General features: G+C 48.2%; 4 protein-coding genes and 2 long non-coding RNA genes across 10 annotated transcripts; 2 read left to right on the forward strand and 4 right to left on the reverse strand.

Annotated features, from left to right (window-relative positions):
* Positions 1-867: 867 nt before the first annotated feature.
* LOC120688396 (beta-glucuronosyltransferase GlcAT14A-like) lies at positions 868-3,667 on the reverse strand. Of its 2 annotated transcripts, none has more exons than XM_039970711.1 (4): positions 2,877-3,667; positions 2,713-2,788; positions 2,337-2,464; positions 868-1,541 (listed from the first exon to the last, which is right to left on the reverse strand). In XM_039970711.1, the coding sequence occupies exons 1-4, from the start codon at positions 3,400-3,402 to the stop codon at positions 1,015-1,017; spliced, it is 1,257 nt and encodes a 418-aa protein (XP_039826645.1). In that variant the 5' UTR covers positions 3,403-3,667; the 3' UTR covers positions 868-1,014. The 2 variants fall into 2 exon arrangements, with proteins under 2 accessions (XP_039826645.1, XP_039826644.1); XM_039970710.1 differs by having other exon boundaries at positions 2,713-2,803.
* A 1,683-nt stretch (positions 3,668-5,350) lies between these two features.
* Positions 5,351-6,383, forward strand: LOC120688397. Its single transcript, XR_005681073.1, has 2 exons — positions 5,351-5,642; positions 5,869-6,383. It is a non-coding gene; the product is annotated as an uncharacterized LOC120688397 (long non-coding RNA).
* A 259-nt stretch (positions 6,384-6,642) lies between these two features.
* LOC120688395 (cation/calcium exchanger 1-like) lies at positions 6,643-8,586 on the reverse strand. The gene has a single exon (XM_039970709.1). The coding sequence runs from the start codon at positions 8,332-8,334 to the stop codon at positions 6,670-6,672; it is 1,665 nt and encodes a 554-aa protein (XP_039826643.1). The 5' UTR covers positions 8,335-8,586; the 3' UTR covers positions 6,643-6,669.
* A 17,073-nt stretch (positions 8,587-25,659) lies between these two features.
* LOC120690687 (pentatricopeptide repeat-containing protein At1g10270-like) lies at positions 25,660-31,889 on the reverse strand. Of its 2 annotated transcripts, none has more exons than XM_039973432.1 (2): positions 29,265-31,889; positions 25,660-26,148 (listed from the first exon to the last, which is right to left on the reverse strand). In XM_039973432.1, exon 1 carries the CDS (start codon positions 31,788-31,790, stop codon positions 29,400-29,402), a length of 2,391 nt encoding a protein of 796 aa, XP_039829366.1. In that variant the 5' UTR covers positions 31,791-31,889; the 3' UTR covers positions 25,660-26,148; positions 29,265-29,399. The 2 variants fall into 2 exon arrangements, with proteins under 2 accessions (XP_039829366.1, XP_039829365.1); XM_039973431.1 differs by lacking the exon at positions 25,660-26,148 and adding an exon at positions 27,956-28,370.
* A 1,473-nt stretch (positions 31,890-33,362) lies between these two features.
* LOC120693543 lies at positions 33,363-35,639 on the reverse strand. Its single transcript, XR_005683015.1, has 6 exons — positions 35,444-35,639; positions 35,140-35,344; positions 34,508-34,645; positions 34,147-34,203; positions 33,983-34,041; positions 33,363-33,830 (listed from the first exon to the last, which is right to left on the reverse strand). It is a non-coding gene; the product is annotated as an uncharacterized LOC120693543 (long non-coding RNA).
* Positions 35,640-48,755: 13,116 nt separating this feature from the next.
* LOC120692751 lies at positions 48,756-52,177 on the forward strand. Of its 3 annotated transcripts, none has more exons than XM_039976133.1 (7): positions 48,756-49,062; positions 49,246-49,284; positions 49,399-49,516; positions 50,478-50,537; positions 51,125-51,233; positions 51,340-51,565; positions 51,699-52,177. In XM_039976133.1, exons 1-7 carry the CDS (start codon positions 49,006-49,008, stop codon positions 51,882-51,884), a joined length of 795 nt encoding a protein of 264 aa, XP_039832067.1. In that variant the 5' UTR covers positions 48,756-49,005; the 3' UTR covers positions 51,885-52,177. The 3 variants fall into 3 exon arrangements, with proteins under 3 accessions (XP_039832067.1, XP_039832068.1, XP_039832069.1); XM_039976135.1 differs by having other exon boundaries at positions 48,823-49,022; XM_039976134.1 differs by lacking the exon at positions 50,478-50,537.
* The last annotated feature ends 17,900 nt before the right edge of the window (positions 52,178-70,077 follow it).

Genomic DNA, 70,077 nt, shown 5'->3' on the forward strand with positions numbered 1-70,077 from the left:
TGCCTGTAATTCATGTCATCCCTTTCGCTATACATGTCATGTTTGATCAGAATCAATCTGTAAATAAAAGAAAGAAGTCCATTTTTGACCATCCAACTATTGTCCAAGTTTGATTTTGGCCATCGAATCACCAGAAATGTTTGGCCACTCAACTCTTAAAACCGTTCATTTTTAGTCATCCGGTGGTTTTGCTTATGTGGACGCCACGTGGCAGTGAGACCCACCTGTCAGCCCTTCTCCCTCCTCTCTCTCATCCTTTTCTTCTCTCCTCTCTCTCTTTCTTCTTTATCCTCTCTTCTCTACCGACAGCCGTCGGCCATCCCCGTGATAGCAGCGGCGGCGGCGCTCAATCCAGGCCCAGATTCGGTAGCTAGGTGGCCTCATCTCCCCTTCCCGTGATCGAATCTGCCGGTGGCGGCGGCGCGGCGGATTCCAGGCGATGCGCGAGTGGGCAGCTGAGCGGGCACCGCGGGGCATTGACCGACGGCGCAAGTAGCGGATTTCGGCGGGCGACGCGGCAAAGGAGTGGGCGGAGCTCCTCTTCTCCAGGCGCGGGCGGCCTGGGAGCGCAGGGCGGCGACGCAGGACCCTCAGGACGGCTCCGGCGGCTTCCCAACAGAGCACGGGCGGCTCCCTCACCTTCCCCGACACTCTTCCTCTCCCATGGCGGGCTCCCGACGCGCGCAGAGCTCATAGTGATGCTCTCCTGCTCCTCCGGCATCGGGTCCCGCCGAATCGAGCCGGTCAAATGGCCGTGGAAAGGGGGAGCGGAGTGAAGAAACAGAGAGGAGAGAGAAAATGCGGACGAGTATGTCCCACTACCACGTGGCGTCCACGTCAGCAAAACCACCCACCAAAACCACCGGATGACAAAAAATGAACGGTTTTAAGAGTTGAGTGGCCAAACATTTTTGGTTTTGCGGTTCGATGGTCAAATCTAAACTTGAACAATAGTTAGATGGTTAAAAATCGACTTCTTCCTAAATAAAAAAAGCCCATTCCAAACAGTTTCTTTCACCTACACTGCTTTCTCCGTAGGTTCCCCGGGGCGAGCGCCTTGCCCAGCAGCACCTTGAGCCGGCGCGACCCGGCGCCGGCCCTGACGGCCCCCTTCCTCCCGGGCTCCTGTGGGTTGCCGCACAGCGCCGCGACGGCGTCCCCGTCCCCGGCGCACCACCCGCCGTAGGCGAACTGGGCGGGCCCCCGCCGGCGCAGGATGTCCCGGTCGATCCGGTCCAGCACCGGGTCGCCCTCCCGGAACTTGCGCGCGAAGGGGGCGCCGCTGAGCAGCATCCGGCGGTAGTCCCTGGCGGTGAGGTGCAGCGGGTGCTGCTTGGGCGGGTTGTCCCACCGGATGAAGTGCAGGTCGTGGTTCACGGTGGCGTTGCGGAACCGCCGCGAGTTGCAGGCCACCGTCTGGAAGTAGAACTCCGGCGAGGAGATGATGTTGGCGTGGTAGAGGAGGAGGGTCCGGGGCAGGTTGTCCCACCCCATGGTCACGTACTCCGCGAAGGGACGCGACAGCATCGTCCACGCCGACCCTGCAGAGTGAGTGAGTTGGATCAGGCACCGATTCATCAGCTTTGCAGGCGAGCTCAGAACATGCTCATCTTCTCTGAAACGAGGAATGATACAATTCTGAACTGAACTTCAAGAAACCTATCTTTGCATGATGTACTTCTACAGGGCAAAAAACCCGTATCCAATACTACGATGTTATTGGTTTCTCTGAAATTGGCACCGGAACCGTCTGGTGATTCCGGCAAGATGTCATGCACCATGTCGGCATTCCTGCCGTTTCTTGGAAGCAAGCGCTTGCAAAAGGAAACCAAGATCGAAGCAGCTTTGCTTCGTCGTTGGCACTGCTGGATTTGCGAGCCCCAAGGCATAAACAAACCACGATCGCCGCTGGCTCAGATCTGGCGGAATAATCAACTCCTGGCGGTTAGCTAATAAGCTAAGATCCGTACGCGAACGGCGCCACCTCACCTGCTCCATTGGCATTTGTGCCGGAATTCGTTGGCACGGAGGAGCATCACATGGACGCCCCCTGTGTGTGACTTGAAGGGCAGGTAGAGGCGTAGAGCCTCCGTCCGAGTCCAAGAGCGTCATCCGTGTGACACCAGAGCCCAGGGAAGTCGGCGGAGAGTACGGAGCCGTACCGTCCGATCACCAACCGGCTTGACGAGAGATGCCTGTCCTCTCCTCGATCGGTCGCCAGCACGCCTATACCTGTTGTGTACCGCACGGCAGCTGGAGGCACTAGAAGCTTCCTTCCTAGCGACGACGGTGTGGAGTGGAACAGGAAGATGATGGCAGTGCACGCACGCACGCACCTGTGTAGAGCTTGAAGGCCGTGGGCAACCTCCGGAGGTTGGTGGTGATGTTCACCGGGCGGATGAGCTCCGCCCGCCCGTCCTCGTACAGCGCCGTGTCCAGGATCACCGGCCGCGCCCGCTTCTTTCTGCAGAGCTACCATCAGTTTAAGAGTTTCCCCTGTCAAACGCCTTCAGATTTTTCCCCCCCAGCAGACAAAGAGGTTCTTCCAAAATGTCTCAAAGCAAGCATTCATTGTCGATCATATCGAAAAGTAAGCATGAACAAAGGAGTGACAGATCTTTTCAATTGTTTGGACTTGGGACTAGTGAACTGATGATGATCATTGCATTCCTAATACAACTCAGGACTACTGGATAGCATAAGAGTTCTTACATCTTCCACCCGAGATGGCTGGTGTGCTGGATGAAGTTGAGGTCCCTGGGCAGCCCGGCGAACGCCTCCATCATGTCTGGAAGCAAGCAAGCTTCATCAGCTGATTAGATCAACAGGCTTTTTATTATAGAATCCAATCCAAACAAGCGCACAAACATTATTACCGTCCTGGGTGACGAGCGGGTAGTCGGACGCGCTGAGGTTGACGAACCAGTCCCAGCGGCGGCGCAGGCGGAGCAGCAGCGCGACGGCGTGCAGCGTGGTGGTGAGCATGGTGGGGCCCCGGTAGGTGACGAGGTTGGGGCGGCCGACGACCCACACGTTGCCGGCGCGCGCGTACACGGCCCGCGCGGACACCAGCTCCGCCAGCCGGCGGTGCTCCCCGGCGGGGGCCTCCCGGTCGAGGTGCAGCAGGTAGGTGTTGGCCGGGTGGTAGAGCGCCGCCAGCAGGCGCGCCGCGCGGGCCGCGTCCCCCGAGGACGCCGAGATGAGGTACGCGAACGAGACCGGGTACCGCGGCGGCTGCTCGTCGCCGGCGGCGGGGGACGACGGGAAGAGGCCGGGCCCCGCGCCGCCCGCCCCGAGGAGGAGCGACGGGAGGAGGAGGATGGAGGCGACGAGGAGCGCCGTGAAGGCCGCGGAGAGCAGCAGCAGCTCCCGCGGCCCCATCACCCGCGCCCGCAGCGCCATGCGCGCATCAATCCCGCCGCTCTCGCCGCTTTCCCTCCCCCCACCCACCCACCAACCAACCAACCAATCAGTCTCTTGGCCCTCTCGATCGATCGGCGTTGCTTGCTTGCTTGTAGCGAGTGAGTCGTCAATGGCGAGCCGTACTCGTACTGTGAGGCCGGCCGGATCTATCTACCGCCTGCGAGCAGAGCAGCAGTGGAGGGGACGAGCCGGAGGAGGGAGTGGCGTGGCCGCGTGGGGCGATTGCCTCGACCATTCGGGAGAAGTAAAAGGCAAGGCCGGAGGGGAGGTTGCTGTCGGGAGGAGGACGGCGGGTGGGGCCGAAACGGGGAGGATCGACGGCGGCCGTGGCTGACATGTTGTCCGGACATGTTGTAAAAATTACTCCGGAGTCCGGACATGTTGTAAAAATTACTGTACCACCACCTCTGATTGCTGATTAGCGAGGGATTGGATCTCACGGGTGACGGGCCCGCCACGGATTGAATTTCATTTCACCTCTGCTTTCACATGCTGCCGTCACATGATGATTGCACGGCTGCGGTGCACTGACATTTATTGCTGCTATTCTATTCTGTACTACTCCTACTTCGCGTTTGCCTTTACTTGTGCTTCCGGGCTAAGTTTGCCTTTGATCAATAATTCCCATTCTTGAAAGAAAAAACAGACAAGAGAGAAAGAGAAGGGCCCCTGCAGTCCTGCACCAGCAGCGGGTACACGCATCGCCGTGACATGGACAGCGCACTCGATGGTGGTTCTATTGGAGGTCGCCCGCTCGATCGTGGGCCTGCCCGAGATCCATCCTGTCAGTGCGCAACACCTCGTCTGGCGGGATCTCGTCAACCTGTCTGTCCATAGCATCACCAGTGTCCCTACGACTCTTACCGTGTGTTTGGTTGGGTTGGAGCGAGCTGAGTTGGGTTGGACCCATCCCTACGATTGTTTGGATGCAATTGAGGTGGGTTGGGTTGGCTCCGCGAAGGAATATTCCTCCAATACACGGGTTCAGCCGATTCCTCGAAAAACGACGTGGGTTCAGCCGATTCCTCGAAAAACGACGGACGGAGCGACGAACCCACTTTTCGCGACATCCAATAACGGAGCTGACGGAGACTGCGATGACGGGCGATGGAGGATGCGGGGCAGCGGAGGCCGGGCTCCGGCGCATCGGCGGCGGGCGGTGGAGGCCGGGCTACGGCGCGCCGGCGGCGGGTCGGAGGCTGGGCGGCACCGGATGAGCTCAGTTGCCGATCCAGCGAGGATGAGCGGCAGAGGAGGGCGGGGTCGGCCGCGAGAGGAGAGCAGGGCGGCGGAGGAGGGCGACGCCGGACGAGCTCGGTCGCGCGCAGCTAGGGATGGCAATGGGTACCCAAAACCCGAAACCCGATGGGTTTTTGCTCCATTAGGGTACGGGTTTGGGTCAACTTTTAGACCCGTGGGTTTATTAATGGGCACAAAATCATACCCGTTGGATTTATGGGCATGGGTTTATTCCTATAATACCCGAACCCGTGAACCCATGGGTTTTTTAAACCCGATCTAACATAGAGCAATGTCATTTTATTTTGTGAGTTTATAACAAATTTAACATCCCTTTTCCCTCAATTCATATTTTAGTGAACCCTTAAGTGGTAGTGAACATAGATTTTTTACTCATAATACGCGACAAATGATGTTTAGTTTGTTAGTGAACATAGATTTTTACTCATAATACGCTACAAATGATACTTAATATGTTAAATTTATTGATTATAAAAAAATTTGTATAGTAAAGTGTAGACCCACGGGTAACCCGTGGGTACCCGCTAACCCGATGGGTTTAGATTTTGGCAAAATTCTAAACCCGTCACGGGTATGAGTTTTTTAATAGGTTCAAATATTTTTCATGGATTTGGGTTTGGGATGGCAAAACCCGATGGGTTTAGAACCGTTGCCATCCCTACGCGCAGCTCGTCCCTATCCTCAAGACCTCAACCAAATCCGAATCTGACCACCCGAAGCCACCACTGTCCTCCGCATCGTAACCCCGACCTCCGCCGCGGCCACCGATGTCCACCACATCGCGACCCCCGCCCTCCGCCGTGAACGCCGATGCCCTCCACACGAACCTGCCCGCCCCCTCTCGAGAGATCTGGGGCAGGTGAAGTCTGCATCGGCCCCAACATCCCTCCCGCGTCGGCCGCAAGCAGGATCCGGCGGCAGCGCCCAGTCGCGTCGGCTGCAAGACGCAGAAGCAAAAGGTGTGTCATGCTGCCTCCCTTCTCATGCACAACGAGATTTGTTTCTAGGGACCAGAGTGGATCTAGTATCTCGATCTGAATATTGTCTCTGATCTAGTGCTATCTAGTGTAGTCGAGTGCTAGAACATGATTGGGAGAAGCGAAATAGCATGGATTTTCAGATCCTATTCAATAACCGCATGTATCATCTCCACAAGATAGCTGAAGGGGCTGAGATTATTTTCAGATCCTATTTGAGGAGGGTGGGGCGGCGGAGGAGGGCGGCGCGGCTTTGGTGGTGGATGGAGGAGGAAGATGGACGAAGGAGGAAGAAGGAGCTTCGATGCCACTGATACGTGGGGCCCGCTGGAGCAAGAAGATGGAGAAGCCAACGGCGTGAGCATGGTCCTCCGTCCCTCTTTTCAATCTCTTCAACCAAATAAAGAATTGGGTTTGACCCAATCTTTTGATATTTTTTCATCCAAACAAAAAAGGGGTTGGAGCAATTTCTAAAACAAGGGATGGACCCAACCCATCCCACCGAGTCCTCCAACCAAACACACGGTTAATGGCTTGGTTGATTGAAGGAAAACATGACGCCAGTACGCGAGACACTAGCACAGTTGCCTTGATTGGCATGATTCAAGAACTTGGGTGGCATGTACAAATGTTTAGAGTTTAGACGACAGAGTTTTGCATTGATACATCTGGATTTGCTACAACACCGTGCTTAAAGGAACCTCGAATGAATCTAGAAGGTTGCCTATAATCCTATATAATATGCTGTAGTGCTCTTCGGCCCAACAAAAAAAAGGTTCTTCTTTCAGTTTTTTTTTCATCTAAACGTTGAAACAATATGGCTCTCAGACACCATAGTACCATACTCGTTCAGTTTTAATTTTCCTGTACAAATTACGAATATACGTGATTTTATCTCAAGGATATTGCACAGTTTCATTTTTCGTTCACCTTTGAATGCCAATAGAGGCTCTGAATCCTACTGAACCTAACATAAACACCATTGCAATGAAATAACGAATCCAATACGTTACCCTTCATTCTTGAGCTGTGAGATATTAATACAGACGAAGCAAAAATATATCGCCAGGAGCCCAAAGCCCAGCGTCCTGTCCACCCTCATCCCTCTCCGGGGCAGCATCACCAGGGCCCACGAAAGTCCAGCAACCACAAAGCCCAGCGTCCGGTAGAGCCCAGGCTCCCTCGGAATCTTCATTGGCTGCGGGTACCCGGCCCAGCACGACAGCAGCATGGATAGGCCCAGGCCCATGAGGACGTTGAACACCGGCCCGCCGTAGCAGCCGGACACGGCCACCTGCGCGCCGCCGGGGCCGCCGCGGGAGGCCACCGCCACGTCCGCGATGAGGTCGCCGAGCGAGTTTCCCCAGGCCAGCACGGTCACCCCCAGCATCGCGGCGTCCACGGACAGGACGGTGCCGGCCGAGACCAGCAGGGAGAGGACCTCGTTGGCGATCACGTACGCCCACGCCACGCTCATGGCGAACCCGCCGGCGAACCACGCGGCGAGGAACCGGGATGGCGGGGCGGAGGGGTCCGTGGTGACGAAGGCGAGGAGGCCCAGTGCGATGCCAGCGAGGCCGCCGAGGAGGACAGAAGGGAACGGGTTCCCCCCAGTGGCACGGTGGCTCCAGAGGATGGACAGGAAGATTGGGGCGAGCGTGGCCGCGGTCACCGCGGTCGGCTTGCTCCACCGCTCCTTGCTCGCGTCCGGGATCGTCAGCCGCCGGGGGAGAGAAAGGGGAAGCGCTAGCGCGTTCATGACGGTCCAGAACGCGCTCCTGTTCCCCCCGGCGCGGCCGTCGTTGTCGCCGGTGTAGTACTGGAGGAGAGGCGCGGTGTCAGAGAGGAGCGAGTCTTGTGCCTCGTGGTCGGTGTAGAACTTGGTCTCTGCGACGCTATGGAGCTCCGAGGAGGCGGCGGCGGCGTGGGCGTGGTCCTCCTCTTCATCCTGGCGTCTCGTCCAGCGGTCGGGGGTGAAGGCGACGGCGAGGACGTAGACGAGGTAGAGCGAGGCGAACACCACGGCGCCCCAGATGTTGACCTCGCCCGCGGCGAGGACGACGGCCACGGCGGCGAGGGCCAGGAGGAGGAAGCCCGCGTCCCGGAAGAAGCTGGTGCGGTCGACGGCGACCCCCTGGCCGCCGACGCGGAGGGAGACAGCGCCGAGCACGGCGGCGGACACAAACATCGCGCCGCCGAGCACGCCGCTGAGCCCGACGGCGGCGGCCCCTCCGCCCCCGGCGGCGAAGGACGCGAGCGCGGAGAGCGCGTCGGGCGCGCCGTTCCCGAGCGAGAGCAGCGTGGCCCCGGCGATGGCCGGCGGCAGACCGAGCAGGCGCGCGAGGCCCTCGAGGCTGGAGCAGAAGTAGACCGCCGCCGTGTCGGCGAGAAGGTAGAAGAGCACGGCGAGCCACGCCGCCATCGCGGCGTAGCCCAGCGCGGGGCGGCGGCTGCCGCCGAGGACGCAGTAGAAGATGTCCAGGTAGTCGACGTACCCGCCGCGTGGGTTGCGGCCAGGATCAGCAGCAGACCCGGCCGCGGGGTACCCGTCGCAGCGCGCCTCGTCGGCCAGCGAGGAGGACGAGATGACATCGGCGCCGCGCGAGAGGCCGGAGGTGGCGAGCAGGAGCGCGACGAGGGCGACGCCGCCGCAGACACGCGGAGGTCTCGCCATGCATGGCTCCCGCGCTCGCCCGCCGCGCCGGGGGAGCTTGCCTTGGAGGATTATGCGAGCTCGCCGTGGTCGTGGCGGCGCAAGAACCCGGGAGCGGGCGGCATGGACCGTGAGGACGATCGATGTGGGTGCGATCTGAAATTCTCTACCCGATGCTGGCTGGACTCGTTTAGCGTATGGAGGAATGCGTCTTTCCTTGTGTGAGTCCAGGCAGACGAGACGACGAGACCGTGCGCGGGTCACGTCCGAGAGGAGCTGTCGTGGGGCCAGTGGGTGAGCCGGAGATGATGGCTACCGCCGCCGCCACGGCAGACGGGTCGCGCGGGCAGCCGGGGAGCGTGATTCAGATCAGTGCTCTCAGGAACACGCAGGACGGCCGAGCGTGACATCAACCAACCAACATGAATGACTTTTGGTCCAGGCACAGCCAGGCGGCAAAGCCTCGTTGCCTTGTCACAGATCTACTAGTTCAGTTTCAGCTGAAACCTGAGACTTTGGCAGAGCTCCGGCTTTTCAGAAAATATCCTCGACTCTAGCTCATTCTCCAGCAGAGCATCATTTCTAGCGGAGCTGAGATGTCTGTGCAAAATATTTGGTGACTCGTCTATAATCTTGATCCACGGAGCAAAGCAGCCACAAAACGGAGACGGATGCAGTGAAGTGGGCTGCCGCTGCCCCACCCCCACCATGGCAGCAGTCACCACCAGGGACCAGACACGGCCGCGTGCGGTGACTCGCCAGACGCCAAGGGCAACCGCAACCTTTTCAATGGGGCACAGCGTGGAATCAATGCCTACACAGTGCTTGTCTCGTTTGTTAACACTTGCAGTTGATGTACAATGTGATCACAACTGATCCTGCACCTGTGTAATGCCTTATGCCTGTCATCCTTCAAGCTCCTCCCGCTAACGCCTACTATTTGTTTGTTGCTCACGCAGTTCCTAATCTCCAAGAATTCTTTATATTTTCTTTTTTAAATTTGTTGTTTGCCAACTCTTTAAATAAGTATGGAAAGGAAAAAAATGTGCATCTCCAATAATTCCCTATTTTTCCTTCCAAACAATCAAAAATTATGGACTAGCCCTGCTCCGGCGATCCCTTCCCCGCCGCGCCAAAACATTCTTCTCCTTCGCCTGCCAGGCGCACCTGCCAACTCCAACAGCAGCCGCAGGATGCCCGCCGCCGTCGCCGTCGCCGTCGCTCGCCGAACACGCCGTCTTTCCACTCGCCGCTGCTCCAGAAAGTCACGGTCCTGTTACATTTTGTGGAGTACTTGCTACTCCCGTTCTTCCAAGAAACCAGCGCCTGCACTTCGCTGGTGAGGTGTCATGCCAAAGTGGACTCCAGGGAGCCACGTGTTGTTGGGTTGCTCCGTGCTCTGCCACAGAACCTGATCTCGCGCCGGAGCTCCAGGTTCCCGGTGTCCAAGATGACCGCCACGGCGGCGGCGCCGTCCGAGCCGCGGGAGAAGCTGACGTTCGCGGCACGGGAAGGAGCGATTGGGGGGAGATTGGGAGGAGCGATGACGTGCTCATTTTTAGGCACACGAGAGGGAGATTTACCGATTCTTAAGAGATGGAGAATTAGTATTGAAAATTATTAGAGAAGGTTTTTTTTCTCTTTTTCCAAAAAATAAGAATGGAAAAGTGAGATTAGGAACTCTTGGAGATGACCGGTAGTCTGCTAATGGTTTGGGTTGAAATGAGTTTAATGGATTGGGTTTTGAACTCTTGGAGATGACCGGTAGCCTGCTAATGGTTTGAGTTGAAATGAGTTTAATGGATTGGGTTTTCATATGAATTGTGTTGGGTGGATTCAAATGCGCTGTATTAGCTAATGGGATGGGGTGGGGTGAGTTCTATGTAAATATGGATTGGAGTGGATTGGGGTGGGCTAAAATAGATTCTTTATGCAAAACAGTATGACTATATATAAATGTCGGTTCTGTAAGAGTCAGACCCTAGAAATAAAATATCGCGTTCACATTATAAAATTTTATCAAAATTGACTGCAATTTGTTGTATATGACTCAGTATGACTAGGAGCTACTCTGTGCAAACCAACGTGGCTAGAATTACACGTGGGTCCCACGTCAAGAGCCGGACTCTAGAAATAAAACCCCGTGTTCACACTATAAAATTTTATCGAAATTGACTGAAATTTGTTTTAGATACATCAGTATGACTATGAGCTACTCTGTGCAAAGTATCGTGGCTAAAATCACATGTGGGTCCCACGTCAAGAGCCGGATCCTAGAAATAAAACCCCGCATTCACACTATAAAATTTTATCAAAATTGACTGAAATTTATTATAGATGACTCAGTATGACTAGGAGCTACTCTGTGCAAAGCTGCGTGGCTAGAATTACACATGGGTCCCATGTCAAGAGCCGGACTCTAGAAATAAAATCTCGCGTTCACACTATAAAATTTTATCGAAATTGACTGAAATTTGTTTTAGATGACTCAGTATGACTAAGAGCTACTCTGTGCAAAGCAGCGTGGCTAGAATTACACGTGACTCCCACGTCAAGAGCCGGACCCTAGAAATAAAACTTCGCATTCACAGTATAAAATTTTATCGAAATAAACCACAATTTGTTGGAGATGACTTAGTATAACTAACAGCTATTCTGTGCAAAACGGTGTGGCAAAATCTACACTATAATGTTTTTTCGAGAAACGGGTTCTTATTGGGTTGTAACCATAGTTTGGCTAATAGTTTATTATATCTTAATCTGAAATGTTTGGGTTAGATTGGTTTGTGGTGGTGGTGGTTTGGAGTGGTGTAGATAATATTAATTTCTCTAATGAAAATGAGCTGATGTGAATTTAGTTTGATTTCCAAACCATTTGCAGGTGAGCGGTGTTAGTTTGCTCCCTTTCTCACCCTGTCTCGCGGGGTCGGGTGACGGCGTGAGCTTGACAGCATCCATCTCCTACCACCACATATTTATTCTTAATAATGATGAAGTAGTGGAAGTACTCTCAGTTGACCGAGAAGGCAGCGCGGCAGCTCAGGATCACCTGCCCGCCGGTCATCATGCTGCTCAGCATTGACACCGAGTGGCCCTGCCACAGCGGCGCCGGCGACTACCCCTGCTGGAGCAGAATTTTGCAGGAATTATACCTGCCGGAATTTTGCTCCTCCTCCTCCTCTCTCTCTGTTTCTCCTGTTGAAAATTAAGTTGGTGATCTTCAAGTACTATACTGCCTGAATTTTGCAGGAATCAATTTCACAAGAATGAAACAACTCGATAATCCCCACATGACATGAATCTAAACGAGGCATCAGAGTAATCGATTGGATCAAATGGCTAAATGAGGTCAGTCTCAGTGAAAGTTTCATGGGCACAGTTGTAGCGCATCTAGGCCGATAGATGCTAATGGTAAGTTTCGGTGATTTATGACAACCGTATGTGACTAACGTGTGTTTTAAAGGAAAGCTCATTAACTGGATTAGTCTCATATGAAATATGAAAGGAGACCCCTCATTCGAAACAATCATGCATACCAAGGACTCAATTTCAAAGATAAAGGACCTTTCTAGTCTCAAGTGTCATAAGGAGATGAAGGACATTTGATTTAGTTAGGTTTTATAGTTTCTAGTTCTTGATCGTACTATTAAGAGGGGTTCATGAGTTAGTAGCTTGATCAAACTTGAGTTGGCCTTAGAAATCTTGCACACTCACTCAAAAACAGCAAAAGATGGTCAATAGAAGTCAACACAACTCTTGGAAGAAGCAACAATCAAAGTCACATTCGAATCCAAGTCAAAACAGCTGCAAACAAAGAAAATCAGCAGCACCGGTTGAACCGGTGCCCAAGCATCGGAGCATCCGATGCATGGCGGAAGGACCGATACCCTGTCGGTCTATCTTCTCTGGATGAAGGCAGAAATCAAGTTAAGCACCGGTTGAACCGATGGCTGAAAAGATAAGCACCGGTGCAATGAAAGTCCTTTGTTCCAGAGAGCATGTTTTGATGGATTTCAACCTCTCTTCAGCACCGGTTGAACCGACGCTCCGAAATCAAAGCACCGGTGCAATGAAAGTCGTTTGTTCCAGAGAGCATGTTTGATGGACTCCAACTTCTCTTCAGCACCGGTTGAACCGACGGTTCAGAAACAAAGCACCGGTGCATTGGATGTACTTTGTTCCAGAACGCTTGTTTGAGTTGATCAGCGAACCTCTTCAGCACCGGTTGAACCGATGCCCCTACGGAGCATGCACCGGTGCAATGACGCAAGCGTGGATATTGTGTCAGAACTCCAACGGCTACTTCTTTGACACAGAGAGACCGGTTGAACCGATGCCCATATTTTCTATACCGTCGGTTCTTCCGGTGGTCACGGTTTTTCTGCAGAAAACTTCCAACGGCTATGTGACCTCCTCCACTCTATATAAGGGTACCCCCTGGTTCATTTCAGTTGCCTTTGACACCTTGAAAACCTGAGGCCACCCTTGAGAAGAAGAGATAGAGCTTTGAGCAAAAGAGAGAAGATCTAGTGCTTAGTTTGTGCTTCAACCTTGAAGAACTCATCCATTGCAAGTGTAGCAAGTGTGCTTGAGCTAGGGCCAACTGAGTGTAGGTCAAGTGAAGGCTTAGGAACTTGTTACTCTTGGTGTTTGGCAGCACCTAGACGATCTTGGTGATCGAAGTGTTTCTCGCGGAGCTTGCCAAGGATTGTGGGAGCCCGGAGAAGAAGATTGTACGTGGCTTGAGCTCCACCACGCCGGGATGGTGAACGGAGACTCTTAGTGAGCGCCCAAGTCTCGGTGACATGGGAGGTGACAAGACTCTTAGTGAGTGTCACAACGTGGATTAGGGGTGTGTGCCAACACATCGACACCACGGGAAAAATCCGGTTGTCTCTTGCACTCTCTTTCTTTCAAGCACTTACTTTCATGCATTCTTTCATGTGCTTGACCTTAGAGATCATAGCTTAGCTCTACCTTGCTTAGTTTCATATCTTTGTTAGCTTGTGTAGTTTGCTTTGTTTAGCCGGTTGGTGAATTGAGCCTTACTAGCATTGCATAGGTTAAGTTTGTTTTATCTTTCTTAGAAATTTGAAAAAGGCCCAATTCACCCCCCTCTTGGTCCATCGATCCTTACAATTGGTATCAGAGCCACGTTGCTCATTTGGATCATTAGGCTTCACCGCCTAGAGCTATGGCCAAGATGGGAGGTTCGCCGCCTCACTTCGAGGGCAAGAACTTTGCTTATTGGAAAGTTCGCATGGCCGCATACCTTGATGCGATTGCCCCCGAAGTGTGGTTGGCTACTAAGACCGGATTCACCGGAACTCCCACCACCGAACAATTAAAATGGAATGCCAAGGCTAGAAATGCAATTTTCGAAGCCATTAGTGAGGAAGTCTTTGCTAGAGTTAATGGCATGGACTTAGCAAGTGATATATGGAAAGAGCTAATTGAAATTCATGAAGGCTCCACAAAAGTCCGTGAACAAAAATATCACTTGTTTAGAGCAAAATATGATTCTTTTAAAATGCTTGCTCATGAAAATTGCAATGATATGTATTCCCGCTTGAATGTCATTGTCAAGGACATTAATGCTCTTGAAGTTTCCAAAATTGACAGTGGCTCCATCAACCGCAAGATTCTCATGCTCCTTCCGAAGCCCAAGTACAACATTATCAATGATATGCTTCAAAAGGAGAATCTTGATACAATGGAAGTAGGAGAGCTTGTGGGCGAAATTCGCGCTCATGAAATGAGTATCCTTGGTATGACCGAAGAGCCAACAACAAGCAAATCAATTGCTCTCAAAACCAAGGCCAACAAGCACCGCAAGCTCAAGATGATCAAGCAAGAATCTAGCTCAAGCAATGAAGAAGAAGATCATCATGAAAGCTGATCCGATAATGAAGAAGATGTGGAACTTGCTCTCATGATGAGAAAGTTCACACGCTTGAGCGACAAGATAAAAAAGAAGGGTTACAACTTTGACCCCAAAAGAAGAATGTTCCGGTATAGGGAAGATGTCAAGTACAAAACATGCTACAATTGTGGGGAAAAAGGACACATCTCTCCCGATTGCCCCAAGCCGGACAAGAGAAAGAAGGATAACAAAGGCAAACATCACCATGATTCAAGCGATGATAAAGAAGATGAGAAGAAAAACAAGAACAAGAAGCTTGAGAAGAAGAAGAGCCATGACAAAAAGACCAAGCTCTTCCCAAAGAAAAGGGGCAACACCAAGAGAAGCTTCTTGGTGGAAAAGCAAGAGTGGGTGACCGATGTCTCATCAAGCGAAGAATCAAGTGATGAAAAAGACATAGTCACCATCGCCCTCACAAATGAAGAACCATCACTACCTCCACCTTCAATGTGCCTCATGGCCAAAGGTAACTCTAAGGTATGTGAGAGTGAAAATGATAGTGATGATGAGCTTGACCCTAATGAGTTTGCTAACCTCATTAATGAGTATACATCCGTCATCAAGAGGGAAAAGGGCAAAGTCAAGGTTCTTGAGAGCACTCGTGCCAAGTTAGAGCTTGCCCACTCCGATTTGCTTGGCAAGTACAATGACTTGCTCAAAAAGCACAATGAGTCACTTGTACTTGCTAAGCAAGTTGAAGAGAGCCACAAAAAGCTTAAACAAGAGCATAGGGAGTTGGCTCACAAGTATCAAGAACTTGAATTTGCCTATGAAGCAATTGACCCAAGTCTTGAGAACTTTGCTCATGAAACTATTGAGAAGGTCAATGCTTCTACTTCATGTGATGACCTACTCATTAATGCAAATGCTACTAATGCTTTGCCCGAGCTTGCACCTTCTAGGGAAAAGGAATTGATGGATCAAGTTGCAAGCCTCAAGAGTAGTGTGGAGAAGCTCTCAAGAGGAGAATACATCCACAAGGAGATTCTCTTCAACAATGCCCGTGACTATGGCAAGAGAGGTCTTGGTTCATTTCCGGAGCCAAACATAGCTACTACTCCTTCTCCGGAGATCAAGATTAGCTTCATCAAGGAAGTTGGATCATATTGCCAACATTACCAAGTCACCGGGCACCACACTAGGGAGTGCACTTTACCATCACGTCCTCTTCCAAAATTACACAAGAATTACTCTTCAATGTTTGAAAATAACCATTTTCTCTTGAGTAAAGTGAAGGGCAAGGTGAAGGCCAAATTCATTGGCAAACTCACTAAGGAGTCAAAGAAGAAGCTTCCCAAGCAACTTTGGGTCCCAAAAGCTCTTGTCACACATGTGCAAGGCCCAAAGCTTGTTTGGGTTCCCAAAACTCAAAAGTGAATTCTCATGTGTGTAGGTGAACTACAAAGCCGGTGGAAAACATTGGGTACTTGATAGCGGTTGCTCTCAACACATGACCGGCAATGATAGCATGTTCACCTCTCTTGAAGACCCCGGCGATCATGAACATGTCACCTATGGTGATAACTCAAGGGGGAAAGTCTTAGGTTTGGGTAGAATAGCTATCTCTAAAGATTTATCTATTTCAAATGTTTTGTTTGTAGAAGCACTTAGTTTTAATCTCATTTCTATTGCTCAATTATGTGATCTTGGACTAACGTGTACCTTTGACAAGAATGGTGTTGTAGTAACTCTTGAAGAAAACAAGTCAATGGTATTCATGGGGTTTAGGCTTGGCAACATCTATTTAGTGGACTTCTCTTCAAAGCAAACAAGCACCATGACATGCCTCTTCACCAAGTCTTCTCTTGGGTGGCTTTGGCATAGAAGAATTGCTCATATTGGCATGAGTAACCTCAAGAAAGCCCACAAGAGAGGGATGATCACCGGCTTGAAGGATGTCACGTTTGACAAGAACAAGCTATGTAAAGCATGTCAAGCCGGGAAGCAAGTCGCAACACATCATCCCATCAAGACGATGTTGTCTACCTCCAAGCCGCTCGAGCTACTACACATGGATCTCTTTGGTCCAACTACATACAAGAGTATTGGTGGTAACCTCTATTGCCTAGTAATCGTTGATGATTTTTCACGTTACACTTGGGTTATGTTTCTAGGTGATAAGGGTGAAACTCCGGAACTCTTCAAGACATTTGCAAGAAGAGCTCAAAGGGAGTACAACTCCCCAATTGTGAAGATCCGGAGTGACAACGGCACCGAGTTCAAAAATATGAAGATTGAAGAATGGTGCGATGAAGAGGGCATCAAGCATGAGTTTTCCGCCACCTACACGCCTCAACAAAATGGAGTGGTGGAAAGAAAGAACAAGACACTCATCACCTTAGCAAGAGCAATGTTGGATGCTTATGGCACGTCCGAGAAGTCTTGGGCGGAAGCAATCAACACGGCGTGTCATGCATCCAACCGAGTGTATCCCCACCGACTCCTCAAGAAAACTCCATATGAGCTCATCACCGGGAAGAAACCAAATATATCCTACTTTCGAGTCTTTGGTTGCAAATGCTTCATCTATAAGAAGAAAAGGCTCGGTAAGTTTGAAAGTAGATGTGATGAAGGTTTCTTTCTTGGTTATGCATCAAACTCCAAAGCATATAGAGTATTCAATCAAACCTCCGGGTTAGTTGAAGAAACATGTGATGTGGAGTTTGATGAATCTAATGGCTCCCAAGAGGAGGTTGTTGGCTATGAAAATGTAGGTGATGAAGAGATTGATGAAGCTTTGAAGAATATGTTCATTGGGGATATCAAGCCGGAAGAGCAGCATAAAGGCAATGATCAAGGGGGAGGACCTTCCTCATCTACACCAAGCACCTCCACGGCACCCCAAGTAGATGAAGATCAAGAAAAAGATGATCCACTACCTCAAGAAGATGTACCAACACCAACAACCCAAGTCCAAGAACAAGAAGAGCAAAGTGTTCCACAACAAGCACAAGTCACACAAGATCCACCCCAACAAGCATCCACGCAAATACCGCTAGTGAAGCATGGTCGCATCTCCAAGGATCATCCAATTGGTCAAATCATTGGTAGTCCTTCAAAGGGAGTAAGAACTCGCTCTAAGCATGCTTCATTTTGTGAACATCACTCGTTTGTTTCTTGTATTGAACCCACTAGCATAGAGGAAGCGCTTGAGGACTCGGATTGGGTGATGGCCATGCAAGAAGAATTGAACAACTTCACCCGCAATGAAGTTTGGGTCCTCGAAGCTCCTCCGAAAGACAAGAACATCATCGGCACCAAGTGGGTCTTTCGAAACAAGCAAGATGAACATGGGGTGGTGATACACAACAAAGCAAGACTTGTGGCAAAAGGGTTTTCTCAAGTCGAAGGTTTGGATTTTGGTGAAACCTTTGCTCCGGTCGCAAGACTTGAAGCTATCCGTATCCTTCTTGCTTACTCTTCACATCATAACATTAAGTTGTATCAAATGGATGTGAAAAGTGCATTCTTAAATGGCGTTATTAACGAACTTGTTTATGTTGAGCAACCTCCCGGGTTTGAAGATCCGAGGAATCCTAACCATGTTTATAGGTTGCACAAGGCACTCTATGGGCTCAAACAAGCTCCAAGGGCTTGGTATGAGAGGCTTCGTGACTTCCTAATCATGCAAGGCTTCAAGATCGGGAGAGTGGAAACCACGTTGTTCACAAAAGACGTCAACGGGGATCTTTTCATTTGTCAAATTTATGTTGACGATATTATTTTTGGCTCAACTAATGATTTACTAAGCCATGAGTTTGCTACCATGATGTCTAGGGAATTCGAGATGTCCATGATTGGCGAATTGACCTTCTTCCTTGGTTTTCAAGTCAAACAAATGAAGGAAGGGACATTCATCCATCAAGAAAAGTATACTAAAGATATCTTGAAGAAGTTCAAGATGGATGAGTGCAAGCCAATCAAGACACCCATGGCAACCAATGGGCATCTCGACTTGGATGTGGACGGTAAACCGGTTGATCAATCCCTCTATCGTTCTATGATAGGGTCTTTGCTTTACCTTACCGCATCTAGGCCCGATATAATGTTTAGTGTGTGCTTGTGTGCCCGCTTTCAAGCTAACCCAAAGGAGTCACACCTTTCGGCTGTGAATAGGATCCTTCGGTATCTCAAGCACACCCCTAGCATAGGCTTGTGGTACCCCAAAGGCGCTAGTTTAGATCTCTTGGGATACTCGGATTCGGATTTTGCCGGAAGCCGTGTGGATCGCAAGAGTACCTCCGGGGGTTGCCACTTGCTTGGGCGTTCTCTAGTTTCTTGGTCGAGTAAGAAGCAAAATTCCGTGGCTTTGTCCACCGCGGAAGCGGAATATATAGCGGCCGGTGCATGTTGTGCCCAAATCCTATATATGAAGCAAACCCTTTTGGACTTTGGTGTGAAACTAGATAGGATCCCGCTCCTTTGTGATAATGAAAGTGCCGTAAAAATTGCCAAAAATCCGGTTCAACACTCTCGCACAAAGCACATTGATATTCGCCATCACTTCTTGCGTGATCACGAAGCCAAAGGAGATATATCTCTTCAAGGGGTGAGATCCGAGGAGCAATTGGCGGATATTTTCACAAAACCTTTAGACGAGAGTACTTTTGTTAGGCTAAGGAGTGAGCTTAACGTTCTAGATGCTTCTAACGTCATATAATTGCCTTGTCATATAGATGCATTTCATATGTACATGTGCTAGGGGCTTGTCTAACCTTGTTAAGATAGTGATGAACATGGGTCTTGCATGAGCCGGTGGTCTTGGTTTCGCTCATGGCATGAAGAATGGTTCATCATGAAGAAGCTTAACGAGGGTTCAAACTTGACAAGATAGATTTTTTTTGCAATGCATGTGCTTGTCATATAGAATGCATCCATGTTTAATTTCACGCTTTGCATTGGCATTGCATCACGTTAGTAGCATCACAAGGGAGCAAATCACACTTCGAGAAAGATATTCATGCAAAATATGATATATCATCTCCACAAGAGTGATTAGATCAATGTTGTGCTTTCATGCCTTTTGAGTCACGTCCTATCGAACTTAAAGTTTAAATCTCTAAGTTCATAGGCAAAGTGGCTCATACATTTGGTTTTTGTGTTTAAACCTCGCTTGGATCTTAATTTGCCTAAGTTAATATAAAAGCTTGCGAGCATTTAGTTTGAGTGTTTGAGGGGTGAGGTTGTCTCTCGAAAATGATCCAAAACTGAGTGTTTATGGCTTTGGCTTTGAGTTTTTGGATCAGAAGTAGAGTTTGTAGTTCAGCAGAAAATTTCTTTAACCACCGGTTAAACCGACGCCTTGTTTTTCATCTCATCGGTTCAACCGGTGCTTAAGTCTTCGTGGCACGGTTTCTGCATTGCCTCTGGAACAACCTCCTACCTTTACACCGATGGCCACCGGTGCTTCCGATGTATGGCGGATGAACCGACGCTTCAGCATCGGTTCAACCGGTGTTACTGCGTGGAGTAAATGGCTCTTGCATATCCTCTGGACCTTACTCCTGCAGATACACCGACGCCCGTCGAATGTTCCGGTGCCTCAGTGGCGGATCTTCCGGTGCCCTTCTGACCACGTTTCAATCTCGTTCAGATCTGGTCAAACTTACACCGGTGATTACACCGACGTACTTTTCTCCATACCATCGGACCTTCCGGTGCTTAGGGTTGGCGGGCCCGCCGGTTATGTTTTCACTTAATCCTTCCGCGGGCCCACGCGTCAGTCTCAGTCACTGTTTCTCTTCCTCCTCGCGAAACTGCCGCCTTGCACCCCGCGCCCGTACGCCGCTCCGCCGCCGCCACTCCTGCGCCGCCCCTCTGCTGCCGCACGCGCGCCGCTCCTGCACCGCTTCGCCGCCGCGCCACAAACCTCGCGCCCGTTCACCGCCTCTCGCGCGCGCCCGAGCCACGTTCGCGCCGTCCTGCTCCGCGCCTGCGCCGCCTGTGCGCCGCTGACCACGCGTCGCCGCCATCCAAGTCCAGCGCCGCCGCCTGTAAAGCCAGCACGCCTTCTCCGCGCGCCGTGCATCCTCCTCTGAATCTCCTCACGCGCAGGGAACCGAGCTCCCGTGCCCCTCCCACCTTGTGCTCATCTGCACTCAAGGTGTTCGACAGTTTGTCTCTAAGACAACTTGTGTCGTTTTTGTCGGTTTTTCCTCATTTGATCTATCAGGGTATGATCTTAACCTCCTCGTCATGTGTTGTGTCTCTGTTTCACTTCAGTTACACACATGCTCACATATATTACTTACCTTGCACAAATCACACTCTTGCTCAAACACTTCAAGATCTTTATTAGTGTGTTCTTTCCGAGGATATCCACTAGAATTCTTGTTTTAGGCTCATATCCCATCATACTACTTCTATGACAGATGGCAGGAGACAAGAAAGGCAAGAGCAAGATGGTTGTGCAGAAAAAGAAGAAGCGCACCCGTGAGGACCGCGAGCGAGAGCAGGCCGAGGCAGTGGCAGACGCAGCTGACAGGCAGGGCTCACTCAGGATCAGAGAGCCTCAGGCTCAGGGGGAGCCACAGCAGCAGTTACGTCGCTCAGGACGTACTCAGACAGCTCAGGCCACACCTGAGTCCCGCTCACGTCCACGGACTCGAGGTGGTGGCATTCAGAGGGGAGCAGGCCATGCACAGCAGCAGCAGCACACCGGCAGTGACACTCAGATAGGAGGTCAGGACAGTGGTGAGGAGCTGCCCGAGGTTGAGTTGTTTGATCTCAGGGGCATACCAGGACCTAGGGTCAAGAGATTGCGTTATGTGACCCCAGAGCAGTGGTTTCCCGAGCAGAGGGATGTCGGAGTTGATCGTCGTTTTTACACTCTGCTTCAGGAGTCTTTTTACCACACCTACTGCCAGTTGGACATCAAGATTAGTGAGCACAAGATGCTTCACTGGGTAGCTATGCGTGTAGCAGCAGGTGGGACTCCAGTGCTTCCTCTCTTTGAGAGATATGTTGGATTGCCTGCTCTACTCAGTGAGAGGTCCAAGTACATTCGAGAGTGGGTTCGAGTTTTCCACGCCACTCTGTTTATTGAGGAGGACCGGCAGTTTATAGACTTCATGTTCCAGGAAAGGCACTATCGCTTGACCCGAGCACGACTGGCTACCTATCTTGGAGTTCAGATTGCCGAGGAGCCACACTTCATACACTATCAGGCTTATGGCAGCACGGTACCTCCTCGACGTCCTCACGAGTCTCACGTTCCATCTGATGAGGAGATCAGTGTTCTGTTTCAGCAGCCTTTCCTGCCTGGCACACCGAGGACTCCGGACAGGCTGACTCCCATGGCACACTCTATCCATCTAGCCTTGAGGAAGAGCTTGTTGTTTCGGATTGGATACAATGAGGGGATCACAGCTCTGCAGCAGTGGCTTCTACTTTATATCATGACAGGTCGTGACTTTGACCTAGTCGACTTCTTTATCTGCGAGCTAGAGGATGTGATTCTGGATGGGATGACAGTTCACCGTCGTCATCCGTTTGCTCATTGGATCTGTTGGATTCTGGCTCAGCTAAGTCAGAATGAGCATATGGATGAGCTGGAGCACTCGAGGACACACTTCAGTTTTTACTCACCAGCTACTCCTCGAGACGGTCGTCGTGGCTCGAGAGGCCAGCGCCGAGCACAGCGGGTTCTGGATGAGCGTTTCTTGGCTGAGGGCAGAGTTGCAGATGATCCGACAGCAGCCGAGGACGCTTCACTAGCAGCTGCAGAGGCTCAGCTCCCACACTACCTGATCACTGACTCAGAGGACTCGGAGGATGACGAGGACTTCATTCCCACTGTTACCGTCCCTCGAGGAGCTCATGATGATGAGGCAGGATCTTCTGGTGCAGCACGAGCCCCCGCTCCTTCAGTCTCCACCGCTCAGGTCACTCAGCCCGATGCACTCGCTGCTATTCTTACTCGGCTCTCAGATCAGCAGGACAGATTTGCAGCAGCTCAGCTGAGCATGCAGGCCGAGCAGGCTCGCCAGCAGGAGGCCCAGACTCTAGTGCTTGAGGGGATTCGGCAGCAGCAGGAGGCCATGAGGTTACAGCTTCAGCAGCAGTCCCAGATCCAGCAGCAGATGTTTACCTTCTTCTCGGGATGCTTCGGTCAGCTGTACCGACACACTGGACTGCCTGAGCCTCAGCTCCCTACACCCCAGCAGTTCCAGTTCGACCCCACTGCTCCTCCTCCACCTGCTGGCGGATTCATACAGACACCCTTGTCATCTTTCCCGGTGTCACCACTTCTACCGACCGGGTTGTTTGCCAGTCCTGTTCCTACTGCTGCCCCGGCTCCTGCTCCACAGCCTAGTGTCTGGACAGCCGAGCAGCGTGCAGAGTTTCATAGACAGCAGCAGATCCTACACCAGCTCCAGCACCCCTCGGCTCAGTCACTCATGTTTGATTCTCCTTCTCAGCCTGAGGTGATCCGTCCATCCGTCGTGCGCATCACTCAGCCAGACCTGACTCCCGTCACGTCTGCTCCTCCGACGGACTCCACAATCGTCGCCGCGCCAGCTTCTACCGCTACTCCAGCTACTTTTGCTGCTCCGACGACTCCGGTCGAGCAGAAGTCTTCTTCGGTCGACGACGACTGGACGGACGACGACGCCGACGACTCCGCCGCTCAGTTCTCCACCGGACCCAGCCGGAAGACCCCGCCTTCTCCAGCTCAGGATTAGTTTGCCTTCCTTTTTGGTGTTTTGTTGCCAAAGGGAGAGATAGATAGGGAGAGTAGAGATAGGGGGAGCTTTGGTGGTTTGTGGCGTGATTGGATCTTCATGGTTTTTGTGTATGGACATGTTTTTTGGATATTGTGTTTGCTCTGTGTTGACTTGTCCCTACATGTGCTTTATTTCAAGTAATGCTTGCTTGTTTATCGCTTTCTTTTTCTTATTGTATGTATCTCTACATTGTGTTGTCATCAATCACAAAAAGGGGGAGATTGTAGCGCATCTAGGCCGATAGATGCTAATGGTAAGTTTCGGTGATTTATGACAACCGTATGTGACTAACGTGTGTTTTAAAGGAAAGCTCATTAACTGGATTAGTCTCATATGAAATATGAAAGGAGACCCCTCATTCGAAACAATCATGCATACCAAGGACTCAATTTCAAAGATAAAGGACCTTTCTAGTCTCAAGTGTCATAAGGAGATGAAGGACATTTGATTTAGTTAGGTTTTATAGTTTCTAGTTCTTGATCGTACTATTAAGAGGGGTTCATGAGTTAGTAGCTTGATCAAACTTGAGTTGGCCTTAGAAATCTTGCACACTCACTCAAAAACAGCAAAAGATGGTCAATAGAAGTCAACACAACTCTTGGAAGAAGCAACAATCAAAGTCACATTCGAATCCAAGTCAAAACAGCTGCAAACAAAGAAAATCAGCAGCACCGGTTGAACCGGTGCCCAAGCATCGGAGCATCCGATGCATGGCGGAAGGACCGATACCCTGTCGGTCTATCTTCTCTGGATGAAGGCAGAAATCAAGTTAAGCACCGGTTGAACCGATGGCTGAAAAGATAAGCACCGGTGCAATGAAAGTCCTTTGTTCCAGAGAGCATGTTTTGATGGATTTCAACCTCTCTTCAGCACCGGTTGAACCGACGCTCCGAAATCAAAGCACCGGTGCAATGAAAGTCGTTTGTTCCAGAGAGCATGTTTGATGGACTCCAACTTCTCTTCAGCACCGGTTGAACCGACGGTTTAGAAACAAAGCACCGGTGCATTGGATGTACTTTGTTCCAGAACGCTTGTTTGAGTTGATCAGCGAACCTCTTCAGCACCGGTTGAACCGATGCCCCTACGGAGCATGCACCGGTGCAATGACGCAAGCGTGGATACTGTGTCAGAACTCCAACGGCTACTTCTTTGACACAGAGAGACCGGTTGAACCGATGCCCATATTTTCTATACCGTCGGTTCTTCCGGTGGTCACGGTTTTTCTGCAGAAAACTTCCAACGGCTATGTGACCTCCTCCACTCTATATAAGGGTACCCCCTGGTTCATTTCAGTTGCCTTTGACACCTTGAAAACCTGAGGCCACCCTTGAGAAGAAGAGATAGAGCTTTGAGCAAAAGAGAGAAGATCTAGTGCTTAGTTTGTGCTTCAACCTTGAAGAACTCATCCATTGCAAGTGTAGCAAGTGTGCTTGAGCTAGGGCCAACTGAGTGTAGGTCAAGTGAAGGCTTAGGAACTTGTTACTCTTGGTGTTTGGCAGCACCTAGACGATCTTGGTGATCGAAGTGTTTCTCGCGGAGCTTGCCAAGGATTGTGGGAGCCCGGAGAAGAAGATTGTACGTGGCTTGAGCTCCACCACGCCGGGATGGTGAACGGAGACTCTTAGTGAGCGCCCAAGTCTCGGTGACATGGGAGGTGACAAGACTCTTAGTGAGTGTCACAACGTGGATTATGGGTGTGTGCCAACACATCGACACCACGGGAAAAATCCGGTTGTCTCTTGCACTCTCTTTCTTTCAAGCACTTACTTTCATGCATTCTTTCATGTGCTTGACCTTAGAGATCATAGCTTAGCTCTACCTTGCTTAGTTTCATATCTTTGTTAGCTTGTGTAGTTTGGTTTGTTTAGCCGGTTGGTGAATTGAGCCTTACTAGCATTGCATAGGTTAAGTTTGTTTTATCTTTCTTAGAAATTTGAAAAAGGCCCAATTCACCCCCTCTTGGTCCATCGATCCTTACAACAGTTACCTAGACTGGAAACTAAGTAATTATGTCAAATGAGTTTTATGGTGATAAACTCTCCTCACATCCTATGGAACTCCATCATTCTCTCTCATTGTCATGTCTGAAAAATTGATGATATTTAATATCATAAAACTCTCCATAGAACTCCCATTGAGACTGGCCTCAGAGATTGGTAGGGCCTGACAAGTGACAAGGTCGGGCCTAGGGATGGCAATTTTACTCGCGGGTGCGGGTACCCGCGGATACCCGACTCGACGAGTGATGGTATGGGTATGAACTTTTACCCGCGGGTATCCGACTCGACGAGTGATGGTATGTGTATGAAATTTTACCTGCGGGTATGGGTATGTGTATGAAATTTTACCCGCGGGTATGGGTATAAAATTTTACCCGCGGGTAGAACGCGGGTAAAAAATTTTACCCGCATGTACCCAACGGGTACCCGAAATACAAAAAATAATTTAGTAAACTCATATCATTCACAAATTTATGTCTCATTTTCTTGTGATTGTATGAACTAAAAAGATGGATAGTGAGATTGTGTGAACTAATAGATTGAAAACGACATTTACATTTTGCTTATTATTTGTAGTGAAGAGCATAATCATTGCTACGTTTTTTAGATGAAATACATAACTAGAATTGAACGCATATACTTGCATACAACTACAAAATAGATGTTGAAAATAAGAAAAAAAGTGCAAGATGATCCGTTTAATTCTACTAATGCTTTGCGTTTGTCTATATGGATGATAAATTCAAAATATGCTAGTCAATTCGACCAAATCATAGGTTACTTATGCTATTATTAAAATACCCGATGGGTACCCGAAACCCGACCCGTACCCGGTGGGTATGAGTATGGGTATAAAATTTTACCCGCTAAACTTCGCGGGTATGAGTATTGCCTTCGAGTTTCGAGTATACCCAACCCGTTGCCATCCCTAGTCGGGCCCATGTTGCATGTTCGGGATTGGCCAGCTTGGCAAACCAGCAGGCCATCCGTCTACTTCTCCTCAGCCCAACCCATTCAGTTCCACAGCCCAAGAAAACGAGCCCATTCACCGTCTTTGTCCGTCTCCCACAAAAAGGAAAACCCCACGCCCTGCCGCAAAACCAGCATGAAATGATTTGCTTCTCGCTTCATCAAAAACTTTAAAAATGATTTGCTTCTGTCTGCCTGCCGTCCTCCCTCTCCACCCCTACATCACCAAGAAAATTGCAATTATAAAACACCAAACAATAAGTTTCGCCATTATAGGACACAAAACATCGACTTCACTAAAATGACCTTTGAAACATTAGCACATTGTTATACATGACATTTGATCCTTTTAATCCATTTGTGTGACAACCCACCTTATTATGAGCATAGATTAACTCTAACAAATTAGAGTTAAGAAGAAAAAGTAGGAAGAAAAGTTAAACTGAGTCAAATATTGGTCAAACCTGTAACACCCTGGGTGTTTAATGTTTCATGATGGTTATTAAGTTGTTAAGCAAGGCATTTGGAGATGAATGAGTCATTATGAGCCAAATATTATTTTTGGGGTCAAACTTGACCAAGTCAACATTTTAAGTTCCAAAAGTTGGAAAGTTCAATCAAAATATAGGATGGAGAGTTTGAAATATTTAAAACTTAGTGGAAGCATTATTGGGGCCAAATCCAAGTTGCAAGTGCCTCAAATCAAAAAGCAAAAGGAGAGAAATTAGAGTTTAATGTTTATGATTTGAAAACTGCAAGTCTGAAAACAGCAGCAGTTAGGTGTTTTGAGATTCAATTCTGGGAAAACTTTTCTTAAGCACATGGGTTGTATAGATGCATCATGGGACATTCAAACCTTAGACAACATATAAAGGTGATTTGTGGACAAGGGAAGGAAGGATTGGATGTTTATATCGGAGCTCCAAAGTTGAAACAAATGCTGTCAGTTAGCACCGCTGAACTGAAATCTTTCCCAAGTCTGAAGTCTAAATAACAGTGGAAATAGGCAAATAGCCAACTTTGAGCAAGAATAAAATGATAGTCTGTGTAGAAACTTTTGGTGAAAAGTATCAAAATGGAAACTTGGATGTTTACGCTTTACATATGTGTCATTGGTTCTCATGGAAAATGGTAGCAAGGTGTTCAAATTTAAATTCAAAAATGGGTAATTTGAATTGGAAGTCTGAAATTCTGAATGTAACCTAAACCAGCCATGTTCAGAGCAAATTTAACTGTCTTAGAGGCAGAATTAGAGGAGGTGCCTACAAATAAAAATGTAGCCAATAATCCCAGATACAACTTTTTATTTTGGCCGATTTCAAAGTTTGGTAGCGTAATTTGGAGAAACAGAAGCTTAAACATATGCAGTCAGTTCTGACTTCTACAATGTCTGCTCGAGTCTATCCTCTTCCAGTGCGCCGTGGAGATGAGTTCCCGGGCGAATTCAAAGTGCTCACGCGTCGAGCATGAAGTAGATACACGTCCAAGCAAGCAGGCAGGTGCTGGCAACCAGATCAGGGTGAAATTTTTGAATAAATACTGCGGTCATCGTCATCCTCCCGCCATTCCAATCCCCACGTCGAGCTCCCGTTCAACGTCAAGTTCATCGCCCTCTATTTGATCCAATCAAATTCCTTTGAACCACACCATCACCACCCATCCACGAACCCATCTGAGCAAACCCCAAACCCTGCCGTACCCTTTCGTCGCTGGGCACCGTGTGCTCTGTTTTACGTCCGTCGTTGCACTGAAAGCTTTGGGTCGCCGGTGAGTCCCAGGTTCTGGGTGTTGGGGGTCAAATTATCCTTTGTGAGAATTACACCACGTTTAAGGTACCAAAGAAGTATTTTAATTTTGAGTGGGATTTTCAGCTTCCAAAGACCTTTATTTGCACTTGGAACATTCTGATAGATTAAACCCTGATAATATGATTTCACCGAAAAAACACCCGTCGAGTCTGGTTCCACCAAAATCCATCATCTTCATGAGTAAGGGCAACCGTTGCAAAATGTGAAGCCAAGTTGTTCCACATCACTAACTTGCTGCCTATTACTTTAGAGGAATATGCTTATATACAAAGATAGTTCAACATGCATAGATGATAGATCATTAATGGCATACAAAACCAAGCACTAAAGCTACCAGGTTCAGACGTTCGTGTTTAGCTCGTGATGAGCAAGATCAAACCCGAAGGTAAATGCCTCACTGGTCAATGTCTATACGGCAAAAAATTTAAATGACGAGCTCCAACATGCAGCACTACAAGTTCATTACAAGTTCACAATCAATTAATAAATCAGTCACAACCAAAAGGACAGGCATCAGAATCATTCATCAATTGATCCTTGCAATTGATTTGTTCCAGCAGGTTGCACTTCACCAAAAAAAAAAACAGCTCCTGTGGACTTCTTGAACACATGAATTCTAAATTGCTAGTTCCTACATGAGCACAAACACACATTAGTATATGGAATCAATCATTGAGTAACTCATTTCTATTCAGATGCATTACAACAAGAGCATATTAAACCAGAAACTGGAACAATCATTTTTTTTCAATCTATAAAGGAATATCAGAAGCATTTAAAAGAACCACTAGTCCCTATTCAGATTTCAGAAGCAACTACTTTGACAGCAAGACAGGTTTTACCTACAGCAACTCTAAACATTCATGCATTCCAGCAGTAAGGTGCAAACCAATCATTTATGCATTCTAAAGTATCTCCAAACAGGTATTAAAATCAGAAGTAATCTCTGGTAAGAAATAGTAAAAATCAAGTAATCTCTGGCAAGACAGGTTCTTGGTCGATGCAGCAGCCCCAGGCTTGAGGAGGCGTCGCTTCTTTGCAGTGGCTGGAAGGCTGCGGAGGGGCCGCAGCACTGGCCCGCGGAGGCAGGCAGTGCTAAATTGCATCCATATGCTCTTATTTCAAAACTTTTTTTTGTGTGTTTTGGTGACATTTTGTACTTTTCCTGAATCAGGCCCAAGAAAAGGACCTTTTGGATGCACTTGTTTTCTGAAATATCATATGACGGTAAGTCACTTCGTAGAATCCTTTTAGTTTAAGTTAAATTTGATCTATTTGGCACTTAACGCATGAACTAATACGTTATAATTTTATAAAAATAAACTAGTCCAGATTCCGCAGAAATGGAAGATATAATAATGATATCAGGAGAAATGCAAGGAAAAATGTTGATGGTAATGCCCATCAAAATCCACGAATTCTGAAGATTTCAGCTATCCATTTATTTAAAGAAAGCCAGCATAGTCTACTAATCACGAACTGGAACTGTCCCACGGGATTAGCAAGAAAGGGGAAACAAACTTACAAATATTTAAGGGGTTTGAGCAGGCTGTGAATACTTCAGACTTCAGTGGATTGTGGATATGACAAACTTTGACCCTTTGTCAACTTCAGTGCTCGATCGAAGTACCCTTCCTTGCATAAGGATTTGACGAGGATTTCAAAGGTTGCCATTGCTTTGTTGCCAATATGAACCGCCAAACTTTGATTCACCTTCAGTTGTGCTTACATCAGTCTGCCCATGATGAGCTGCAAAATTTGATTGTTGCTCCGCACGAGGAAACCCATTGTTATTTTGGACCTGTGGCACACCAAAATCTGCCTGGTGTTGTGGCAAATGAGAAGCATGTGGCAGCCCTTGAGGACTGCCATACCCCAGCTGGCCTTGGGGTGATCCATAACTCTGGCTCCAATGTGTACCATGTGAAGGTTGGCTTTGGGAAGCCACATATGCAGGCTGTGCAGGTGGTACTTGATTTCCAAATCCTACTTGTTCTTGGTGAGGCGCAAAGCCATATCCTGACTGAGGCAGCTGGGAACCATACCCCGCTTGTGATTGATGGTTGCTATACCCTGATACACCCTGAGAAGCACCAAACTGTGGCCGTGGTGGCTGAGGGGAAGCAACTGCAAACTGTACATGCTGAGGTGCACCATATCCTGGGTGTGGCGCTTGAGGAGCACCAAAACCTGAATGCCATTGCCGAGATGAGTCAAACTCAAGCTGATGATTTTGAGTGTCTTTAAATGCTGGCCGTTGCTGTTGAGAGTAACCAAATCCAGGCTGCACTGGTGGAGCTGACCTAAAGCCAGGTTCTTTCCCATGAGCAACACCAATTGCATTGCGAGGGCGACTCTCTGTTCTCGGCTGATACTCTGTCCTTGGCTGAGGTATTGACAAAGGCTTTTCTTCAAAAGCTTTCTCAATTTCTTCCTGGCGATGAGACTTCTTGAAAATGTCAACAACAGACTCACGGAACTCCTGAGGAGGCACAACACCACCCCTTGCCATGTCCATCACTAGGTCCCGTGCTCGATCCAAGTCCCCTTCCTTGCATAAGGCTTTGACAAGGATTTCAAAGGTTGCTGTGTTTGGTTTGATCTCCTTGTCAGGCATCCTCCCATACACCTTCAAGGCATCATCAATCCGGCCAGCCTCCGTAAGTCCTTCAAACATACGGTTGAAGAAACCAATATTGAACTTTGGCCCGTGCTCCCTCCCATCTGCCATTTTATAGAAATACTGCATGGTATCTTCCACACGGCCTTCCTTGAAGCACGAGTTGACAAGGTAAGTATAGGTGTACACATCTGGAAGGACCGACTTGGTCTCCATCTCTTCAAAGAGCATCTCTGCCTCAGCAAGCATCCCGTTCTCACAGAGCTTACCAATGATGTTGTTGAAGCAACCAACATCCATCTGGACATTCTTTCTGGGCTGGCGGTGAAATACCTCGATTGCCTGCTGGAACTTGCCCTCCTTAAAGCACTGGTTGACCATGACATTGTAGGATTCGGCGTTGATGCCAATGAAGCTTGGTGGTGTGTGGTTGTCGATCATGGTCTCCCACAGGTCGTTGGCCTCCTTGTCCTTGCCATGCTTGAAGAGTGTCTCGAGCAGGACATTGCAGGTGGCCGGCGTCATCTTGAAGCCCCGTGCGAGCAGGGACTGGAAGTTGTCCATGGCCTCCTTGTCCTTGCCCTGCTTCCAGTAGCCCTCCATGAAGGTGGTGTGGACGACGCCGTCGTAGACGGCGCACTTCTCCGTGAGCTCGTTGAAGAGCTCGAAGGCCCTGCCCCAGTCGTCGAGGTCGATGTAGCCAGCGATGAGGTTGTTGTAGACGAGCGAGTCAGCACCAGCGCGTTCGAGCATCTCACGAAGGAGGTCCCGGGCGTCGCCGATGCGGCCGGCAGCGACGAGGCCCTTGGTGAGGTGGCGGTAGGTGACGGCGGAGGGGGAAAAGGGCGCGGACGCGAGCATGTCGCGGTACACCTGCATCGCGTCGTCCACGCGGGCGGCCTCGACGTGGGCGAGGATGAGGGTGTTGTAGGTGACGATGTTGGGGACGATGTTGGAGCGGCGGAAGAAGAACTCGAAGAGGGCGACGGAGTCGGCGTGGCGCCCGGCGCGGACCATGGCCGCGGCGACGGCGTTGCAGGTGAAGACGGTGGGCCGGACGCGGGAGGAGACGGCGGCGCGGGCGGCGACGGAGGCGCCGTCGAGATCCCCAGAGCGGATGAGGGCCTGGACGCGGTTGTGGAGGCTGAGGCGCGGGCCCACGAGCGCGGAGGTGGTGTCGGGGAGGCGGGGCGCGTTGGGGTCCCGCGGGGGAGGCGGCCCGCGGCGGAGGGCGTTCATCGGCGGCTCGACGCGGAGCCGGCGCTTGCGGCGGCGGCGCTCGGCGGCGGCCTCCTCGGCGGAGGAGAAGGCGAAGTGGCGGCGCCCCATGGGGGTGAGGAGCCTCGCAAGGGTGGGCGGTGGTGAGGATCCGATCGCGGGGGCGGGGAAGGACGGGGGGTGGAGGTGGGACAGGCGGCGGTAGAGCGCCATGTCCGCCTGTGGTGGTGGTCGGCGGCGGCGGTGGCGGTGGCGGCGGCGGGAGGAAGGAAGGAGGCAGTGAGTTGAGGGGGCGTGCGGCCTGATGACTAGAGTGGGTGCAAGGCCGCTTCGTTATTTGGGCTGGAATCTCCAGGCCCATATTCAGGACTCCCTCTGCTGTGAGCTGTCCGCTCCACTCCTCTCCCCTCCCCTCCGCAGCTCCACGCCTCCACTCTATTTTCTAGGGGTGTCTATTCCTTGCACTATGCAAGATTAGACCAATTCATCGCAGAGGCGAGCACCTGCGGCCGCCCCGCCATCAACCACCTCCCCGGCTCCGGCGGCCTCCGCCACCTCCGCACCGCCCTCCACCATCACCACGCTAACCAATCTCGCCGCCGCGCCGTCGATCCACCACCGCTGCAGCCTTCTCTCGCCCCCGCCGCCAGCCTCCGCCCACCGAAGGTCCTACTCTGCCCGGCCGGCGGCGCTCCCGCGCCGCCTTGCCCTCCGCCGGCCGAACCGCCGCCGCCGCCGGGCCGCCGCCGCCCCCGGCCCTCTCCTCTAAGTCCGGCAGCCATGGAGCCCGCCCCAGCCCCCAGCAACCCGAAACCCTAAAGCTCCGCTGCCTCCCGCTGGCGGCCGCTCTGCCCACTTACCACCCATTCCCGCCCCCTCCCTCTCCCCCCTTGCTCGCTGGGGCAGCGCCCCCTCCCCTGTCGCGAGGTAGAAGAAGATCAGGGGAGGGGCGAGCATTTCTGCGACACGGCGACAAAAAATCGCGCGCGCAATGAATAGATTCGGCGCCATTTTCCACCAAACCCTACAGAGGCGGAGAGAGACGAGAGAGATGGCTGTCGCAATGCTACGGGACCTCAAGTATGCCGTCGGCTCCTTACTGGGCAAGGTTCGCCCGATTCCTCGTTCCCACGAACCGCCTCCTGACTTGCTGCTAGCCCTCTTTCCCCAATTCTAGGCGCCGCGGCTCGCTGATGGAATTGGTTTTGTGACCTTGCGTTGCGAATGTGGCAGGGGGAGGTGATGCAAGATCTGGAGTACTCCATGCGTTCTAAGGTAACCTCTTCTGCGAGGAATCGCATCATCCCCCTATCCAAATTTCTATTTTGTTCTTGCCCGTGGTGGCGGTTTCTTCATTGATCCGAATGTGCTTCTGGATTCTGATCTTGTAGGGCGAATTGACCCCATTGGAGGAGGCGAGGCTCCAGGCATGCACCGGGATTGCAACAAGGGGATTCACCGCAAGCACAGTAATTTACAGTTTCCTTGGGTGGTTCGTGACCGGCAGTAGGTGCCTCCCCCCTATTCTTATTCTTGATACTGGGATGTGGTGCGTTGATTGAAATATACGAAAATTGCTATTATAGGACTCCAAACATGTGGCTTCGCTATTATAGGACTCTTAACATTGGCTTCGCTAAAATAGGATCCGAAACGTTGTGGCTTCGCTATAAACCGCCATGCAAATGGGCTGAAATCCAAACTGAACCCACACCAACCCATGTGCAGCATTAAATGATTAATTTACCCACCCCAACCTTTTTGTTGACGTGCAAAATCCAAACCACACCAAACCTTGACTTCATTTCACCCCAGGTCTAACCAAACCAAAGCTTTATCCATGGGTTCCACCCATTAAATAACCATTCCTAGATAACAGATTCACTTTTGCCACCGTTCAGCTGCCGGGCGGCTGCTGCTGCGGCTGTCACCGTTCGGCTGCCGGGCGGCTGCCACTGCTGGTCGGGTGGCAACTCTGTTTTCAACCAATCAAACACCACCCATACAGATGCTTACATGTCAACATGTGCCATTAGCTACGTTACAGCAGGGTGACACTAGGTCATGAGTTAAAGAGAATCTGAATCCAGCGACAGCAAGAATTATTACAATATCTTGGAACCCGACACAACCAATCAGACCACCAAAAGACTCAGGCAAGTGATTGGAAGAGCTTGTATGATGATGAAGCATCCAACAACTAGAACAAGAGAACTTCACCAACTGCAGACTTCAAGCTGAACAAACTGAAACCTGGAAACAATATCATCAAAAAATAGTAGAGGTTTGTCAATTGAACTTTCAGAAATACTTTTCAGTCAAATATATTGGCTCCCATATGCATGAGGACTAAAGTGTTAAATATTTTGCATTAATATAACTGGACAAACTAAAGCATAACTTACATGAGCACTAGAACTTCACAAGAGTGCAGTATCTTGACCTCCAAATGATATACTTGTATCTAATAGATTGACCAATATTATTCAAGGACTTATTAGTACTAACCATGCAGGTAACAAAAAAAAATTGATGAAATTTCATCTAGAATGAGTGTATTGGGATGTACCTGATGGAATGACCAAGGTGGAAGTATTAATTGGCTGATCTTCACGAAGCTCTTGACCTGCAATGCATGGCATTCTTATTATAGCTTAACTTATGCTAGGTTGATTCAATGATTCAATCATATAACTTATGCTAGGTTGATTCGATGATTCAATCATACACCTGTCCAAAACTGTCTTTTAAAGGAACACCTCTCTAAGGAACTAACTCAATTTTGTTTGTCACAAAGCACTAAGTAAACTGGAGCAGACCTCCATAGGCATAACCATCTTGCAGTTTAGATGAACATAGCAAGCTTATCACAGCGGAAAATAATACATTAAAACTTAGGTGTGTGTACGTAGACAAGGGATGATCTGTACCTCTTCATCAATCAACACCAGGTCACTATATGCAGTAATTTTGATTCATCATGTGGATCATAGAAGTCCTAGAATCTGTCACACTAAGCCCTCACTGCACTTTCCAAGCATAAGACCAGGAATCAACCTGTCACCCATCTGTAGGCATAGGATGAGAGGTGGAATTAGTACAACAGACATAGAGGACAAGCAGAGATCGTGGTAAGGTTCATACATGATATCAAAATCAGATTAAAAAAAGGGATGTCCCATGCAAACTGAAGTTATCCAATTATCCCAGATTTAAAAGCATGCCCCATACTATCCCTGTTACCGTAGAGCTATAATTTTCACCCATGGCTAACAAGAGTACTAATTCTAAAATCATAGATACCAGCCCAAACCCAAGAAGATTGGAAGATCAACGAAGAGCTGTAGTGTACCGCACAAATTTCATCTTTCAGGCTCTAAATGCCACTGAAAGGAAAGTCTGCGCTAGTCGTCAGGTTCAAGAAAAAGTGAAACTACAGTCCAACCATACACGCTTGAATTGGACTATTCCGAACTACAGCTAAAATGATCACGCAACAAACAAATCCTCAATTGAACAACTATAATTAAAAGGGACTAAAAGGAATGGTCCTACTCCATACCGTGCGGTCAAGGAACTTGAGGAGGTCGAGCGGGACGGCATGGAAGCGATCGTAGACTGGCCCCACGACAGCCTTGACGGTGCCCTCGATGTGGTCGACGCCGGGGCAGAGCGGCCAGCACCTGCGCCGCCGCCTGCTGCACGAACTCGAGGTACCGCAGCCTCTCCTCCTCCTGGGTAGCCGCCCTCTCGATCGTCAGCTCCTCCTGCGAATCAAGAACACCCCAAGAATCAGCACCACGTGAAACAGGACAAATCTGAAAAGGACCTGCAAGAAATGAAGGGGAGGGAAGCAGGTGTCGGACCTGCCGAGAAGGACCACGATCTGGACCACCTCGCCGGCGGCGGCACCTGCACGCGATCGGTGGCAGCAATGAGGGTGGCAGCACCGCGGGGAAGCAGCAGCGAGGCAGGGAGTGGAACTCGTGACTCGTGTGGCCGAAGCGGCGGCACTCGCAGGGAAGCAAGAGGTAGGGTTCGTGGAACTCGTGAGCCCGAGAAGGATTCGAGGAGCCCTTACAAGGAAGCTATGGTTACAGCCCGTAAAAAATCGAATGGGTGCTATCCACACCAAGTTAGGACCGAACTGAAGGCGGGCGGCGTCGTTGGGACAATCGATGGCGGTCAGCGGCGTCGATCAGTACTGACTCGAGCGGCGGAAGGAGCGCTTACGTGATTAGATCGGTACGTGATTAGATCGGTGTGTCGATGAGAATAGGAAGGGTAATACGGTCATTACGAGAAATACATGTATTTAAGACTGAAAAATAAGATTAAAATGGACACATTGTCATGAAATACAAGCCACAAAGTTTCGGATTCTATTTTAGCAAAGCTGATGTTAGGAGTCCTATAATAGCGAAGCCATATGTTTGGACTCCTATAATAGCAATTTTCTCAAAATGTACTATGGCGCACGAGGAACAATCTCATAGCAAAAAGAAAAGGTGGGGTGTTCTTGGATTACACCATGAAGTATGCCGTTGGGTAGGATATCTTATGAATTGTCAATTTTCACTTATGATATTTTCTTGGTCCATACCTGCTCAAGGACCAGTCTGATCGACATACATTGTGTTGATAAGTACAGAGGGTATGCCGATTGTGTGTGGTGTTAAGAGTGCTTAAGGTTCATGTCATGCCAGCAGCATGGTTGTGACCTTATGTCAAGCTTACTCATGAAAGCCTTTCAGCTAACGAAACACTTAACGATGCCAAGTCTATCTATTCCGAGCAGGCCGGCAGGGCTGGGAAGCAACTTGCACAATGCACACATAGCACAAAGAGTTGGTATAATCTGGCTAGACAGCACATCTATTATGGAAACTATGGACACTGGATGTCTCGAAACGTGGAATCTTTTAATCAACACTAGTGGTGCTATTAATGACGTTTCCTATGCAATAATTAGTGGAAACTTGGCAACGACATTGGTGTGTTCCTGCAACCCTTGATGAAGGATCTCTTACTACTCTGGAAAGAAGAAGGTGTACGTGTGTGAGATGAGTATAAATAGGAGTCCTTCAACCTTTGAGCTTTGCTTTTTGTATGCATCAATGATTGGCCTGCACTTGCAACACTTTCGGGACAGTCGAACATGGGATACATGGCCTGCACCCACTGTTATGATGAGACTTATATCATTTATTTGAAACACTGTAAGAAGTGCGTATACATGGGCCATCGCCGATTCCTTCCTACCGATCACCCCCTAATAACCGAAGGGAAGCATTTCAAAGGAGAGTCCGAAACTCGTCCTAATCCTCTATTCTGTAATGGAAAGCGTGTGTTCTCGATGATCAAGGATGTGAAGGTAGTATTTGGAAAGGGTCCCGGTAGCCAACCTGTTCCCAAGGATGACCAGGGACATGTTCCAATGTGGAAGAAGAAGTCTATATTGTGGAACCTACCTTATTGGCAAGTCTTACAGGTTCGCAATGCAATTGATGTGATGCATCTGTCGAAGAATCTTTGCGTGAATCTACTAGGCTTCCTGGGAGTGTATGGTAAGTCAAAAGACACATTGGAAGCAAGGCGCGACATGCAGCAGCTAGTTGGACGACAAGGCTTGCAACCCGAGAAGAGAGACAAAGGATGCCACTATTTAAAACCTGCCAGCTATAATCTGAGCAAAGAGGAGAAGGAAAGTATGTTCGATTGCTTGAACAGTATCAAGGTCCCGTCTGGGTACTCCTCAAATATACAGGGCATAATAAATGTGAAAGAGAAGAAAATCCAAAACTTGAAGTCCCATGACTGCCACGTCCTGATGACACAATTACTTCCGGTTATACTGAGGGGTGTTCTACCGGAAAATGTGAGATTGGCAGTTATAAAGCTTTGTGCGTTCATGAAAGAAATTTCGCAAAAAAGCAATTAATCCAAATAATCTAATAAAGCTGCAGAAAGACATTGTCGAATATCTTGTCAGCTTCGAGATGGTCTTCCCACCTTCCTTCTTCAATATTATGACACACCTTCTAGTTCATATTGTGACAGAAATAACTATCCTGGGTCCTGTTTTTCTACACAATATGTTCCCTTTCGAGAGGTTCATGGCCGTATTGAAGAAGTACATGCGCAAACCTTCTCGCCTAGAAGGATGCATTGCTAAGAGCTATGGAACAGAGGAGGTCATTGAGTTTTGCTTTGACTATCTTCCTGATCTCAATCCGATTGGGCTCCCCGTGTCACACCATGAGGGGCGACTAAAGGAAAAAGACACACTAGGAAAGAAATGTAATATGAACATCCCTTGTAGTGAATTCAGCCAAGCAAACTTCACGGTTCTTCAGAATTCATCCAAGGTGGCTCCATATATTGATGAGCACATGAATATTATACGATTCGAAAATCCATAGAAGAATTTTGGTTGGATTACACACCAACATATAAAAACTTTTGACGGCTGGTTCAGACGAAAATTATTGAGCAACAACACAGTTGATCAAGAACTTCAATGGCTGGCCAGGGGACCATCAATAAACGTCCAGCAATACCAAGGGTACGAAATCAATGGGTATACATTTTACACTAGAGCTCAAGATAAAAAAAGCACCAACCAAAACAGTGGTGTCCGTATGTGTATAGTAAACAGTAATGGAGAAAAGAACAACTACTATGGTGTCATAGAGGAGATATGGGAACTTGAATATGGACCCATAGTTGTCCCTCTGTTTCGTTGCGAATGGGTGGCTGGAGGAGGTGTAACGAATGACCGGTATGGGATGACCATAGTCGATTTTAAAAAGATTAGATATAAAGATGAACCATTCGTTCTAGCCAAGGATATGACACAAGTGTTCCATGTGAAGGACATGTCGAGCAAACCGAAGAAGAAGTTGGATAAGACGTCTCAAGCAGACAAGGCTGGAAAGGAGCCGAAACGACACATAGTTCTTCCAGGAAAGAGAAAAGTTGTTGGAGTCGAGAATATTTCGGACAATTCGGAAGATTATGACCAGATTGGTGACCTTCCTCCATTCTCAGTTGACGTTGACCCCAGCATCCTCTTATCCAAAGAGGACACGCCTTACTTACGCCGTGATCACGTCCAAGGCACTTTCGTCAAAAGGAAGATTATCAATGTTCTAGTAGATAATGATGATGAGTAGTACTTTTATATAAATTATATATTGTATTTTCTCATTAAGTGATGTAATGTAACGCACCGCGTCGTATTTGTCTCAATTCTCGATACTATTCGTCCAATTAGGACACAATACCATCTTCAGATAATATTATATTTTTGCATGGTATAAATATTATTTACTTTCACTAATTTTGCATTACTAGGAGTGTTGAAATATTAAATTACAAACAAATAATCAAGTAATTTGTGAATTGGTTACATCATTGTATAGGCTATTACTGAAAAGACTTTTGAATATTTTTGCATGGATCAAACTGAAAGTTTTTCGATTTATTACGAATAATAGAAGCATACTAACATATAAACCATATAAGCTACACAAAATTGATAATGTTAGCATATTTGTTAATTTACTTCAATTGCTATTATTATTGTGTAGATATAATTACTATAATTATTGTGTAGCTAAAAAAATTAAGATATGAATTTTTGTTATATTATTCTAATTATTAAGCCTATTACGAATAAATTTATGAATATTAAAAATTTAGTGTAAATGGGAACTGGCGTGGCCAATTTTCAGTTCCCGCCAGATGGAACACGTTAGTGCCGGCTGGTAATTATAGCCGGCACTAACGTGCGCACGTTAGTGCCGGCTACGGGTACCAGCTGGCACTAACGTGTCCATCTGACGTCACGGGGGCACGTTAGTGCCGACTGGTAAGGCCAGCCGGCACTAACCGAGCCATGCCCCCCCAACAAATTCCCCTCTTCGCCAAATTCAGATCGACGTCGCCCCTGCCCCGCTGCCCCGACGTCGCCCAACCCGCCCCTGCTCGCTCGCCCGCGTGCGTCGCCGCCTTCTTCCCCGGCCACGGGTGGGTCCCCGGCCGGCGCTCGACCGTGGCCGCCCCTCGAGGTCGTCCCCAGCCCGCCGTCCCGGCCGCCCCCACACCTCGTCGTCCTCGCCCGCGCCGCCGCGCACCTCGGCGTCCTCGCCGCCCGGTCTGTGCAGCCGCCCCTCGAGGTCATCACCCGCCGTCGCGGCCGCCCGGCTGCCCCCACCGCCCCCCAACCACGCCGTCCCTACCCCTGCCGCCGCGCGCCTCGTTGTCCTCGCGCGCGGCCCGTTTCGCGCAGCCCGGCTGCCCCCGCTGCCCCGACCACGTTGTCCCTGCCCCCGCCGCGCAACTCGTCGTCCTCGCGCGCAGCCTGTTCCGCGCAGCCCGGCCGCCCGGCTACCCCTGCCGCCTCGAGGTCCTCCCCTGCACCGTCGTCCCGGTCGCCCCAACCCCTGCCGCCCCGAACTTCGTCCTCGCCCGCGCCGCCGCACGCCTCGTCATCGTCGTCCAGGCCCATGCTGCCGCACGCCTCGTCGTCGACCTCATCCGATCCGTGCTGCCGTGCCTCGTCATCCTCATCGGCTGCGCCCTGAAAATAGGTATTTGATTTGATCCGAACTAATGAATATGCAAATCATTGTGTACACCTTACCACACTACAATTGTGTACACTTGTTTGAATATGCAAACCATCTAAACCTGGATATGTTTGAATGATTGCTGGTTTTCAGCAATTTAAACTTTGAGTTAGTTCAGTATGAGTTTTCTTAGTTTGACAAAAACCAAACACTTACCGAGTTACCATTCAGTGTATCTGTCTAGTTCATTCAGCTGTCATATAGGATATAGCAAACACAAATCCAAACTAACATTAATGCATATATTATATAGTGCTTGGGGGCATATATACACACCTTTTGTTTTTTTTGTTGTACATTACAATGGGATATTTGAGTTTGGATTAAAATGCACAGAAAAGTCGTCTTCTTTCCCAATGAAATAAAAAATATCAACACCCAAGCATAGCTCATCTTCTGGGTCTGAACCGAAAGACCATTTAAGGAAAAACAAACCTTGGGAGCCTTATAAATAGTTGGATGCAATGACTCTTTGGTGTTTATTTATACTGTGCTCAGGCTAAATTTCATCGTTTTTCACTGGAAATGCTAATTTACTGAAGCTGTATTTCAGGTGGTACTTTTCTGACGGGAAAGCTGGTGTATTATGTAGCCTTGCGTTTGTGTGCTGAAGTCATTTTGGAACATTATGATGCAGAAGACCGCATGAAGATGGAACTCGCTAACATGTATGGTTTGTTAAAAATTGATTCACTTTTTAGCATGAGTGTCCCAGTTAACTACTTGTTTCCTTAACATAATAGCTTTACTCACTTCATTCACAGAATACTTATTACTAAGCATAGCGATGACAAACCACTGGTTGAAGCTGTAAGAAAGCAATTCTTCGCTGAGCATCTGTTCAATGACCTGCATCAAGATAGTCCACTTTTCAGGTGGCACCCACGCGGTTGGTATGTTGACAGCGCTTTTGTGGAAAGGCTGAAGGAAACAAAAGCTGAACTTAACTGCTCTGACAACGAGACAGGATCATTTTCTAGGCAGACAGTCGCAAACATCGTGAGTTCTACTCATTTCCACAATTGCTCAGGAACCTAGCTTGGCAGCACTCAGTATCACTACATTTTCTCTATTCATTTTGTCTATTCAAAATTCAGAATACTTCACAGCATCATAACTCTTCTTTGTTTCTTTATCTGTATATTTACTCTTAAAGAGATTTGGAGACCTCATGGATGACCCGCTGGATTGCGTGCTCGGTTCTCTCGTAAGGAACATGGAAAGCCCCAATCCCTCCGAAAACAAGAGAGCTGTCCTGAAGAGAAGGGGGCCACGAAACCGCAAGAGAAGTCATCGGCATCAATTGCCAACGGAATGCTGACAATTTAGTTACTGCGTATCAAAGGTTGCATCATAGGTGTGGTAAGATGATGTAGATGTTAGCATTTTGGTCTCCATTTGGAGCGATGATTATCCACATATAATTGCTGGGGTTAGTAAGCACGTGGGCACGAGCTAATTGAAGTGTTCATCTGCTGTCATGTACACAAAGATGTTTTCTTCAACGGTAATGACTCCCAGTTAAATGCACTTGTATGCTTGCAAATGGATACTAACGGGCTTTGGAAATGGAAGGTTTTAGGGCCTGTTTGGAAGGTCGGTTTTAGACTCAAAACCAGTGTTCCAGTTTGATTTCCAGCAAAAAGAAATTGTTCTGCTTTGTGCTCCAAATTGATGCTTTGATCCAAAATTTGGTGCACTGATCTGAGCTGTTGAGCCCCAATCCTGCTCAATGGATCAATCAGGTGTCAGTTCAGGTTCAATTCGGGAACAGATGCAAGGTAGATTTTTTATTCCCTGTGTTTTGCACGTTCTTTCCCCCCAAACAGCTACAGTAGTTTACAAGTGTAAAGAAATTGCAGAGGTTTTTCTTGTGCACAACAAATTACATCTGGAACCCATTTAAGTGAAAATTCTTACAAGGCTCTCAAACATACCCACGAATAGAAGGTTTGCATTACCAAATGACCATTCTTCTACAGTTTTACAAAAAATTGACTACTTAATGAAGGTTCGAATATCCTGTCCAACGGAGGCCTATTCCTTCTTGCGCCCCAGGAAGGCGCAGCAACTTCGGTCCAATAACTGAAAGCAATTGAGCCTAGAGAAGAAAACGGTCAGAAATGATTGGTAGAAGGCTCCACTTTCACGTTCATGGTTTTTACTCGAAAATGAAAATAATATGATATTGTCGAAAATAAAAGCGGTATCGGCATTCTGGTAATATCGAAACCGAAAATATCTGATTGAAAGCACATTGAAAATGAACAGAACCGTCAACATGATATTTCAAAACAATAAACACGTCAAACTACAGACCATGATGCTAGCCATATAATTTGACCTATCTCATATACAAGCTATTACGAGATGAATCCAACCATTCATGACACATAGCTTACATATTCCATGTTCCAATGTTCCATACACTTGACATATGTGAAGAGCATTGGTTCTAAGGACATCACAAAATACAAATAACTAAAATATCAACTAAGTTCTAAGGGTCTTTTTGACTGGATTAATGCAAAACAGACAGTGGCGGAGCTAGGATCTGGAAGTTGGATATTTCCATATCGCAAGTCAATTAAGAAAAAAAATATTGTGCTATAAATTAATAGATTTACTCCTCATCAATCGATTGAGAAATTGTTTTTCCATCAATCGATGTTGTCGGGGGCTGGATCGGCGATGAACGAAGGGGGTGTCTTGTGTGTAATTAGGAAAAATTGGGGCCATCACATATGCGTGTGTACTCGCTTAGCTGTTATTGGGCCTGCAGTGAGCCCAATTTAGGCCTAGGCTGGCCGACAGGATGCCTCCATTTCAAGAGGCAATTCCCCTGGAGCCATTATAAAAGTTCTTAATTCCCTCTGTGCCACTAAAAAAGTTCGAGCTCCCACCCAACCACTAACCCAATTTTCTCTGGACTTCCAGACCATTGCCATCTATATCTGGGGTAACTGGGTTAAATTATTAGGCGAATTGTCTATTTTGCCCTTTGCATTTTTTTTGTTGTCTCCTACGCCACTCCGAGGCGCTTGTTTTGGCGGCAAAGTTGGCGCCAAAACCGCCGCTTGGCCCCAGTGGTATAAATGAGGAGCGTGGTCCTCTTCTTCCTCCCTGCCTTTTTTCTTCTTCTCTCTGTTGCCTTCTTCTTCCTCCCTGCCTTCCGTCCATCTTACATAGATTCATGTCGCAAGCCTCGAGCATTAGAGGGATGAACAACAGAAGGGTGTTCTGCCCGAACGGCCAAGTGCTGGCAAACTAGAACGGAGCCACGACCCCAAGAACTTTGGCCGCGCCTTCTACAAGTGTCTATACTTTGCGGTTAGATTCATCATGAGAATAAGCATTTTTCGCATTGATGAGGTTGTTGCTATTTTGAGATGCTTAGTTTTCCTGTCTTATAGGCCGGCAGATTCATCCTGACCTTGTTGCTGATGGTGTGATAATCTATCACAATAAAGCTCCCAGGGCAAGACTGTTCAATTTCAAGCTTGAATCTATACAAGTTGTTAAAACTCTCTTTCCAATCACCAAACAACTGAGTAAGTGCTAGCTCTCTACCATGATAAACTCTCTTTTAGTGCACAAGTACCTTGTATTCATCCTTTATCCTCCTCTGCAGTTCCTTAGCTGTCACTTTTGGGTTCTCTAACACCAAGTCCTTCACCTTCTCACATACCCAGTACTTTGTTGCACACTTGACCTTTCCACTTCTTCTTGTGCTATGGCAGTCATGTTAATGAGGATTCCTCTTCACCTGCAAACGAGAAATGTAGAACTTGAGAGCAGTGCATTCATAATAAAGAAAAAACAAGCTAAAACAAAATAACCAAATCAAAATTTACCTTCAATGTTGTCTTGTCTCCCATTGTAGAAGTATGAATCCTCCATCTACAACCAACAGCTCTCCCACTGCAATATGCCCTGTACCTCCCTGTTTCACTCTTCTGAATGTTAAACTCAAACTCATTCCTTATTGCATGGGTTGCTAAAGCCAATCTAATGCATTCATGTCAGGAAATATGGTTCCTACTGCCATGGGTGGGTCAGTTTTGTCATACACTACTTCAGGATTATGAGGTGGCATTTTATCTTTGACAATTCCATTAGCTTCATCCTCCATGTAGTTAGAGTCAGAGTCAGAATCTGCTTCAGAGTCTGAAAGTCCATCATATTCAGGGTCATCCTCAGCATTACCATTTTCAGCCCCTTCAGCAGCTGGAGCTAGGTCATTCTGTCTACCATTACCCATGTAGAAGCCTTCCTCATTCTCATCCACACAAACATATTCATTTTCTGGTATAGGGTTATCTAGATCTATGCCCTTCTGTTGAACATTGATCTCACTACAATCTGTGGTCTGTGTCAGTTGGCAATGGCTTCTATCTATTTCCAAAGGAACTGGCATAGAAGGGGTGGACGGGACATCAACACATTCATCATCCCATATTAGTATGGCTGGTGCCTCAACACTAGGAGAATAGTAAGCAATCGACATAAAACATATCTTGCTACTCACATGTTTGGCAAACATATCTAGTAATTCCTGGTCACTAGTTACTTCAATGTTTGACTTCGTGTCAGCAGCATAATAAAACAACTTCACTAAATCACCATACCCAGGAGGGTACTTGTCCCGTATTTCATCCACCAGATCTTTGAAATTGGTTATGTTAGCATCAACGACCCTAGAAAAGCTAAACCAATTGCTTTGGGTATTGTAAGCAATAATCCTGTATTCTAAGTTGTAGCAAGTTTCTGGATCCATCCTATAAAACTCAGCAAAGGAGACATTACTAGCGATTAGCCTGAATGAAACTACACTAAGAGGCCTCCTAAACTAACCCTAGCATCGACACCAACGCCACAAAATTGGTTAGAATCAAGAAACAAGAGGCCTCAAGAAAGAAGAGGAGACTACTCACCCTTCAGGAAGCCATGCAGGTCTCCCCTCTGCTCCAGCCATGGCGTCGTGGCGAATCCTTGAGCCTCCATGCGGGGTGCGGATCCACGGATCCAGTGGCTTGCTTCCTCGATCCCTACCCCATCTACGCCTCCTCTTCAAGCAGCTTCCTCGATCTTCGACGGCCGCCGCTACTACCGCCGCCGCCGCTGTCGCTACTGCTGCCACCGCCGCGGGTTTGGAGGTGAACGGGGAGAGGAGAGAATGCGACTGGTTTTAGGTCACCTCTTCTGTCAAGGTGGGATCAAGGTGAGGAGGGGTAAAATGGGCACCGTAACGTCCTCTGATGCTTCCCAGCGAGTCTGACCAACAGTCAACGTGACGGATTTGGACGGCAATGGTCTGGAAGTCCAGAGAAAATTGGGTTAGTGGTTGGGTGAGAGCTCGAACTTTTTTAGTGGTACAGAGGAAATTGAGAACTTTTATAATGGCTTCAGGGGAATTGCCTCCCATTTCAATCCTTTCCTCTTCGTTGTCATCGGCTCATCGCTGTACCAGTGGCGCAACCGCACAACAAACCATCCTCGGCAAATCGGCGCCCTCTTCATCGACCCCAGATGGTGAATAGGAGACTGAGCGCATTGAATCTCGACCTCATCGATGACAGCACATGGGTGGCACCCAGCATTTGAGGTACCTAGTCTCCCCACGACTAACTGATGTGTTTTTCTAGGATTTTGATCTGTGCTCGAGGGGATTGGGTGAATACATATTTGGTTTCTTTTGTTGTTTTGGTTCCAATACCGTGGACGAATTGGATTAGGTGGATCTGTGTGCGAGGGGAATGGGGATCCAAGTCGATTGGCATTTGCCGTTGTGTGCATGCATGTTGGCATTTGATTTTGAGCTGCACATGTGTTCGATTCATGAGTAGTACCTGAACAACGATGGGATGATAGGCTCCTGCTTGACTTTTGTTGTTATCCTATGTTTGCTTTTAAGGTTCCGATTCAGATATCTAGTGTTCGATTTGGGGTTGCCAGTCAAGTTGTGTTCAATTGATATCAACTTCGGTCAGTCAAAGTGTTCTATTTTTGCTCAGTTATGCTATCGAGTCGAGTACTAGGTATTGATCCAATCTGAGTTGAGCTATTTTCATCTGAATGGAGAGAGAGAGAGAGAGAGAGAGAGAGAGAGAGAGAGAGAGAGAAGGATAAAGTGTGGTAGAGAAGTGAGGGGGAGGGAGGGGAGGCCACTAGTTTGACTATAGCACATCAGCATGTCAGTGCTGGATGGTCAGAACCCCAGCCGAGATGGTTAGCTTGGTTCTTATGGTTTTTCAGGGATGCAAGGTGAATGTTGGACATTTTCTATTGTTTCAGTTTAGATGGGATGGAGCTACTCAGGACGATGGTTCTATATCACTTGAGTCAAGTTATGTGGGTTGTAAAAATGCAAATATTTAAGAAAAATATTTTTCAGCTTCATCTCTGTTTTTTCCTCTAGTATCTTGAGCTTGCTCGAAAGATTTGCTCTTCACTTCTTTCAGCAGGGTTTATAAAATTTGTGTTTGCCACTCCCCTAGAGATAAATTGTGAATACATTGACTTCATATTCGATGTTGTTCTGTTATCCATTTCGAAGCTTTTAAGTACTTCTACTATATCACTGAAAAATGGCATATGAGTACTTTTCTTTGATCAATGTTTTTTCAAGGTGATTCATTGTTAGTATAACTTCGCTGTTCCCAGTCAATTAGTGCTATAGCTAGATTTCATTTACTTTTATGCTTTGTATCATAGGCCACTAATGTCACATGTACTGGAAGCTCAGTTTCCCATGTGAAACCTTTCAAGAGGGTATATATATATATTACACTGTAATTTGAAAATAATTATACTATAACTTTTATACATTAAATCTTAATTTTTACCAAGACTAATTTCTGCATTGCCCAAATAAAACAAGGAAGCTTATGCTGTATGTGGTGGCTTACTAATGACAATCGTAGTGAATGTCCTTTCAACCATTTTGCGGTTCATTTTTTCTGATTTTATTGTCATGAAAAGCTTTTCCAGGTAGCATTTTCATGTGTGTGCTTTTTTTATGCTAGAAAGGAACATTTATTTTTTACATATATTTCACAACAAATTACAAGGCTGCTAAGAGGCACTCATTTCTTTCATCATTTAATATGCATTTTATTATATGAACAATATCATTTTCTTTTTTTCTCAATGTTGCAGTTTACTCACCACACCCCAAATAGTGGGAAGATATGATATTTATATTTATTTCACCAACTAGAGAGCTAAATTCAGAACAAAGAGGCAACTGGGCAGGACCTAAAGGTACACCTTGCTGGAGGTCATGCTGCTTTTATGTCTGATTATGTTTTTTTATGAAACAAACTCTGATTATGTTAGGGGAAAAATAATTGTAATTTTGTTGTCAACCCAAAAATTTTACATGTAATTTTTTATATATTTGTTGTTGTTTTTGTGATTTTTTTCACTAGTTGTCACAATAAGATTTACATTTTTAACACAAGAAGATTTACTTTTTTACATATATTTCCCAACAAATTACAATGCTACTAATAGGCTCTCATTTCTTTCATCATTTAATATGCATTTTATTATATGAACTAATAGCCTTTTTTTTTCCAGTGTTGCAGTTTACTCACCGCTCCCCAAAGAGTGGAAAGATAAGAGATTGTACTTGTTTCACCAAGTGGAGAGGAAATTAAGAACAAGAGGTGAAGAGCCAACTAATCGGTACCTAAGGCGCACCCTGGAGGTCCTGCAGCTTCTCAATTTGATTAGGCTAGGGGAGAAAATAATTGTAATTTTGTTGTCAGCTAAAACATTTTACATGTAACTTTTTATATTTGTTATTTTGGGGGATTTTCACTAGTAGGTGCAAGAAGAAAATATTCGCAAAAACAAGTATTCAGTGGGCTCGATGTCATGTACTGAGCTCACAACAGAAATGGACCTCAAGCCTCCAACACGGACAAAGTAGGCCCCAAGCTGCTAACGGATCCCGTGACAACATGTGCGCCAATTGTGGCTTCTTAATGGGGCGCGGAAGTAAAATGCCAGTTTGGAAACAGAAAAGGTAATCGTGGGATGACGAGTGAATGGTTAGCACTGGTGATCGATAGACAACAATTTGTCAATCGATTGACAAGGAGACACATCCATAAATTAAAGTTTTTGAAACTAAACAAATTGCATTGTATAAACTACAATTTTTTTAGAAAGAAAGTTTTTTTTTGTGCATTCATTCAAGACTCGGAAGCATTTGATGGCGTTAGAGAAAAAAACACTCAACAAATGTCATCATTAATCAAGGGTGATTGGATGCGTGGTCTGCAGGAGAAAGAAAACAGCATACTCTGCATACGTGTTCATTTTCGAAGCTGTACATCAGTATGGCCTACAATATACTCTCTGTCTCTGGTTCCTCATCGCCAGCCCTCAGGGTCCATCAGCGAATGGAGCGAATCACCCAGCGAATCGAAATTAATTGTTAAGCAGCTGTGCAACGGCCTGCGTCCGATCCGCTCGGGAGGCAACAGCCAGCGAGCGCTCAAGGCCGCACGGGCCACGCACGACGTCGTGGGCTCGCTCGCCACGGTTCGCGCCCGCGGCGCGTCCGCGCGCTAGATTCGCTCGCCACGCCGTCGCGGTCCGCGCCGCCCGCACGCCTCGCTCCGCCGCAGACTCGCTAGTCCGTCAGGCTGGAAGCCGTATAGCGTATACCGATGAATATAGAGTGTGGTTGATCCAATTCTCTTCCTTCGTCTTCCTCCTTTCCTTACCGCTCTCTGCATCTCTCCAAACTCAAGTCATCAACCCTAGGAGCAGCTGGTGAGGCGATGGTGGGAATACTGCGGTACATGACGGGCCTTTATTTTGGCCCCCCGCTTGGCAAGGTTCGCCGGATGCTCCCAGAAACGGCTTGACTGCCGTTCCCAAAATCTTTTTTTTTGTGTGTGAATCAATTCTTCCCCAAAGTTTCTTGACCCTTTCGCCTAAAAAAAATTCTTGTCTCCCAAATCTTTTTCGCTTCTTCTCGTTCTGGGATTTGATGGGGTTTTGTGTTGCTAATGCGGCAGGGAGTGATCCAAGATCTGGAGTACGCCATGCGGACCAATGTATGCTCTCCTGCGGACACCTCCCCCTCCCCCCAGGCCGCCCTCCTCCCCCCCCCCAAAAATGAAACATATCGTCCTTGTTGATTAGCTGAGTTGCTGATGATGATGTTGCAGGGCGGTTTGACCCAAGAGGAGGATAAAAAGCTTCAGGATTTCAATGCCGGTCCAAGTGCGGTCTTCGTTGTGTTCTTAGGATTCGGCAGCTTTGTGGTGTGGTTTGGTCTCAGCCTAGGTTCCTCCTTCCCTCTCTTGATGATATGATTGGAATTTCTATAGTTTGCATACGAAGGTGGTTTGCATAGCATACGTTGCCTATTTAATAATGCTATCCGTTGAGCTGTTTTGAAGTCGTGTTAAACAAGGAACATTCAGTTAAGAGACGAAAAAGGTGCCTGCCACCAAGCAGTAGATGCCGTTCCTGAATCCTGATAAAGCTTAGCTTTCTGTCCATAATTAGGAGTACTGGATTGTGTTGAAAACATGCCGGCAGCATGGTTGTGGCTTTGTGTCAATGTTCCAATTGTAGTATTCAATAGCCATACTTGTGCAAACTATACATGAGGGGAAGGAGATTGTTTCTGGACAAGCCATCGAATATTAGAGTCCAAATGTAGATAGGACACTTTTTTTAAAGAACCTTGCGTCACCAGGTGAACAACATTATTCCTTTCTTATGGTCAGTATTTTGTAAGCTCCTTCCCTAAATGTCTGTTGTCGTTTTATTGCTATCCAGTGTGCACGTCAGTGTAATAATATTATTGATATATTCTACCTTTTTATTAAATTTTCAAGGATATCTGTTTTCTTACCCTGAACTTGCATTCTTCCATTCTTATTACTTTTCATGGATATTTGTATATGCTACCCTATGCTTGCTTACTAACCACGATAAAGCTATTACATTTGGAGCATTTGGCTTAGTTACTGTTAATGATTAATTTGGCTACATTGTTAATATTTGTCTTCACTAGGACAGTAGGACTTGAACGTTGTAATTGCTATTTCTTTAACGAGTAGCATTTTTTCATAATGTATGGTCAATGCAATTATTGGTTGAGAAGGACAATGTGAGCCATCGATTATGGATGAATCATTGATGCAATTAAGTGTTATATAAAAAATCTGCAAAATTTGCCCTGCTGGGGATTACTGTTGGTACCAAAGACTTGCTTTCAGAATTCCTTTTTTTTCAGGACCCAAATTACTTAGGCTCCCACCTAGTTCTGGATTCACAAGGTTTTGTGCAGCTACTGGTAAATCTCAAGGCTATCCAACCTGGTAGTCATCCTGTACATTAAGGTCATGCAAAGGCATAGTCAAGCTTTTATTTAGATGAGAAAGACAAAGCAATATATTTTGCTTTGTTGATAGTGATTGTGGCTCTTTTATATGGATGAGTCAACATGAACAGGAAATACCTACAATGAAACCAATCCAATTATGCATATCTCTAATTTCTAACTAATGCTGTGCTGGTAGGTCCCAGATTAGATGTGAATAATAATTATGCTACAAGAGCAGAATACAATTTTGATTAGCATCCAGTACTGATGCATCTTAAAAACACCCATGGGTCGTGTAGAACGCACTGAAATTTAAGTATATGTTACTTATTCGAATTCTGTAGATAGTTTTGTGTTCCAAATTCATGTTTTTGTCGCCATTTACTCATGAAGTTATGTATTTCTGCTGTAGTTGAAAGGAAACAGATATCTATAGATAGAACCATTTGCAAAAAAAAATATTGGATGCATTGAACCTTCAACGTTCATGTGGTGTTAAACAATCAATTTTTCATCCTTTACGTTGGAAATGTGTATTTATTGAAGCTACTTCTCAGGCTACGGTTATATCATGGGAAAGTCCATGTATAGGGGAACCTTCCGTGTGTCTCCTGTAGTGCTGTTAAAAGAAGCTGAAGGACGCATGAAGATGGAGCTTGCTAACATGTGTGGTTTTTTAACCAGCTATTCTTTCTCTTTGGCATCAGATGTTCCAACCAAATGCTTGTTTTATAATTAACATTGTACTTATTTTTACTTGCCTCATTAACAGAATACTTACTAAGCATGGTGATGATGAATTCCTGGTCGAAGCTGTGAAAAAACACTTTTTTGCTGAGCATCTGTTCGATGATCTGCATCAAGATCAACCACTTTTCAGGTGGCACCCACACCATTCATATACTGACATTGTCTTTGTCGAAAGAATGAATGAAATTGAAGCTACCAACTCTTATGATGAGGCCAGAACAGTTTCTGGAGGGACAACTGCGGACAACGTGAGTTACTAATTTACCACTAAGTCTACACTTTGTCATGCACGTCTATACTTATTTTCTTGATGCAGTTGTCCATCTAAGTTTCCGAATATTTCACTGCAAGATGTCACTTTTTCGCATATTATGCTTGCAGGGACCATCTGGAGACCTGATGGAAGACCCATTTGCTTGTATACTCGATTCTCCAGGTGATGTGGAAAGCAACAATCCACCTGGAAACATCAGCACTGTCCTGAAGCGAAGTGAGCTGCGTGCCCGCAGGAGAAGTCACCGGCATCATCATCGCCGGCATGCTGATGACAAGTTTGCTGCATTGTGAATGGTTGGATCAGAAGTGCAGTGGAATACCGTAGATGTTAGCATTTGTTTAAATCTCCCGTGATAAGAAATTAAGACTGCTTGAACAAGTTGTTCATGTTTTGGAGCAGATTAATTGAGAAGTGACGTGCCTGTTCAAAAGTTTAGGCTGCGAAATGTTGTGTGAACATACCTGTCAAGAGAGACTGGGATCTTATTGTGATGCGGCAGGTGCTGCGTTGTAGATACCCATGTATCCCATGATCTAAATGAAAAGATGACACAAGTATGAAAGCAGGAACGTGGTTTCAGGCATATATGTTTTAAAAATGACAAATTTTGCAAATTTCATTTTGACTGCAGCATCTAAATTTGTTGGGTTTCACCAATCTATTGAACAAGGTTCGTCATATATGCTGGTAAATCTCCGCACTGTAGAACCTAGTTTGATCCCGACCCCTGTTGGCATGCAAAGGCACAACAGAGCTTTGTACCTCTGAATTCCTTGAAAAAAAACCGTACCCAACACTAATTTGTTCTGAACATGCAATGCAATGGGATGTCAAATATTTTGTAGGGTGCAATGTGCATTACGATTTTAGCTTTCATACATCTGAATTTCTTGAAAAATCCCGTATTTGCTTGTTTATTGTGAACATACACCATAGGATGATGAATCTTTAATTCTTTATACAAAAGTATAATGTTAACATTAATTTATCTTACAATATATTATTGGCTGCTATGAAATCAATATCCTATTGAAATAAAAATCTGTTGATACAATCTTACTCCCTCCGTCCTAAAATAATTGCAACTATAGAGTTCAAAATTTATCCCAAAAAACTTGCTAACTTTGACCTACCAACCACAAAAGACATGACAATTTCGGGAGATTCCTACAAAAAACAACTAACAACTCATCCACTATTCACAAAAGATAAGAGGTATTTTTGTAATTTTACACCTAACATTGATTTACGTATTTGGTACTAAAATTGCATTTATTTTGTAATAGAGGGAGTATAAACTAGGGATGCATATAATTGGACTAACTGGCTGGGCACCTGGGCAACACGTCTCTCGCGGGACTGCAGGAGTGGGCCGGAAGCAGAAAAGTTTACTTCGGTCAAATTCGCGAAACCAGCTTCTTCAGGCGACACCTGCAGATTAACAGCGCGGGCGATATGTAGCCGTGTGCGCGTGCGGCTGATCGATAGGTGATATGTCGATACGGGTACGGTATGACGATACAATAATTTTCAAAAAATAAGATACGTCGATACAACAAGTATATAAATTTCTGAAAACATAAATTATTGCTAAATAATTCTTGTTGCGGATTGGACCTTCGGGTCAAGCCCTCACCCTCGGAAATGCTCCCTAACATGTTTTTAGGACCCCAACGAGAGGAAGCCAAGCATACCCGAAGGTATCGGATGAACACTAAAAAGCGCAAGCACAAAGACCATGATCTTCGGTACGAAGGATAACAGCTTCTGTAGGCTGAAGGTGACGGATGACTGCCCAGAAGCGCAAGCACAAAGACCAATACTTTCATGGACGAAGGATATCGCCTTCGTCCGGCCGAAGGTGACGAACGGTTGCTCAGAAGCACAAGTTCGAAGACCATGACCTTCGGGTAAAGGAATCAACTTCGGGAACGAAGGTGACGGCTAATTGCTTGTTGACGGGACCTTCATGGCTGTAACTCCCGGAGGTCCCCGAAGGCAGTGAAAACCTTCGTCGGTTGTAGATATGTGTGTGAAACGTGAATATGTAAGAAGGTCGGATTTGTACATCTCTTGAATACGTGAGAAGGTCGGATTTGTAAACCTCTCACCTTATAATTTTACCCCGAAGCCGGCTAAAAGTGAGCTGTAAATGAGTTGGAAGGGGGCAATTTAGGAAAACCTAGCCGAGGGTTAGGGGTATAAATAGCCCCCTCTCTCCACAGTGTAAATGGTGGAATTTTCCGGTCATTATTGGAGAATTGAGCACCTACTTTCATTGCCATCTTCATACTGTTCATGCTCCCTGTCTGGGCGTCTAAGAAGCTAAGATCCCAACAGCGGCGCCCACCGTTCCAGCTCGAAAGACAACCCACGATGGCCCCAGCGAAGAAGAAAGCCACCGCCGGCACCACAAGCACCTCCACTGAGCCTGGCCGTATCCTCGATGGCCATCAACCGCAGCACGAAGGAGCAAACCAACGGATTGAAGACATCACCAACGAAGCTGCTCTTCATGAAGACCCAATTGATAACACTGAAAACACCGAAGCTCATCAACTCACAGAAGCAGCACTCAAGCTCAAAGCCCTTGAAATGAAGAAAAAGAACATCGAAGCTCAGCTTGCCACCAAAAAGAGGGCACTGGACTAGGCAAACAAGCTAGCCGAGGCCAGGCGCAGGCTAGCAGAGATGGAGGCAGAAGTTGAGAACTTGCAGAGGGCATACCAAGAAATGCCCGAAGGTTCCTCCCAGCAAGAAAACCGCATCATCCTCCAGACAGCCTTCGCTCAAAATGAAAACCAAAGGCCACCGCCGGTCAACCTCCCATTTGACCCGACCTCGCCACTCTCAGTCCCTCTGCAGCGAACTTCATGGCCGCTCGGCTACAAGCCTACACAGCTCCCTAAGTACAACGCTACAACAGATCCAACTCAGTTCCTCATGGTCTACGAAGCAACCATTGCTTCGGCCGGAGGTGACGACTCCACCATGGCCAAGTCCTTCGTCATGGCCTGCGAAGGTTCTGTGGCTAATTGGTATTCGTACTTGCCTCCGCAATCAATCAACAACTGGTATCAGCTGAAAGGAGGGCTCCTCCAAGACTTCCAGGGCTTCAGAAGGCTCACTACCAACACTGTCAAAGACTTCAAATGCCCCCAGCATGATCGTGAGCATCTCTATGACTACTTCCGGAGGTTCGTCCAAAAGAAGGCTCAAATTCCAAACTTCCCAGAGAAAGATGCGATAGAGAAATGCATCGAGGGTCTCCTGCTTGGTCAGCTTGCTTCCCACCTCATAAGAGAGCCTCCGAGGACTCTAGAGGAGCTTTATTCAGAAGTAGAAAAGTACGCGAAGTCAGACGCCGACCACCGCAGAAGGGTCGAGCAAAGAAGAATCATGCGTCAGGCCGAAAAATACAACCAGCAAATATGGCAGCAAGAGAAGCAGCCAGCTCACCAGCTCATCTTACCTCTGGAACCTTCGCATGAAGATGAGGATCAGATAACCTTCGATCCCTTCATAACACCGCCAGAGTCGGAACCCCAATGGTCAAGCGACATGCAACCTTCGTCCGGGGCACGAGGCAGAGGTCGCGGCAGAGGAAGGGGCCGAGGTCGTGGACCTCCGCGTGATCCAAAAAATTCTTCTGTCACTTCCATGGATCTGACTCCGACCACAGAACAAACCAGTGCCCGGAGAAGAAGAAAACCCTTGACAGAATGAAGTCCGAGAAAAAAGCCAAGCTAGTTGGGCACACTACATGGCCTCAGACTCCACAAGCTCATCAACAAATACAGTGCACACAACCTTCGTTTGTTCCACCCCCAACATTTACACAAGCATACTGCCCACTCATGTTCAACTACAACTACCACAATTGGTAGCCGCAGCCAAACCCTCAGACGCAACCCAGTCAACCCACCACTCAAGCTCAACAAACCCTAGAGCAATTACCACCACCCCCAGCCAACCCACCGAAACAAGAAAACCAAACCACAAACAGCCAACCCGCGGCACTACCCTCCTTCGGGATGATCATGCCCATCTCCGGAGGTTCCACCCTAACTTCGAAAACAAGAGACAACGCAGAGACTACTTCAGGCAGGTTCATAGCATCGTCTCCGAAGGTCCAACCAAGAGAACCCAGTGGTCACACTCTCCGATCACCTTCTCCGAAGAAGATGTCAACCTCATTAGCTACCCACACACAGATGCTCTTGTCATCGAGGCAAACATTCAGGGCTGGAGGATCGGCAAGATACTAGTTGACACTGGCAGTTCTGCAGACATCATCTTTTCTGACACCTTCGATAAGATGGGTATCGACCGAAGCCTGCTTCAGCCTTCGGATATCCCTTTAATGGGATTCGGAGGAAAGAGTGTGAACGCAATCGGCAAACTGTCACTCCCCGTGTCCTTCGGAGACACGGCCAACGCAAGAACAGGGCACATCACCTTTGATGTGGTAGAAATGCCCTACCCATACCGCGCAATCTTAGGACGGGGGACAACCAACAAGTTCGAAGCTATTGTCCATCAACTATACTTGTGCATGAAGATGCCAGCTCCCGCGGGGGTCATCACCGTCCGCGGGGACCAGCAACTTGGGCGGGACATTGAGCGGGGTACACCCCAGGACAGAAAAATGTCCACAATCTTCGGACTGAATCCAAGCCCGTTACCTTCAAAGAGCAGCAAAGGGACAGCGAGAAACCAACCTTCGAAGAAGACTGTGAAGTCAAGAAGGTCCCCCTCGATGTACATCTCCCCGACAAAATGGTGACTATCAATGCAACCCTCGAGCCAGAAGAGGAGAAAGAACTTCTCGAGTTCCTCCGCAAGAATCAAGATGTTTTTGCATGGTCCGCCAGCGACCTTCGGGGAGTCAGCAGAGACATCATTGAGCATCGCCTGGACATCAACCCAAACATCAAGCCGAAGAAGCAGAAGCTTCGCAAAATGGCTGATAAAAAAGTTGCAGCAGTCAAGGCCGAAGTTCAGAGACTGCTAGATGCAAATGTCATTAGAGAAGTCAAGTACCCAATATGGCTGGCAAACACCATGCTGGTCAAAAAGAAGAATGGCAAATGGCGCATGTGCATCGATTTCACTGACCTCAATAAAGCCTGCCCGAAGGATGACTTCCCGCTGCCAAGAATCGACAGAGTCGTTGACGACGCAGCAAACAGTCAACTCATGTCTCTGCTGGATTGCTTCTCCGGATACCACCAGATATGGATGAGAAAGGAAGATGAAGAGAAAACAAGCTTCATAACACAATTCGGCACCTACTGCTTCGTGAGGATGCCCGAAGGATTAGAGAATGCAGGACAGTCTTTTTCAAGAATGTCCTCCGTGGTCTTAGAACACCAACTTAGAAGGAATGTCCTGTCTTATGTTGATGACATTGTTGTAACTAGTTCAATAAGAAGCAACCATGTGGCAGATCTGGCCGAAACATTCGCAAGCTTAAGAAAAGCAGGACTGTCCTTGAACCCCAATAAGTGCATCTTCGGAGTTCACAAAGGAAAGGTGCTAGGATGCCTAGTGTCCACCAAAGGCATCGAAGCAAACCCCGACAAAGAAAAACTCTTTGGAACATGGAGGAGCCAAAGTCCGTCAGGGACGTACAGAAACTCACTGGGCGGATAGCAGCCCTAAACAGATTCATCCCCCGCTCTGCAGACCGAAGCTTACCATTCTTCAAGGTCCTTCGCAACGCAAACAAATTTGAGTGGGGCCACGAACAAAGCAAAGCCCTTCAGGAACTCAAAAACCATCTTCAGAACATGGTCAAAATGACATCACCTGACCCGAAGGACGTGTTACTACTGTACATCGCGGCATCCTACTCTGCTGTCAGTGCAGCGCTCGTCCTCGAGAGAGAAGTTGGAGGAAAGAAGCAGCAACTACCGGTCTACTTCGTATCCGAAGCTCTTGCAGGCTCGAAGCTCCTATACTTAGAGCTAGAAAAAATTGCATACGCAGTGGTCATGTCTGCCCGGAAGCTATGACACTATTTCGAAGCTCACAAGATAATTATGGTCACAGATCAACGCTTGCATGACTTGTTCGGCAACAGAGAGGCATCAGTCAGAATTGCCAAATGGGCTTCAGAACTCTCGGAGTTCTACATAGACTTCCAAAGAAGAACAGCCATCAAATCACAAGTACTAGCAGATTTCATTGCCGATTGGACATCCCCAACCTTCAAGGAGGAACCTTCGACTGAAACCTGGATTGTGCACTGCGATGGGCCTGGTGCAACGACGGAGCGGGCATTGCTGCAATCATAGAGTCTCCTTCGGGAGCAAAAACAAGATACGCAGCACGACTAACCTTCGGCAACCTCGAATCATCTACCAACAACACCACCGAGTACGAAGCCATGCTCCTGGGCCTTCGCAAAATGAAAGCCCTTGGCCATCAAAACTTCATAGTCAAAAAAGAATCGAAGGTCATCAGAGACCACATCGAAAAGGACTCGAAGGCAAGAAAACAAGAGCTTATCGAGTACCTTGATGCCGTCAGATCCATGGAGAAGTATTTCAAGGGCTTTGTAACACCCTAATTTAAACTTCAGCATTTGTTTATAAATTTAAATGGCTTTATTTAATTTCCTAAGGTTTATTGTGTTTAGCCTTGCATTTAATTTAATTTTGTTTCGCAAGTAATTAAAACTTGTCTAAGTTTTTAAAAAAATTTGTGTTGCATTCATGCTGGTGCATACTTTTATTTGAGTGTGGTTTGAATTCAAATTTATATTTGAATTCAAACTTTGTTTGAATTAGAAATAGAAGAGAAGAAGAATTAGAAAAGGAACCCAAAACCAAACTCAACCCATCTCCCCAGCCCAAAACCCAGCAACAGCCCAAACCGGCCCAACCCTTCTCCCCCTCACTTCCCGCGCTTGGCCACAACCCCGGCCTGCCCCGCGCCACGCGGCCCGCTCCAATCCCGCAGCGCACAGGCCCAGCCCACCTGCCAGCGCCTCAGCCCGCGCGGAGCACTCAGCCGCTCGCTCGCGACCGCGTCTCCCTCCCCCTCTGCGCGACTGACCCCACCAGCCAGCGCCCGGCCTGCCTCGCCCGCGCGACGCGCGACCCGCTGACGGTCCGGGCCCAGCTGCCAGCATCGCCTTCTTTCCCCCCCGCGACCTCTGCTCCATGCAACGGCCGCGACAGTTCCGCCGCGATCCCCGCCGCGTATCGGCCGGGCACGTTCGCCCAAGATGCCCGGGACCTCTTTTAAATGGCCCCGCAGCCCCTGCGCCTCCTCATTCCACCCCGCCGCCACCTCAAAACCCTAAGCCGCGCCGCCCGTGTTCTCGGAGTCGGAGCAGAGCCCCCACGCCGGCGGTAAGCACCTCCACCACCGCAATTCCTCGCCGCCGGTGACCCCGGAGCCCCCCTGACCCCCATATCCTTCCCGCAGGACCGCCTTGGGTCGAGCCGTGCCATCCAGGAGCCCGGAGAGCCCCTGCGCCGACCTCGTCACCGTGCCCGTTCCTGCGCCGCCGGCCGCCGTCGACGCCAACGGACCCTGCGCCGCGACTCCGCCCGATTCTAGCCACGGTGAGCACCCACGCGTCCTCCTGCTCCCGTTACGCTAGACGTTGTAGCCCGCGGCGCACCCTCGTTGCCAGTACACCGGCCATCGGCAATCTCGCCGCCGCGCACGCCATGGCTCCACCGTGGTGGACGCCCTGCAGCCTCGCATAGCCCCGCACGAACCCTGTTTTGCTTTGTTTTAGCCCTGCGCGTGCTCCCTGCTCACTTTGCACACACAAGCCGGCACCAGAACAGCTTGGGCATCGCACGCCGGCGGGCGCCGCCGCGCTGACCCGCCCCGTTCGCTGTGCACGCTGCACCGGCCATCCCCGAGCCCAGCAGAAGCCCTGGGTGGATTACGCGTATTGCGAAGTCCGCCCCAGACCCAAGTCCGGGTCTATTTGACCCCCGGAGGGCCGGAAACGGCGTACTCCGGCGAACTTCCGCGCTGCGCCGCCGCGGGAGACGAACTCCGGTCACCTGCGCCGCCCATATCGCGCTCAAACAGATCCTGGCCGCCCGATCCGAAACAAGCGGTCCTGATTAGATCGAATCCCCATTAGATCTAGGCCGCCAGATCCAAATCCTGCGGCTGGAAATCGAAGATACCGGTTCGGCTTGGTAAATTTGTTAAAGAGACCCTCGGTTTATTAGATATCAACCCGCAGTCCGATCCTATTCAAAAATAATTACGCAGAGGTCCTATTTTTAGCGTTTTAGCCCCTGGAGTTCTTTAAAATTTAACCCGCCGTCCTTTCCCTGACCTTTTTACTTGTTAGACCCTGGATCTATGCTTTAATTATGTTTAGGCCCTCGGTTTTAGCAGAAAAGCCCCTGGAACCCTGTTTTTATTACAAATAAGCCCCTAGAACTTGTTTTTAGCCTAGAATACCCATTTTAGCTCCGTTTTTAGTGTTCTTTATGTCCACGCGATCGTTGTAACGCGTAGAATTGTTTTAGACTAGTTTAGTGTGCTGTTTTTATGTATTGATGTACTGTTTCTTAGTTTTTGTTAGTGTTTGTTTATATGCTTATTATTGTGCATTGTTTTGGCCATGTGTTCGTGAGTAGACGTTGATCCATCTGAGGAGCCCCAGTACCCGTACCCGGAGCAGCCGTCTTCCGAGTACTTTGAGCAGCAGCAGGAGCAGTACGAGGAAGGCAAGTGTAACATGAACAACCTATCACCTTTAATTACAATTTCATACTGCATTTTAATACTGTATGCCTATAAGGATTTTCCTAGCCACTTTATATCCTTTATATTTACCTTGGGGTTGCATTTTGGTTAATTGTGCTAGGTTGCTGCGCTATAACACATTCTGGTCCTTTTTAATTAATTTGATTAATGGTTTACTTGAACTTAATTCTGAGAGTGGCCCTCTGTGTGGATGAGTGGCTCACGTCTCGTTAAAAGATGGTTTTTATAGAAACATGGTTTAGGGGGCCAGCACGGTGCTTACTGCCTGGTTGGCCACTCTCCATAAGGACCGGTTCATAGAGCGACAACCTGGGACAACAGCGCTACCACAAGGCTAGAATGGGATAGACTTGGCTTACTAATTAGGTCTTTTTGGTTTGGAGTAACTTACCTGCGGGGCAAGAGTAGTAAGCTTCAATGGTCCCTGCTCCTCCGGCTTGGTCTGTGCTAGGATTGCGCTCCGGTACTGGTACCCCTGGAGGTGGGCCCCATCGTCGCTGACCTAACTCTCGCGGTTACGCCTTACCAACGAGATTCTTTGTAACGGCCTCGTAGTGAGTCACTAGTCATCTCACCTAAGGAAGTGTGATGAACCTCTAGCGTAGCTCATGACTTGTGGGTAAAGATGTGCAACCTCTGCAGAGTGTAAAACTAGTATACTAGCCGTGCTCACGGTTATGAGCGGCCCAGATCCTCCTTTTGATTAGTGGGGTTGTCTCCTTCCGACGAGGGAGGTGCCTCTCGGGGTTACCTTGGTATGGTTTCGGTTTGGTTCTCAGTAGTAGTATAATTAATTCTGATTAATTACTATGTAACTGGGTTAATGGTAATTCATCAACTCGTAGTAAATAGCTTTAATAAAATTTTGCCAACACTTAAAAGCTAATGCAGTTGAGTCAGCCAACCTTAGAGCCTCATAGTTTGTGATATACTTGTTGTGTACAAGTTGTGTACTCACTCTTGCCTCTTCTCTACTTTTTCCTCTTGGCTACGCTACTACTGCTCAGTCCCTGCCGACGCGAGGGAGTTCGCTCAGCGCTACCAGGACTACGAGGACTTCTAGGCGTTCGTCTCCCAGTCGACGTCCCTGTGGCGCCCTGCTTCAGCTTCGGAGAGTCTTTATTGTATTTTGTACTTCGCTTCCGCTATATCAGACATTTTGTCATTATTGTAATAAATAACATTCGTATTTTGATTTATTATGTCTTATTCGTGATATGTGCTGTGATATACTGTTCATTCTGTTGTATATACGTGTGACTTGATCCTGGCACGTATATGATTGCTCGGTTTATGTCCTTTTATAAACCGGGTGTTACAGAGTGGTATCAGAGCCGTATCGACTGTAGGACGAAGCCTAGATAGAACTGGTCGAGTTTTAGGACTTCTTCTCTCCAATCCTTGTCTGCTGAAACTATTTTACTATTATACCCCTTGACTTTTATGACTTTTACCTGTCTTGCCTTGTTTTCTCTCTCTGAAGAATAGTTTTCGTAGATTTTGGCCTGAATCAGTCATCTGACCACCATGAGTATTAGCTAGGCGACCCTTTTATAATAATACGATAGCACGATCCGCGACGCGTTGTGTTAGTCGAGTCGTGTGTTAAACTCGGCTAAGTTGTGAAAATTGTCTGCCTGTTATTATGCTACTTGTTTGATTTGGATTTTTGAATGATTGCATAGTTTAGCAGTTTAAATTTGTTTAAAGAAAATCACTCTGATGTTAAGTTAACTAATTAATAAAATGAGTTAGATCGTTGGGGGTAAAACAGTCCACTCTATCCTGTCTACATTAACATGGCTGAGTCTTTTTCCGCAAAGAGTTATCATATCCATCTGAATTTATTCCTGCAATATCCTTACTCGTGAAATCTTTTGTCCAAAATCAGATGGTGAACACCAGGCGTGGTTCTGACCAGCAGGGGCAGAACAACCAGGGGCAGAACACCCAGGGGACCGGGATCCCGATGCCTCCACCTTTGACTCCGGAGCAGTACTTCCAGCTCCAGATGCAGATGATGGCTACCCTGAACAACACTGTTCAGGCTCTTCAGCAGGCTCACACTCAGCCTCCGCCTCCTCCACCGCCGCAGCCTCGCGACAGGCGTGCTGAGTTCCTAAGGGGTCACCCGCCGACGTTTTCTCACACGTCCGACCCTCTTCAGGCCGACGACTGGCTCCGTGCAGTGGAGCGCTAGCTGGACATCGCCCAGTGCGATGATCGTGAGAGAGTTCTGTACGCAGCAGGACAGCTGCGAGGGGCAGCTTTGGACTGGTGGGAGTCCCACCCAGTTCATGACCGTGAGGCTCTCACTTGGCTCCAGTTCAGGGAGCGTTTCCGCAGCCACAACGTCCCCGCGGGCGTTATGAAGATGAAGCAGAAGGAGTTCCTTGCACTGAAGCAGGTAATCTTAGATATAATCGTTTAGCGGTTTCTTTTGAGCTAATGCCCCTTGTTATATCCTTATAAATCTTGAGTTAATCTTTCGATATCTATCTGTCTTTGTCACTTCAGGGGACTATGTCGGTCACGGAGTATCGTGATCGCTTTCTGCAGCTTGCTCGCTACGCCCCTGCCGATGTTGCGGATGACCACAAGAAGCAGGAGCACTTCATGGAGGGCCTTGAGGACTACCTCCAGTACGCGCTGCTCAACCTCCGCTTTTACGACTTCAACCATCTGGTTGACAGCGCGCTCAATACTGAGCGCAAGCACTTGGAGATGGAGGACAAGAAGAGGAAGATTGTCCCCGTTGCTTCCGGCAGCAACACTCGTCCTCGACTCCAGCCGCCCCAGCAGTACCAGCAGCCTCAGTACCGGCCTCCTCAGCAGTACCAGCAGAGGCCACCGCAGCAGTACCCGCCTCGATAGCAGCAGGCAGGTCAGGGCCCGAGGTTACCGGCACCTCCGGCTCGTGCTCCACCAGCTCCACCAGCACCGCAGGCTCCATGTCCGGCAGCTCCTACCGGACAACAGGCTTCGACACTTACACGCGTCTGCTTTCACTGCGGCCAGGCGGGGCACTACGCCAACGCTTGCCCCCGGAAGGCGCAGTCGGGACAGCAGGGGCGCCCAGCTCAGCCCAGGGCGCCACTTCAGGGCAGAGTGAACCACGTGACGGCCGAGTCAGCGGCCGAGGCTTCCAACGTGGTTATTGGTACGTTCATGGTTAATTCATATCCAGCTATAGTGCTTTTCGATACTGGTGCTACGCATTCCTTCATTACTCAGTCTTTTGTCGAGCATCATGGTATTCATACTAGCACATTAAAGAGGTGTCTGTTAGTATCTTCACCGGGTGGACAGTTGAGGTCTCACACTTACTGCCCGAGAGTCAGTGTTTCTTTGAGGGGAGTAGAGTTCTGTACTGATCTGATGGTGCTAGACACCAAGGGCATTGATGTCATTCTGGGAATGGAGACTCTGGCCAAGTGGGGAGTCCGGATAGATTGTGCTCAGAGGACAGTCTTGCTATCAGCTTCTAGTGGCCAAGAGGTTGTTATCAGTGCAGTAGAGCCTTCTGGATTTCTTCATCAGATGGAGGCTAGACCCACGGACGGTATTCGCGTGGTGTCTGAATTCCCGGATGTCTTTCCGGATGATCTGCCAGGTATGCCGCCTGAACGCGCCATTGAGTTTTGTATTGATCTCTTGCCTGGCACAGCTCCTATTGCAAAGCGGCCCTACCGTATGGCACCTATAGAGCGTGAGGAAGTCAAGAAGACTATTGATGAGTTGCTAGCCAAGGGCTATATCGGTCGCAGCTTCTCTCCTTGGGCTTTTCCATTATTGCTGGTAGATAAGAAGGATGGCTCGAAGAGGATGTGTGTCGATTATCGGGAGCTGAATGCAGTCACTATCAAGAACAAGCATCCACTGCCCCATATTGAGGATCTCTTCGATCTGCTTCGAGGTGCTCGTATATTCTCGAAGATTGATCTTCGTTCGGGATATTTTCAGCTGAGGATCCGTCCTGGGGATATTCCGAAGACGGCATTCACCTGCAAGTACGGGCTATATGAGTATACAGTCATGTCCTTCGGCTTGACTAATGCCCCGGCTTACTTCATGCATCTGATGAACATGGTCTTCATGGATTATCTAGATGTCTTCGTGGTGATTTTCATTGATGATATTCTGATCTTCTCCAAGACAGAAGAAGAGCATGAGGAGCATTTGAGGCTCGTGTTGCAGAGGCTGAGAGAACATCAGTTGTATGCTAAGTTCAGCAAGTGCGAGTTCTGGATTGACAAGGTTCCATTCCTCGGTCATGTTATCTCTCAGGGAGGCATTGCTGTTGATCCGAGCAAGGTGAAGGATGTGTTAGAGTGGGAGACACCGCAGACAGTAAAGGAAGTCAGGTCATTCTTGGGCTTAGCTGGATATTATCAGAGGTTCATTGAGAATTTCTCCAAGATCACAAAGCCTTTGACTTCTTTGCTGGAGAAGAATGTGGTTTCGTATGGACTGATGAGCGTCAGAGGGCCTTTGATGAGCTGAAGAAAAGGTTGACTACGGCGCCAGTCCTGACTCTGCCAGACTAGAACAAGAGGTTCACGGTGTATTGTGATGCTTCGAAGGATGGTCTTGGGTGTGTCCTGATGGAGGAGGGCAGAGTGATAGCTTATGCTTCACGGCAGCTACGCCGGCATGAGCTGAACTATCCCACTCATGATCTTGAGTTAGTCGCAGTTGCGCATGCTCTGAAGATTTGGAGGCATTACTTGTATGGGCAGCGGTGTGATATCTACACTGATCACAAGAGCCTCAAGTACATTTTCACGCAGAATGAGCTGAACATGCGGCAGAGAAGATGGCTACAGTTAGTCAAGGACTATGACCTGGAGATTCACTATCATCCGGGCAAGGCCAATGTTGTAGCAGATGCTCTGAGCAGAAGAAGTTATGTCAACATGGCCGTGGCTTTCCAGATGCCTCCAGAGTTATGCGAGGAGTTTGAGCAGTTGAGTCTGGGCTTCTTGCATCATACTTCGAGTGCAGCATTTGAGGCAGTACCGACTCTAGAGTCAGAGATCAGGCAGCATCAGAAAGATGATGAGAAGCTGCAGGAGATTCATGAGTTGCTCAAGAAGGGCAAGGCTCCTCATTTCAGAGAGGATGATCAGGGTACCTTGTGGTACAAGAACCGGATCTGTGTGCCAGATGTAAAGGATCTCCGGAAGTTGATTCTGAGTGAGGCCCATGATACAGCTTACTCTATTCATCCGGGCAGCACGAAGATGTACTATGATCTGAAGGAACGTTTCTGGTGGTATGGGATGAAGCGTTCAGTGGCAGAGTACGTGGCCATTTGTGACACCTGTCAGCGTGTCAAGGCTGAGCATCAGAGGCCAGCAGGTCTGTTACAGCCTTTGAAGATTCCAGAGTGGAAATGGGAGGAGATCACTATGGACTTCATTGTTGGATTGCCTCGTACTCAGAAAGGGTACAACTCCATTTGGGTAGTAGTGGATCGATTGACGAAGGTTGCTCACTTCATTCCGGTGAACACTACTTACTCCGGTGCTAGTGTAACGCCCGGTTTATAAAAGAACATAAACCGAGCAATCATATACGTGCCAGGATCAAGTCACACGTATATACAACAGAATGAACAGTATATCACAGCACATATCACGTAAAAAGACATAATAAAGCGAATACGAATGTATTTATTCTATTAATGACAAAAATGTCTGATACAGCGGAAGCGAAGTACAAAATACGATAAAGACTCTCCGAAGCTGAAGCAGGGCGCCACAGGGACGTCGACTGGGAGACGAACGCCTAGAAGTCCTCGTAGTCCTAGTAGCGCTGAGCGAACTCCCTCGCGTCGGCAGGAACTGAGCAGCAGTAGCGTATCCAAGAGGAAAAAGTAGAGAAGAGGCAAGGGTGAGTACACAACTTGTACTCAACAAGTATAACACAAACTATGAGGCTCTAAGGTTGGCTGACTGACTGCATTAGCTTTTAAGTCTTGGCAAAATTTTATTAAAGCTATTTACTACGAGTGGAGGAATTACCCTTAACCCAGTTACATAGTAATTAATCAGAATTAATTATGTAACTACTGAGAACCATACCAAAACCATACCAAGGTAACCCCGAGAGGCACCTCCCTCGTCGGAAGGAGACAACCCCACCAATCAAAAGGAGGATCTGGGCCGCTCATAACCGTGAGCACGGCTAGTATACTAGTTTTACACTCTGCAGAGGTTGCACATCTTTACCCACAAGTCGTGAGCTACGCCAGAGGTTCATCACACTTCCTTAGGTGTGATGACTAGCGACTCACTACGAGGCCGTTACAAAGAATCTCGTTGGTAAGGCGTAACCGCGAGAGTTAGGTCAGCGATGATGGGGCCCACCTCCAGGGGTACCAGCACCGGAGCGCAATCCTAGCACAGACCAAGCCGGAGGAGCAGGGACCATTGAAGCTTACTACTCTTGCCCCGCAGGTAAGTTACTCCAAACCAAAAAGACCTAATTAGTAAGCCAAGTCTATCCCATTCTAGCCTTGTGGTAGCGCTGTTGTCCCAGGTTGTCGCTCTATGAACCGGTTCTTATGGAGAGTGGCCAACCAGGCAGTAAGCACCGTGCTGGTCCCCTAAACCATGTTTCTATAAAAACCATCTTTTAACGAGACGTGAGCCACTCATCCACACAGAGGGCCACTCTCAGAATTAAGTTCAAGTAAACCATTAATCAATTTAATTAAAAAGGACCATTAAGTGTTATAGCGCAGCAACCTAGCACAACTAACCAAAATGCAACCCAAAGGATATATATAAAGGATATAAAGTGGCTAGGAAAGTCCTTATAGGCATGCAGTATTAAAATGCAGTATGAAATTGTAATTAAAGGTGATAGGTTGTTCATGTTATACTTGCCTTCCTCGTACTGCTCCTGCTGCTGCTCAAAGTGCTCGGAAGACGGCTGCTCCTGGTACTGGTACTGGGGCTCCTCAGATGGATCAACGTCTACTCACGAACACATGGCCAAAACAATGCACAATAATAAACATACAAGCAAACACAAATAAAAACTAAGAAACAGTACATCAATACATAAAAACAGCAAGAAAAACTAAGCTAAAACTATTCTACGCGTTACAACGATCGCGTGGATATAAAGAACGCCTAAATCGGAGCTAAAACACATTTTCTAGGCTAAAAACAAGTTCTAGGGGCTAAACTGCGAGAAAACTAAGGTTCCAGGGGGTTTTCTGCAAAAACCGAGGGTCTAAACGTAATTAAACTAAAGCTTCAGGGTCTAACTCGCAAAAAGACAGGGGCTGGACGGCGGGTTCAATTTCTAGGAAGGTCAGGGGGGTCCTTGCAAAGTTTCGGGCATATCTGCAATTACTTTTGAACTACAAAGGAGTGCGGGTTGATTTGGCTAAAATCCGAGGGCTCTTTAACAAAAGGTGCAGGCCGAAGGGGTATGCTTAGATCTGGATCGCCGGATCTGGATCCGAGGGCTAGGAATAGATCGGTGCGGGGTCTAATCTAGGCCGTGGACATCGAAACGGATGGCTCAGAAGGGTTGGGGGTGAGGGCGGCGGCGCTGGGTCGCCGGGGTTCGTTTTCCGCGGCGGCGCGCGGCAGGGTCCGCCGGAGTTCGCTCTAATCCGGCACTCCGGGGGTTCATTTGCTGTGGGGAAGGGCCGGGGAGCACAAATGCGGCACGGGTGATACACTGGGATCCCGAACGCGGGCCAGGAATGGCCGGGCTAGGGCAAACGGCGGTGAGGCGGTTCGGCGGGACATGGCATCGCCGACGATGGCGGTCTAGAGGGTCCCAAGGGCTACGGCTAGCGCCAAGAGGTCCAGAGCAGGTTCGCGAAGCTCACCGGGCTGTGTATTGAAGGAGGTGGCCGGCGTAGGGCGTTCGGCGGCGACGTCCGGCGGTGGCGCACCGGTGGAGCTCGCGGAGGGAGGTCGAACCGGGGTCTGTGTGGATCGCAGCAGGCCCGGGCAAGCTCCTGGCGGTCCTGTGCAAAGATTATGGGGGTAAGGGGGGGCTCTGGGTCGCCGGCGGCGGAGAATTTGGGCGGCGGAGTTTACCTGCGGCGGCGCAAAGCTCTCCTGGCGGCGGAGCAGAGCGGGGGCGGCGCTAGGGTTAGTGCGGCTGCGGCAGGGTGAGGATGGGGTGCAGGGGAGCCGTGGGGGGGCTAATAAAGGGCAAGCCGGGGATCTCGGGGACGCGTGCTTGGCGGAGCCACGGCGGAGATCGCGGCGGGTCGTTGCTGCACGGCCGGGGCGCGCGGAGGAAGGTGGAAGCTGACGAGCGGGCCCGGGGCGCAGTGAGAGAGAGGGCGACGCGGGCTGCGGGATCGCGGGGAAGCTGGCAGGCGGGCCAGGCTGGTCAGTGGGGCGCGGGTGAGCGCGGGGCGCTGAGCGGGTGAGCGCGATGCTGGGCCAGCGAGCGGGAGAAGCAGGCCGGGCCGGTGTTTAGCGAGACGTGGGCCAGGCTGAGGTGAGGTGGAGTGGGCCCGTGGCATGGGGTGTACGCAGCGGGTTGGGCCGGATTCTGGGTTTGGGCTGGGTTGAGGGTCTTGGGTTGGGTTTCTATTCTTCTCCTTTTCCTTCTCTTTTCTATTCCTTTTTCCTTTCCTCTCAACTCAAAACAATTTGAATTCAAATGAATTTGAATTCAAACTCCTCTACAAACAAACAAAACAAAACCATGCACCAGCATGAATGCAACAACAAAATTTAAACCTATGATAAATTTTAATTACTTGAGGAACAAAAATTTGGGTTAAATTCCAGACTAACACAGAAAATCCTTAGAAAATTAAATAAAGCCAATTAAATTTATTGATAAATGCTGAAATTTAAATTAGGGTGTTACAGACCCTACCCCCTTAAAGAAATCTCGTCCCCGAGATTTAGCTGGGCTGGCTAGCAAAGAGATCTGGATATGTCTTCCTCAACTCATCTTCTCGCTCCCAAGTAGCCTCAGCTTCACTGTGGTGACTCCACTGAACTCTGCACATCTTGATGTGCTTGTTCCGAGTAACCCTCTCTGATGTCTCCAGAATCTTCACCGGATGCTCAGTATAAGTCAGATCTTCCTGCACATCTACTCCATCCAGTGGTGCCTGCTCCTCGGGTACTCGCAGACACCTCTTCAGCTGAGATATATGGAAGACATCATGAACTCCTGAGAGGCTGAGAGGTAACTCCAGGCGATAAGCAACTTCGCCTTTCCGCTCCAGCACCTTGAATGGACCAACATACCGAGGTGCTAACTTCCCCTTGACATTAAATATGCGGATTCCTCTCATCGGAGACACCTTCAGGTATACATAATCACCGACACTGAAAGTCAGGTCCCTCCGTTTGCCATCTGCATAGCTCTTTTGTCTGCTCTGTGCAATCCTCAGATTTTCTCGCACAGCCTGAACCATCTGCTCTGCATCATCTATGATCTCAGGGCCAAAGAGCTGCTTTTCACCAATCTGATCCCAATAGAGAGGAGTCCTGCACTTTCTGCCATACAAAGCCTCGAATGGGGACTTCTTCAGACTGGCCTGGTAGCTGTTGTTATATGAGAAGTCAGCATAAGATAGGCACTTATCCCAACTAGTACCGTACTGAATGGCACAAGATCTCAACATATCCTCCAACACTTGGTTGGTTCTCTGAGTCTGCCCATCTGTCTGAGGGTGATAAGCCGTACTGAAACGCAGCTTCGTATCCAGCGAATCATGGAGCTGCT

The sequence above is a fragment of the Panicum virgatum genome, chromosome 9N (genome assembly GCF_016808335.1).
Source record: "Panicum virgatum strain AP13 chromosome 9N, P.virgatum_v5, whole genome shotgun sequence".
Taxonomy (NCBI): domain Eukaryota; kingdom Viridiplantae; phylum Streptophyta; class Magnoliopsida; order Poales; family Poaceae; genus Panicum; species Panicum virgatum.

What these genes read in the sequence shown, in the direction of transcription:
- LOC120688396 (XM_039970710.1), bottom strand. Translation starts at nt 3,402, where the DNA reads ATGGCGCTGCGGGCGCGGGTGATGGGGCCGCGGGAGCTGCTGCTGCTC. An exon ending in CCCGCTCGTCACCCAGGACG is followed by an intron (nt 2,804 to 2,876) that starts GTAATAATGTTT and finishes CAGCTGATGAAG; the next exon opens with CTTGCTTGCTTCCAGACATG. An exon ending in GGCCTTCAAGCTCTACACAG is followed by an intron (nt 1,542 to 2,336) that starts GTGCGTGCGTGC and finishes CTCACTCTGCAG; the next exon opens with GGTCGGCGTGGACGATGCTG.
- LOC120688395 (XM_039970709.1), bottom strand. Translation starts at nt 8,334, where the DNA reads ATGGCGAGACCTCCGCGTGTCTGCGGCGGCGTCGCCCTCGTCGCGCTC.
- LOC120690687 (XM_039973432.1), bottom strand. Translation starts at nt 31,790, where the DNA reads ATGGCGCTCTACCGCCGCCTGTCCCACCTCCACCCCCCGTCCTTCCCC.
- LOC120692751 (XM_039976133.1), top strand. Translation starts at nt 49,006, where the DNA reads ATGGTGGGAATACTGCGGTACATGACGGGCCTTTATTTTGGCCCCCCG. An exon ending in TTGGCCCCCCGCTTGGCAAG is followed by an intron (nt 49,063 to 49,245) that starts GTTCGCCGGATG and finishes CTAATGCGGCAG; the next exon opens with GGAGTGATCCAAGATCTGGA. An exon ending in AAGGTTTTGTGCAGCTACTG is followed by an intron (nt 50,538 to 51,124) that starts GTAAATCTCAAG and finishes GCTACTTCTCAG; the next exon opens with GCTACGGTTATATCATGGGA.